The sequence below is a fragment of the Schistocerca nitens genome, chromosome 10, assembly GCF_023898315.1.
Source record: "Schistocerca nitens isolate TAMUIC-IGC-003100 chromosome 10, iqSchNite1.1, whole genome shotgun sequence".
NCBI classification, from domain to species: Eukaryota; Metazoa; Arthropoda; class Insecta; order Orthoptera; family Acrididae; genus Schistocerca; species Schistocerca nitens.
The window spans coordinates 18248851-18320939 of NC_064623.1; positions in this window are offsets into that span (position 1 = coordinate 18248851).

Genomic DNA, 72089 nt, shown 5'->3' on the forward strand with positions numbered 1-72089 from the left:
ATTAATACCTGGAGCACTGCTGGAGGAAATTGACTCCATGAATCCAGCAGGACTGTCGATAAATCCGTAAGAATACAACGGGGTGGATATCTCTTCTGAACATCACGTTGCAAGACATCCCAAATACGCTCAATAATGTTCATGTCTAGGGGGTTTGATAGCCAGTGGAAGTGTTTAAGCTCAGAAGAGTGTTCATGGAACCACTCTGTAGTAATTCTGGACATGTGGGATGTATCAATGTCCTGCTGAAATTGCCCAAGTCCGTCGGAATGCACAATGGACATGAATGAATGCTGGTGACCAGACGGGAAGCTTACGTTCGTGTCACCTGTCAGAGTCGTACCTAGACGTATCGGGGGTCCCATATCACTGCAACTTCACACGCCCCACACCATTGCCGGCCGGTGTGGCAGTGCGGTTCTAGGCGCGTTACTCTGGAACCGCGTGACCGCTACGGTCGCAGGCTCGAATCCTGCCTCGGGCATGGATGTGTGTGATGTCCTTCGGTTAGTTAGGTTTAAGTAGTTCTAAGTTCTAGGGGATTGATGTCCACAGATGTTGAGTCCCATAGTGCTCAGAGCCATTTGAACCATTTGAACCCACACCATTACACAGCCTCCACCGGCTTGAACAGTCGCCTGCTGACATGCAGTGTCCATGGATTGATGAGGTTGTCTCCATACCCGTACACGTTCATCCGCTCGATACAATTTGAAACAAGACTCATCCGACCAGAGAACATGTTTCCAGTTATCAGCCGTCCAATATAGGTGTTGACGTGCAGTCATCAAGGGTACACGACTGGGCCTTCGTCTCCGAAGGCCCATATCGATGATGTTTCGTTGAATGGTTCGCACGCTGACACTTGATGATGGCCCAGCATTGAAATCTGCAGCAATTTGCGGAAGGGCTGCACTTTTGTCACGTTGAACTATTCTCTTCAGTCGTTCTTGCAGCATCTTTTTCCGGCCTCAGCGATGATGGAGATTTGATGTTTTACAGGATTCCTGATAGTCACGGTACACTCGTGAAACCGTCGTACGGGATAATCCGCACATAATCGCTCGTGCGCCGACTATAACACCACATTCACACTCACTTAAATGGTGATAACGTGCCATTGTAGCAGCAGTAACCGATCTAACAACTGCGCCAGACACTTGTTGTCTTATGAGTCGTTGTCTATTGCAGCGCCGTATTCTGGCTGTTTACATATCTCTGTATTTCAATACCTATGCGTATACCAGTTTCTTTGGTGCTTCAGTGTAAACCTTCCTTACATGATTAATGACAAACTATAACTCACTTGTAAAGTAATAAGACGTGTGAATCTGTTTCGTATATTGCACTGCGATTCTTTAGAATCGAGGGCGAGGATTTTGCTGACGTTGTAGTTAACAGGGAAAATTCAATTTTGTACTCTCGTGTACACGCATACACTCTGCAAGTAATATTACGGTGTGTAAGGGAGGGCGAGGGGTGCCTTATGTGTACCAGTATTCAGTATTTCCCCCCTTTCGTATTCCAGTTATGATTAGTGTTACATGGGAAGAACAGCGGTCGGTAAGATTTTCGTGAGCTTTAATTTCTGTAACTTCCCTGTCTCGATAATTCCGTAAGATATTTTTGCAAGGGGGCAATGTATTACCTCAATCTTGTTCAAAGTCAAACTTAATTCTTGCAAATGCTATTGATCTCTTTTGACTTCAGAATGCTCCACAGAGGTCTCATCGAAGTACCTTGACGTGTCTTACTGGATAGTATAGCGTGTGTCCAACGTTTGCGTATGTGACAGGTTGAACTTCGCTTCGAACACTTTCGGCGATGGATGTGGTGTCTTAACGGAGGAATGGGAGCAGCTCCCTGCTCAAGGAACGAAACCAGAGACGCTTGTGGTTTTAGGTGGTGGGATTTGGGTGGGGAGGCGGGAATTGCAGTTGCGAATCGTCCCAAAGGCCGTCCACTGGATTGGGATTGGGACTCTGGGCAGGCCACTCCATTGAGTGATGTTATTGTCGACAAACCACTGCCTCACAGGGGCTGGTTTGTCCATGGTTCATTGTTAGGCTGATGCAGTCACCGTCTCCGAACAGTACCTCTACTGTACGCACAGAGGGCTGTGAAGTGTGTTCATATCCTTCTGCATTTAGCATTTACTTAACACAATATGGGGACCACACGCTAACCACGAAAAACATCCTCTACCCCTTCCTTCACCGTTCGCGCTATGGCATGCTACGTTCCCTACGCATTTACCGATATCAAACCGTCACATCAGTTTGCCTCAGGGTATCGCGTGATTAATCAGTCCGAATCACTGCTTTAAGACCATCGACTGTCCATTAGCATCGTTGTTTACACCTACACAAACCTCACTTAGCACTGACTGCAGAAATGTGTGGTTTATTTAAGAGCTGCTCGACCACTGTACTCTACTCCTTTTAAGTCTCTACGCACAGTAATTGTTGTAGCTGGACTGCTGGTAACACTTTGGGACTCACGAGTCTTTCATTCTTCTGATTTCATGCAAATTTGTGCAACCACCTTCTGCGATGCTAGAAGGTCTCTGTGTGTCAGTACTTTAGGTCTGCAGGTCTTGGTTTATGTGCGGTTGACCCTCCTCGTGTCAACTTCAAGTTAAATCAACAACACTTGACCTGGACGGGTCTAGATGGATTGGTTACCGAGGTGACACGCGGTACTAGTCGACGCCGTAAGTCACTGAGCGCTGCTGGCTGACCTATTCTGCTGCTGCTGCTGCTTGTCTGCTCACAACACGATACTCGCCGTCTGCTTTCGTACTGGCGGGTCCAACTTCATTGACATCTGCTGGTGAATTCCGCCTTATACGCGGGGTTCCGATGCTAGTAATAAGATACTGTATACTATAGGTTATGCTTTCTGATTTTTGCAAACACTCTTTTTTTCCTTTTACCAAAACATGTTTTAGCACCTGTGTTCCATCATCAGTGGGTTTTCGCTTATTGAAAACGTGATTTTATATCATTTGGTTTTGCAGAACTAACCGTATGATGGAAAATCAAGTTTTCAGTAAAGAGGAACCCACTGATCATGGCACGGAGCTGCTGAAACATGTTTGGGTAAAAAAGACAATGTGTTTGTAAAAATGCGGAACTCATATCCTATAATTTCACTGCAGACGCGGGAAGGAAGGACAAGAGCTGCAGATCCAAAAGACGAAGAATGTCATGTTTTTGGGCATTATGTATCTCTAAGAATTCACAGAGTGTATCTTCAGCTCAGAAAATGTCATTCGGACTGATCTGCGGTGTCGCTTCGAGAACTTTTTGTTGGCGATTGTTTGGATGTCTCAGAATTCAGAGTCCGCCATCCCTATTCTTATACCACCTCATTCGATTTGTGGGGGCGTCTCATAACTTTGCGCTGCCTGCCATACGGCGGCGGCAAGACACCATAGTGGAAGAACAGCGGATAACGAAATGATACCTACAGTTTACAGTGGAAACGCTATCATTTCTCATGATTTTTAATTACATTAAGTCGACGAAGCATTAAAACGTAAAATTCGCTACCGTCCTCGAAGAAATTCACTTTAAAACCGTTGATCAATATCCTCTGATCAACCATAACATTATGACCACAGACTTACTACTGATACAAACCTGTCCAGGTGATAGCAGCGTCACCTGTCGAAGAGTGACTGCTAGTCAGACACACGCACTGTGCATGTAGTACCAGTGAGCGTGCTGTCCGTGTGTAGAATGGCGGAGTCGCACGAGCTATCTGAGTTAGGCCGAGGCTCAGCATGAGCATTTCGGAAACTGGACGACTTGTCGGATGTTCGAAGAGTGCTGTGGTGTGTGTCTTCAAGACGTGGCTAAGCCAAGGTCAAACCACGTCCAGATATCGTAGGGTTCGGCGGCCACCACTCATTACAGATGTCGGACGTCGTAGGCTGGGCAGACTGGTTAAGCAGGACACGCGGCGAACTGTGGCAGAACTAACATCACACTTTAATTTCTGGGCAAATTACGAGAGTGACTGAACACACACAGTGCACCCAACACTCTTAAAGATGGGTCTCCGCGGCCTACAATCCTTTCCTGTGCGAATGTTAACAACATGAAATCGGCAGTTACTACTGAAATGGCCACGTGACCATCGGCACTGGATCTTCGCGCAGTGGCAGAGCGTTGCATTGTCTGATAAATCCCGATACCTCTTTCATGATGCCGATGGGAGGACGCGAATCCGTCGTCTTCCAGGACAACAACTCCTTGACACCTGTACTGCGGGATGGAGACAAGCTGGTGGCTGCTCCATTACACTCTGGAGAAGATTCAAGTAGGCACCCAATGGTCCAGTGGAGCTGGTGCAAAGCACCATGACGGCCAAAGAGTATCGTACACTGGTTACAGACCATATACACACCTTCATCACGATCTTCCTGACGGCATTGACATTATTCAACAAGATAATGCTCCGTGTCACAAGACTAGGAGTGTGATGGAGTGATTCGGGCAACACAGTGGCGAGTTCCAATCGATGTGCTGGCCCTCAACTCACCAGGGCTGAAGCCGATCGAACACATCTGGGATGTGATTGAATGTGGCGTCAGAGCTCAACGCCCCCCTCTCCAGAATATAAGGGAATCAGGTGACCTGTGTGTCCAGATGTGGCGCCAGCTCCCTCCAGCCACCTACCAAGGCCTTATTGCTTCCATGCCACGACGCGTCGCCGCTGTTATCCGTGCCAGATGTGGACATACCATCTATTGAGCAGGTGGTCATACTGTTCTGGATGATCAGTGTAATATGAATGTACTACTTGCACATCATGTTAATACCTTTCATTTACAGTATATTTTATTCGGTGTACTAGAGAAACACCGTGTTTTCCATTTCCCTCCCTCCATTAATAACACCTGCATCTGCATCTACATTCACAGCCTGCAAACCACTGAGAAGTGCACGGCAGTATGTGCTTCACATATCACCACTCATACGGCCTTCCCCTATTCCACTCACGTATGTAGCACAGGAGGTATGACTGCTTAAACATCTCCGTGCACAATGTAGTTAGTCTAATTTTCTCTTCCCGAGCTCCACATGAGCTATAAACTAAACTAAACTCCTCCCGAACAGGGCATGATGGCCCTACGGTATCGACCGGCCGCCGTGTCATCCTCAGTCCAGAGGCGTCACTGGATGCGGATATGGAGGGGCACGTGGTCAGCACACCGCTCTCCCGGCCGTTTGTCGGTTTCCGAGACCGGAGGCGCTACTTCTCAGTCAAGTAGCTCCTCAGATTGCACCCCGCTTGTCAACAGCGGTGACAGACCGGATGGTCACCCATCCAAGTGCAAGTAAAGCCTGACAACACTTAAATTTGGTGATCTGACACGAACCGGCGTTACCACTGCGGCAAGGCTGTTGTCTACATGAGCTATACTAGGGTATATCTTTTAAGTTCCTGAAACCTCGTAAGTAGGCTTTATCAGGATAATTTAAATCTGTCTTGATGTGGTTGCCAGTTCAGTTCTTTCAGCATCTTCGTGACACTCTCCCATCGGTCGAACAAACCTCTGAACATTCGTGTTGCCCTTCTTTGTACACATCCAACACATCCTGTGAGTCCCATTCGGTATGGGTCCCACACGCTTGGGCAGTATTCGAGGATGAGTAAAAAAAAAAGTTTCGTATACAATACCTTTCTAAGGTGACTGCATTTCCTTAGTCTTCTACCAATGAATCGCAGTCTGCCATCTCTCTCGCTGTGAGTGAACTTATCTGGTCATTCCATTTCCGATCCTTAAAAACTATTATACTTAGGTGTTTGTAAGAGTTTATCAATTCCAACCGTGCCTTACTGATGTTGTAGTCATAAGATACTAAGTTTTTCGCTTTATGGAGTGCAAAATTTTACATTTATGAGCATTCAAAGCAAGTTGTCTGTCTTTGCACAACTTCGAAGTCTTTTCAAGATTTGGATGAATATTTTTGCATAATTTTTCAGACAGTTTTTGATTAAAGATAACTGGATCATATGGCAAAAGCCTGAGGTTACAAAGAGACGGCACTAAACTTCGTAGACTTCACGAAGGCATGCGTCCCCATGTACAGACATTCTCATGGAAGAATACTGAAGAACGCGGGACTACGCGGCCCTAAACGAGAAGTAAACGGACATTCTGGTAGACACAAAGGCAAGGATGAGATTCAGAGGAGCACAGTTGGAAGAACTGAGGTCAGTAATACATTTAATACGAGCGCCTACGCCCGTCAGCCACCCGCATAACACATCAGTCAGGCGGTTTCCGTATCGAGTAGGGGCCAGCCTGTCGGCCATCAAGGAGAAACCGGATCAAGTCGGCAGCCGCCAGAAAGCGTCAGATACGCCGCTACAGGTCGCAGCGTATGCGAACTAATTTGTTATGCACAGACACGTGATTGGTAATAACGCGCGGAATATTCACGGAGTACTTAAGGCCACACACAGAGCACAGAAGGCAGTCTTAACCGAGTAAGGCGCTGGGCCAGGCACCGAATGAAGCAGATCTTCCACCATCAGGGTCTTACTGCGGTGCATCCCGCAAGACGTGGCACAGTCCTCCGACAGCTACGTCACCTCCCGGGGGAGCCGCAAGGCTCCAAACCATTACCAGTGAAAGTTTGGCCTATGACGACTGGCAACTGTTTTGACTGGTAACTAATGCTGGTTGTTTACTCTGGCTACACCGAACAGTAATTCCTCTTACCCATTGTGGACCTTGACCATAAATGATTGGTCTTCAACTCGAGAAACAGTAATTGACCTACTTTGTCACTATCCAGGATAGCGTTGACAGCGGTCCGCCTATTCCAGATGGTTTAAGTACTTTTCAATATCGGTCTTTCACCAGAACTATTTAGTTGATGTATTAAATTTTGTTCTTATTAGAACTATCCTTCTGCCAAGAGCTATTTTGTTGTCTGGGTATTTAGCCAGAAGTTATTTGTTCCTACCCAATTAATGTTTCGTAATTAGGTCTTCAGCCCGCAACTCACCACCACTGGGAGGAAACTTGTGTTTATTTGCAGGAAATATTTTTGTTTATTCATATTTTGAGAATCGTTCTTGTCCGCTGACCGCAGATATAGCAGTCAAGACATGTGTCAAACAGGGAGATCGATTGTCACCAATTTTGTTCAACATGGGACTGGGCGACGTCATCAGGCAGTAGAGAGCAATAAACAAGTAGACTGGAACACAAAAGACGCACACGAGAGATAGAACGGACATTGGGCAACGTCGTCACCAGTGGACCAGTTAACCTTTATCTCTAACTGAAGGAAATCAAATGTTTCAAATGTTACGAAACTGAATGTCAGAATTCTTCAGGTAAGCTGCAATGCATCGTGTAACGGTTATTACTGAAATACCTTTAGCACCATCAGGAGGAAATGCTAAATCACTTTCCGTAAAGGTTCATTCATGGGTAACCGTTTCCATCAATGGATCAGTTGAATTCCATGAATGGAACATCCGAAATTTCTTGATTAAACGATTTTTACGACTTTTATTCGAGTATAAAACGGCTGGGGGATTTGAATATGGCCACACCGTAAAATTAAGAAAATAAAAGGATGAGTGAGTGGAAATTAATTTTAACATGAACATTTAACTGAACATAAAAAGAACTACATTAGACCAATATTGAAGTTCAGTACAATTCTAAATTGATGTTATTATGAAATTAGGTGAAATTTCGGATACTTTGTAAAATAATTTCCATCGCGCATGGCTGTGGACAAACTGTAAAGCAGTTCAAACTCTTTTCCATAACACAGGGATACAATCTATCTACAATTAAAACAAAAGTATCTTTCAGTATTCTTACTAACTCCAGCGCAACTTTCATGCGCCTACTCCTATATGTTATACAGGTCTTCCACTGATCGATTTTGACACAGTTCACAAAACCAACATGCAGCAGCACTACGTTGTAGACCATGAGTTGTGGGCTAGGAAAATTGGAGAAGCAATACATCGAAGAAGGACATAAGAAAAGGATGGAGAGGATACTAAAATCTCGGGAGAAGAGCAAGAGAGAGGAAAGAAGAGGATGAATAGGATCTGGAAGGAGAAGAAGAAAATGGAATCGATAAACGGACTACCCATGCTATTACAGAGGATGTAATATAAGAAGAATAAGAATAAGAATAAGATCATTGTCTGTAAGTTCATTAATGTACAACTTTGACAAAGGTACCCAACACAGTTCCCTAGGAACACGCCCGAAGTTAATGATGATAAACAATATTTTTTATTGTTCGCATAACCCTCTATGACTTTAGTATGGGATTTTTTCAGTTAGCAATATTAATGGGCAGGAAGTTTTAAAATTGGACTTCGTTGCTGAAGAAGGAGACGATGGTCTGCTCTCATCGAAGGAAGGCACCAATTTGGAAACGCGGAATAATTAACGCTCATTAAAAGTTGCCTATTACGTCTGATCCTGAGCAGGTCATATATGAGGGTACAACAAATCAATACAGACTTCTGGATTTCAGAACTGCCCCGAAAAACGGAAATACACGTTAACGTAGTGCATTCAAATCTAGATGGTAAAGAAAACGAGTACTGCATCTAAACTCCCACCAATAAAGATGTTAGGCCTGCTTTTTAATATGCGCGGCTACGGTTTGCGGTTAGATGTCATCTTCTAAATTGTTGTCCAGTTTTCGGAACACACCTCAGCTGTGTTAAACGTTCTGAAACATCCACTACCGCGGGTGTCTTTGTCTCGTAGATTGGGTCGTCACCAGTCCCAAATTTAGGAAATAATTTGTGTACGGACGTAGAAGGGTCCCTGTATAGGATGGAGAATGATGTGGGGATTCTGAAGGGAATTTGAACAAAAACAAAAAAAAACGAAACTTCCTGGCAGATTAAAACTGTGTGCCCGACCGAGACTCGAACTCGGGACCTTTGCCTTTCGCGGGCAAGTGCTCTACTTGCCCTTGAAAGGCAAAGGAGTTCGAGTCTCGGTCGGGCACACAGTTTTAATCTGCCAGGAAGTTTCATATCAGCGCACACTCCGCTGCAGAGTGAAAATCTCATTCTGGAAAAACAAAAAAAAAAAAAAAAAATAGGAAACTGAAATTTGTTATATTCTGATACCTCGCAGTACATAGGGGGCTTGCCCCGGCCAGACTGTGGACTGCCCGTGAGTCTAGGTGATCCTTGAATGTAGAGGAGGAGGAACAGAGAGGACAGAAATGGTTCACGTCTGAATGAGCTGGTGGCGGGTTAAGAAGAGCGGGGCCAAAGACAGATGGCCTAAGCCAGTACTATCCAGCTTTCTGGTGCACTCGGACGCTGCTGCCATCACAATCACTAGTTTGGTACTATTGTTACCACTAGAAACGTGTAATTCTATAAAAGTATTTCATGTAATGAGGGTTAAAATTGCTTGGACTTACAATTTACATAATTAATGTGAAGTTTGACATTGTATGTCGCTGTAAATTCAGAAAAATCTGGTATGCAACAGGAACAAGTTGTTCTTAATGCGTCATACATATGTGAGTCTGTCGGGCTGGATCGATACTTATTCTTGACTTTCAAGACATGGTCAAACATCAAAACCCTTGCACATAAAGCTTCCTAGTGGATAATATAATGATAAGAGAGAATTAGTTTGGAAATGAATCCTCCTTAGCAAAAGGTAAAGGAATCCATTATTCTTTCCAGCCATTGATGGCGCCCCATCTGTTGTTATAGCAACAACTTTGGAGAGTGGAGATTTGTAGCTTCGGAAATTTCAGGAATGCATTCAATATGTCTTCTCCCTTAGTACATTCATGAAGTGGCAATACTTTAATGAACTGCTCGTTAACGGTAAAATCACGAAAGGCCTATCTAGAAAATAACACAACTCTCCAACGTCGGAAATATCAGTGCTTTCATCAAATGGAAGCGAAAAATATTCTCAGATTATTGCAGGTAATCATATAACTGAGATTATAATTTTTCAGAAGTCTGTTCAACACGTTCAGCAACAGCTTGCTGAGACAACTGAAGTCGATTTACAGAAGACGTAAGTGCAGATTTATTTTTGTAACCGTCGAATAGAGATTCTGAGGCAATGATCATCGCTTCTTCAATTACTTCTCCGTCAGTGAACGGATTTTTCCTTTTCGCTTTCGTCACGTTACTGTTTTGCTGGGATGGCTTTCTAAACGCAATTGTCTGCAATGTTAATTTCTATGTTAAACCTGTAAATTTATGTTTTCGTGATTCAGAATTTACAGGAAAGTCACTGTTAAAGTTTGTGTGACGTTCTACATCACTTTCCTTGATAACAGACACACTGCTCTTAGACAAAAAATACAAGGGTCTTTCTCTGAATTCCACAAAACAATACTGTTCCTCCAGATCACTGTTAAAACAATAAGCTCTTTGTCTTTTTAGCCCTGTTGTACTAAGAATTGTCGATCGCGCATAAGGAACGCAACTGGACGTACACTCACGTACTGTCAAGTTGTACTGCATAGAGCCAAAAATTTTGCGCAGCAGAAACTATCGGTGCAAACAACACTGTTCAAAATGAAGGAAGTTAGTGTTGCGAGACAGCTTTGTTTGGATTAAAGTAACTCTGTCTCAGGTCCTAACAACTGAGTTTGATATTTATTCAAAGAAATAATGAGTAATGCATTCAGTGAACAAATACAGTTTTGCTCTCTAATTTGATGTAGTATTTGAAATCGTCGGAATAGAAATTTACTTATGAAGGGCACCAGGAGAACATATTACGGGCCCCATGGTGCCCTGCTCTAACCCATCCGAACAGTCGGAGAGCTACGAGGAAAGATCAAATATGGACCGACATTGTTTTTAGTAAATTACCGAATCAACCAAAACAAAAATACACCCACGTCATTTTCCTACATAGTCATGTGACTTTGGTACACGTTTTTTCCACTGAATTGGCAACTCTTTGATGGCTTCCTCGAAGAAAGAAGAGGGACGTGCGTGCAGCCACTTGTTTCGGACAAACCCCACTACCTCTGCGTCGTCATCAAACCGGTGTGCTCAAAGTTCTTCTATCAGCGTGGCAGTTCGTATGATCGTGAATCCGGTCTGTGAGGAGGATGTTCCATAGTTGCCCAGTGAATTGCGCCAAGTTTTTCCCTCGTTAAAGCAGCAGAGTGGGCCGTGCGTTGTTGTACAGAAGAAAAGAATATCAGTGCCGACGGCTTGGGCACTTCTATAACTTATCGTCATCGTCCATGTACTGTAACAACGTCCTGTAGTGCAGGAACGTTCTCCGATGCGATGCTTGTCTGTGATCGTCTTTGGTGGGATACGTTCTCCACAGCTACCCGTCCTGCCAGCCACAAATACAAGGTGTTTCAAAAAGAATATCCGTATTTCGAATGCATATATTTATTAAACTTTCAAAAAATGTTCAAATGTGTCTGAAACCTTATGGGACTTAACTGCTAAGGTCATCAGTCCCTAAGCTTACACACTGCTTAAGCTAAATTATACTGAGGACAAACACACACACCGATGCCCGGGGGAGGACTCGAACCTCGGCCGGGACCAGCCGCACAGTCCATATTAAACTTTAAGACATACGAATATGAAATTTTACACACATATTTACGAACCTCTCAAGGTCAGATTACAGATGTTCAATATGTCCTCCATCAGCGACACGAAAAATATCACATCGGTACTCAAATTCCTGCCACACTCGGGCAAGCATGTCCTTCGTCACTGATGTTATGGCAGTAAGGATGCGGTTCTTCAGCTCTTCCAGGTTCTGTGGGAGTGGTGGTACATAAACGTTGTCTTTGACGAAACCCCGCAGGAAGAAGTCAGAGGGTGGAAATCCAGCTGAGACATGCTAAAGTGGCCAGCTCCTTGACAAGCAGTCCAACGGTTCGGTAGAGTTTCATTGAGACATTCACGCAATTGGCGAGTCCTGTAAGGGGGTGGCCCGTCTTGTTGAAAAATGAAGTTGTCTCCGTGCAGCCTCGGAAATAACCAGTTTTCTAACATAGCGATATACTGCTGACTGTTAACCGTGTTCCCATCGAAGAAGAACAGGCTGTAAACAGATGATCGGGATATCGCACAAAACACATTGACTTTGGGCGAATCTCGTACATGTTCAATGGCTGCGTGTGAGTTCTGTAGGCTCCACATTCGAACATTGTGTTTGTTTACCTGACCACTAACGTGGAAAATCGCTTCATCACTAAACACGATGCGTTGTGCGAAAGTGTTGCCATGGTCAATAGCATCAAGAATCTCGTTACAAAATGCCACACGTCTGCGTTTGTCATCAGCACGCAGAGCTTGTAACAGCTGTAACTTGTACGGCTTCATAACCAACCGACGTCTCAAAATACGACAAATTGTTGTTGCTGGCAGTTGTAATCCCGAGTGGCACGACGAGTTGATTTTGAAGGACTACGTTGGAAAGCAGTTTGAATTCGTGCAACATTTTCTTCAGCAGCACTATGGCGGCCAGGACTCTTTCCTTTACATACACGTCATGTATGTAGAAACTGTCGATACCATCTGCAAATGTTCCACCCATTCGGAGGATCAATTTGGTACCTCAACCTGCATTGTAATCACGGAATTGTACTTCGAAACTCGAGAGCACAAAATGATTTCTGCTTCGGAGTAGCCATTTTAAACATACAACGGTTGCCAAGAAAAACAGAAGACAACTGACATCTAGCGGCTATTAATATAAACTAGACTATGTATTCATTTCTACAATAGCCGAGCCGAGGGGCAGCGATCGATAGTTTGGACAAAATAATACTTTGTAATACGTACGAGGGTGAGTCAAATGAAAACCTTAAATATTATTTATTGCGCAGAAGTGGTACAGACCTCTATTACTTTTCAACATAATCTCCCCGACGCTCAATGCAAGTCCTCTAGCTCCTACAAAGTGCATAAATTTCTTTAGAAAAAAATTCTTTTGGTAGTCGGCGCAACCACTCATGCACCGCGTGGCGTACCTCTTCATCAGAACGGAACTTCTTGCCTCCCATTGCGTCTTTGAGTGGACCAGACATATGGAAATCACTTGGGGCAAGGTCTGGTGTGTATGGTGGATGAGGAAGACACTCAAAATGCAGGTCTGTGATTGTTGCAACTGTTGTACAGGCAGTGTGGGGCCTTGCATTGTCATGTTGCAAAAGGACACCTGCTGACAGCAATCCGCGTCGCTTTGATTTGATTGCAGGCCGCAGATGATTTTTTGTGAGATCTGTGTATGATGCACTGGTAACAGTGGTCCCTCTAGGCATTTAATGCTCCAAAATGACGCCATTTTCGTCCCAGAAGAGAGTCAGCATAACCATCCCTGCTGATGGTTCTGTTCGAAACTTCTTTGGTTTTGGTGATGAGGAATGGCGCCATTCCTTGCTCGCTCTCTTCGTTTCCGGTTGGTGGAAGTGAACGCATGTTTCGTCCCCAGTAACGATTCTTGTAAGGAAGCCATCACCTTCTCGTTCAAAGAGCCGAAGAAGTTCTTCACAATCATCAACACGTCGTTCTCTCATTTCAGGAGTCAGCTGCCGTGGCACCCATCTTGCAGACACTTTGTGAAACTGCAGCACATCATGCACAATGTGGTGTGCTGACCCACGACTAATCTGTAAACATGGTGCAATGTCATTCAGTGTCACTCGGCGGTTTTCCTTCACTATGGCTTCAACTGCTGCAATGTTCTGTGGAGTCACAACTCGTTGTGCCTGACCTGGGCGAGGAGCATCTTCCACTGAAGTCACACCACTTGCGAACTTCCTACACCATTCGCAGACTTGCTGCTGTGACAAACCTGCATCACCGTACTGAACCTTCATTCGTCGATGAATTTCAATAGGTTTCATACCTTCACTACGCAAAGACCGAATAACAGAACGCTGTTCTTCCCTGGTGCAAGTCGCAAGTGGGGCGGCCATCTTTATACTGATACTGCGACGGTATGTGTGCATCTGCACTATGCTGCCACCTACAGGCCATTCTGCAGACAGTTTGTAGCACGCTTACCAACTTACAGGATAATGACGAGAAATATCTGTTATTACAAATTTAAGGTTTTCATTTGACTCACCCTCTTATATTCTTGTTGAAACGCCCTGTATTTTACGCTGTTCTTACACCTGAGTCTTCCAAAGAGTGTCTTCCCCAAAATGCGCAGTATGCCTTTTCAGAATTCCCGCGTGTATGGTGCCTACTTCCACGAGAAACGTAATCAGTAGGCGCTGCGCACCAGACTTGTGTACGTGTTGCTAGCACATTGTAGCGTGAGTCAAGCAGTCGTGTGGCGCTATCTGCCCCATAGCAATACTGTTCCATACCCCCACACCCTACATCCTGTCGACGTCGTCCCAATTTCCGACATGAGCTTGTAAAGTTGATGCATTAATTTTTTCTGAAAGCGGTGCTGATATTTAAGACAATAAAAGCGGGTTAAAAGCTGTGAGCTATCTGGGGAAATTAACCTTGCATTAGTGAGCAACTGTTTCACCAGGTATCCAGTCTAGCTTACCAAATTCCCTACCAGAGTAACGTTAAATATAATCTTTTAGTAGTCATCTTACGATAACCGGTGATATATACATATAAAAAGACAATTTAAATAAAAAGAAATAAATCAGTTTATATTTGGACATTTATTTTAACATTGATCATTGTTCCGTTGAAATTTCAGCATATCAAACTTGATTCATAACTAAACTGGTGCCTTATTTAGGATTGTGAAAGCGTGAGTTTGTAATCTTACGGAACACATCAAATATGGAGCCAAGATTGGAAGACTGCATACAACACTGCATTCATAAAATAACACACGATGAACGTTGAAACATATGCAAAAGGAAATTAAACACAACCAACCGACTCAATTTTCACCCAAAGAAGTTACGTTTGTAACGCAATCTTGTCCGTCATGAAATTACCACACACTGGTATACTAAATTCATACTAATTCTCTGTCAAATCTTCCCGAAAAGAATACCTGAGGGCTACTTTAATGATTACACCACAAGCTCCACGTGGTCAACTTGGTTTACACAAAGAATGTAACTCCACAATAATTTTGATAGTTAAAATAAATTAGATCGAAACGCAATTTACAAAAGAAAAACCTCAAACTGGTTACTATCGTCTTACTATTAACCAGATGGGTCAAACAATTGTCTGCAGCTCGTGGTCGTGCGGTAGCGTTCTCGCTTTCCGCGCCCAGGTTCCCGGGTTCGATTCCCGGCGGGGTCAGGGATTTTCTCTGCCTCGTGATGACTGGGTGTTGTGTGATGTCCTTAGGTTAGTTAGGTTTAAGTAGTTCTAAGTTCTAGGGGACTGATGACCATAGATGTTAAGTCCCATAGTACTCAGAGCCATTTGAACCATTTTTGGTCAAACAATTGTATAAGCACGTGGTACTGGTATCACAAAGTACACCCCACGTGGGTTGAACCCAAAGAAAAGTTGCTATATTGAAAAATATTGTCAAGACGAGACGTTATAATCTCACGCACATTCGCATTTAAGATTGATGATCTTAGTTAGAGTTACTGATCAACACGTGGTTCCACTTTACTCACAAAGTAGCGACAAAGCAACTACCCGAATATATTCTGAACTTCACACTCGAAATACACTGCGTTGCAATTTCAGATAACATTAGATATTTTATAGCTAAACCTGAAATAAAGGTGATTAAATTTTCAGTTAGGCTGAACTTAAGAAATCCATTGTCCTACGGACTTGGCAGAGACACGCTTAGTCGGAGATCTTACCACTTCAGACGCTCGCCATGGACAGACTGGCGTGGGCCCCTACCGAGGGTGCTTCACAGATACAAACGGAAGTGACCAGAGAGGCAGCTTCCTATACCAACATGACAAGGGACGGACAGGACCATACTAAGAATAGAAACCTCTTTGCTTTTAGAAAGCGTAGCTACCACCTGTTCCGACGTTGGTCCTACTGTTCTCTAGCAGACAGGCTTGTCTGCTACCGTCAATCATGCAACTAGAAATACATTTGCTCATTCATCCTTTCACACAGAAGGGAAGGGGGATGACAGTATCTTATCATATACAGTATAACAAAGAAAGCGGATGTAGGTTCTGTATGAAACTGTGTGACATGAATTACATATAAACTGTGTATTAAAGTGTAGTAGTGTGACAGATCGTTCTTGTTTATGTGTAAAAGTAACACGTTCCACTGCTCAGTCTCCTCCCAGATAGTCAGAAACACCACAGTAAATTTAGAAGTGGAATGTATGCCGTAAATGACAACAGTTTTAAAAAAATTAACATGAAAGGAGTCCAACAGAGACCTTTCAAGCTTAAGGCGTGCGCGGATCCGGAGGGTAGAATGGGGTTCGCTGGGCGGGAGGAGGTACTCCCACGTTCGCAGGTCCAGCGAGGTACACGGACCCTGCAACGAACTTGTGACGTCACACTAGTAGGCCTGTCCGCCACACTTCGCGGCCGCTAGACTCGATGCAGGGCCAACGGGAAATCAATACTTAACTGCAAACATGTCCACTAAGGGTCTTAACTCCGTCGAGTGGTGTCGAGAACTTGCATGCATTTAAACACGCAGTCAATTATTAAACTCGGTTCAAATAGTCATTCACTTCTCGCCAGAGACGGCTGCTGCCACTCGTAAGACCTGCAGTGTCACGTGGTGTGATGTACGCGCCACAGCCTCTCTTTCTCGTGGGCCTCGCACGCTCCACGCTGACGTCAAAATGACGCGTACGCCTCCAGCAGGACGTTTCGCTTATGCTCCATTTCTGTGCACAATGACAGCAACCACACTCAAATTCCGCTTCGTATTAAGGGCGAGCTCTCCCATTCACTCCAGATAGTATATACGACATGTTCGTCGACTTATAGAACCTCTTGTAACCATTAGGTAGCGTAAATAACTTGAACAAAAACCTGAGCCCAGTGGTTGGAATAGAGCACAGCGGACACCGATCCACAAGAAGGACATTTATTTTAACATTGATCATTGTTCCGTTGAAATTTCAGCATATCAAACTTGATTCATAACTAAACTGGTGCCTTATTTAGGATTGTGAAAGCGTGAGTTTGTAATCTTACGGAACACATCAAATATGGAGCCAAGATTGGAAGACTGCATACAACACTGCATTCATAAAATAACACACGATGAACGTTGAAACATATGCAAAAGGAAATTAAACACAACCAACCGACTCAATTTTCACCCAAAGAAGTTACGTTTGTAACGCAATCTTGTCCGTCATGAAATTACCACACACTGGTATACTAAATTCATACTAATTCTCTGTCAAATCTTCCCGAAAAGAATACCTGAGGGCTACTTTAATGATTACACCACAAGCTCCACGTGGTCAACTTGGTTTACACAAAGAATGTAACTCCACAATAATTTTGATAGTTAAAATAAATTAGATCGAAACGCAATTTACAAAAGAAAAACCTCAAACTGGTTACTATCGTCTTACTATTAACCAGATGGGTCAAACAATTGTCTGCAGCTCGTGGTCGTGCGGTAGCGTTCTCGCTTTCCGCGCCCAGGTTCCCGGGTTCGATTCCCGGCGGGGTCAGGGATTTTCTCTGCCTCGTGATGACTGGGTGTTGTGTGATGTCCTTAGGTTAGTTAGGTTTAAGTAGTTCTAAGTTCTAGGGGACTGATGACCATAGATGTTAAGTCCCATAGTACTCAGAGCCATTTGAACCATTTTTGGTCAAACAATTGTATAAGCACGTGGTACTGGTATCACAAAGTACACCCCACGTGGGTTGAACCCAAAGAAAAGTTGCTATATTGAAAAATATTGTCAAGACGAGACGTTATAATCTCACGCACATTCGCATTTAAGATTGATGATCTTAGTTAGAGTTACTGATCAACACGTGGTTCCACTTTACTCACAAAGTAGCGACAAAGCAACTACCCGAATATATTCTGAACTTCACACTCGAAATACACTGCGTTGCAATTTCAGATAACATTAGATATTTTATAGCTAAACCTGAAATAAAGGTGATTAAATTTTCAGTTAGGCTGAACTTAAGAAATCCATTGTCCTACGGACTTGGCAGAGACACGCTTAGTCGGAGATCTTACCACTTCAGACGCTCGCCATGGACAGACTGGCGTGGGCCCCTACCGAGGGTGCTTCACAGATACAAACGGAAGTGACCAGAGAGGCAGCTTCCTATACCAACATGACAAGGGACGGACAGGACCATACTAAGAATAGAAACCTCTTTGCTTTTAGAAAGCGTAGCTACCACCTGTTCCGACGTTGGTCCTACTGTTCTCTAGCAGACAGGCTTGTCTGCTACCGTCAATCATGCAACTAGAAATACATTTGCTCATTCATCCTTTCACACAGAAGGGAAGGGGGATGACAGTATCTTATCATATACAGTATAACAAAGAAAGCGGATGTAGGTTCTGTATGAAACTGTGTGACATGAATTACATATAAACTGTGTATTAAAGTGTAGTAGTGTGACAGATCGTTCTTGTTTATGTGTAAAAGTAACACGTTCCACTGCTCAGTCTCCTCCCAGATAGTCAGAAACACCACAGTAAATTTAGAAGTGGAATGTATGCCGTAAATGACAACAGTTTTAAAAAAATTAACATGAAAGGAGTCCAACAGAGACCTTTCAAGCTTAAGGCGTGCGCGGATCCGGAGGGTAGAATGGGGTTCGCTGGGCGGGAGGAGGTACTCCCACGTTCGCAGGTCCAGCGAGGTACACGGACCCTGCAACGAACTTGTGACGTCACACTAGTAGGCCTGTCCGCCACACTTCGCGGCCGCTAGACTCGATGCAGGGCCAACGGGAAATCAATACTTAACTGCAAACATGTCCACTAAGGGTCTTAACTCCGTCGAGTGGTGTCGAGAACTTGCATGCATTTAAACACGCAGTCAATTATTAAACTCGGTTCAAATAGTCATTCACTTCTCGCCAGAGACGGCTGCTGCCACTCGTAAGACCTGCAGTGTCACGTGGTGTGATGTACGCGCCACAGCCTCTCTTTCTCGTGGGCCTCGCACGCTCCACGCTGACGTCAAAATGACGCGTACGCCTCCAGCAGGACGTTTCGCTTATGCTCCATTTCTGTGCACAATGACAGCAACCACACTCAAATTCCGCTTCGTATTAAGGGCGAGCTCTCCCATTCACTCCAGATAGTATATACGACATGTTCGTCGACTTATAGAACCTCTTGTAACCATTAGGTAGCGTAAATAACTTGAACAAAAACCTGAGCCCAGTGGTTGGAATAGAGCACAGCGGACACCGATCCACAAGAAGGACGGCAAAAGTGATGAGCAAAACTACCGTCCAGTATCCGTGACATTCCTTTGTTGTGGAATTGTAAGTAGGCACTTTATGTTTTTGTGTTGGTAACGCCACGTAGCGCTCTGTATGAAAATCACTGACTGTGCTGTGTGCAATGTGTGGCTGGTTGGCGTTGTTGGAATATTCGCTTGTGTAGTGTTGGGCAGCTGGATGTTAACAGCGCGTAGCGTTGCACTGTTGGAGGTGAGCCGGCAGCAGTGGTGGATGTGGGGGGAGAGATGCCAGAGTTTTGAGCGGACGAAATGGACGTGTGTCGGTCAGAAAAAGGAAATTTGTTTAATTGGATCTCACAAAATTATATACAGGGTGTCCCAGCTATCTTGTCCACCCAAAATATCTCTGGAACAATAACAGCTATTGGAAAACGACTTTCACCGGTATCAATGTAGGGCTGGGGCCCATGAGTGTACATATTTGGGAACATTCTAAAACGAAAGCATATGTGTTTTTTAACACAAACTTATGTTTTTTTAAATGGACCTCCTATATTTTTTCTTCAGCAATCCATAGCATGACAAAGCACATACACAATGGCGTTGAGTGCATCGCAATATTCCCATTACATCCCGAGATATTAAGACGCGAAGTTGACGCTTGAAACACCCGACATGCGCTGCTAGCGCACGTCCTGAGGCTCAGGCGTGAACCCCATGCTGCCCGTAATCGCGATGTGATTGACATGCGTAATCACACTTCCATACTTATCAAGAGGTCCGAAACGAATAATAGGGTCTGCTGCCATCCTGCATTAACGTCGTACATTCCAGCAGGTATTTATCCCATAGGCTAGGGGTGATGCGGTTCTGTAACATATCTGTGTACCGCAACTTTAGTCACAAAGTTAACTTCGCTTATCGTTAATCCGCTACTAAAAAGGTAATGGCGTTCAACGTTAAAACTAGCGCAAATGACAGTTAATCATTCACTCGTAATAGTAAAATTGATGTTGATGGTTTTAGTGAAATGAGCAAGTGGACTAAAAGTTTTACCGTTGTTTAGGTAAAAATGTTTTGATTTGGGAAGTTCAGGTAGGACATAGAAGATGAATGTAAACATGTTTAACCAATTAGTTTTATTATCAAATATTTATCAATGTTATGTTTATCTAATGCGTTAAATGACAAATTGTTGTAAACAAATGTTTCTTAACATCACTGGGTAAAATGGCCCTTTGTAGAAACTTCCACTGTGATACCAGCACTACATACTAAACATAGCGTTCACATCTCATGCTCAAAGTGATGCCCATTGGCTTGCATACATAGGGTCACTCTGCGGATGAAGGATGCCCTACTTTGTGCTACTGTTTCCTCTTTGATGGCTGTACAAGCATCAATAATGCGTTGCTTCATGTCCTCTGGTGTTGTTGGTTCATGTTGGTAAACAGCATCCTTCACTGCTCCCCAAAGAAAATAATCCAGCGGTGTAAGGTCCGGAGATCGGGCAGGCCACCTAACTGGGCCACCTCGTCCAATCCACCTACCAGGGAACTTACGGTTCAGAAGTCGTCGTGCTCGTAAGGCGCTAGGTGCAGGGCATCCCTCATGCTGATACCACATGACCATTCTCCGGTTCAGAGGTACGGTGTCCAAGAGAACAGGAAGATTGTGTCGTATAAATCTAGAGTATTGTCTGCCATTTTGGATGCCATTTACAAAGAAAGGTCCGATAATGCTATCTCCAATAATCCCACAACAAACATTAACTTTCCGCGGACGTTGATGCTCTACCTGACGCAGCCATTTTGGATTGTCTGCGGACCAATAATGCGTATTCCTCATATTGACAATTCCTTTGTTGGAGAATGATGCCTCGTAGGTAAAGAGAACATCTGCAAAAAAATTTGGATTATTCAGAAGTTTTTGCTGAGCCCACCGACAAAATGTTACCCTATTGCGGAAGTCATTTCCATGAAGATCCTGGTGTAAATGAACATGGTAAGGATGAAATTTACGACGTTTAATAATACGCTGTGCACTTGATTTCGACACACCAACTTCACGTTCAATTTGACGTGTGCTGATTTGAGGATTCACAGCTATGGTAGCGAGCACAGCAACTTCAGCACGTTCATCAGTGCGTGTTCTAGGACGATGTCGAGGTCTTGGATTTAAGCTTCCCGTTTCACGTAGACGAGATGTGAGACGACCAAACATCCGGCGCGAAGGCGATGGCTTGTCAGGGAACATTCGTTCTGCCTGAACAGCATTCCGTCCACCTACAACAGGGTACAGTACAGATATGTAGAGTAGGGTAGAAAACAGACATATTAACTTAATAATCATAATGTTCGCTAATAGTACTATCAACAAACAAGCAATCTCATAACGTATTTCCCGTCAACGTACATTCTCCATAGATCAGCAGCATTTCTACCATATCTTCATGTGTGTACATTATACTGTACAGTATAAGTTCCACAACACAACGTTTATTCACGATGTGTACTACCTCCGTGCCGTCACTAGATTACTCTGATGCACGACTACACTGGAAAGCGGTGTACTTCACGCCAAAGCAACAACAAATGGGATGCTCGTAGGGTGGTGGAGTACAGGAGTTTGCATGGGTCGCAAATCATAAACAAGGCGAAGTGGTAACTGTGGCAGTAGTGGGAACTACGTTGGACACTTGACTAGGTAGAGCCAGGTTCTGCGCGACAGGCACAATGGGTCATAAAACGCATTAGATAAGCCTTATTTTGGGTGTGCGGGGTAAATAAGGCAACCTGACGGGTGTACACCGATCGGTACTGGTTCATATTGTGTACGTAGATACGTAAAACGTGCAAGAGGGAAACCATTATGTGCTTATGAGAGTTGATGGCAGCAGACCGTATTATTCGTTTCGGACCTCTTGATAAGTATGGATGTGTGATTACACATGACAATCACATCGCGATTACGGGCAGCATGGGGTTCACCCTGAGCCTCAGGACGTGCGCTAGCAGCGCATGTCGGGTGTTTCAAGCGTCAACTTCGCGTCTTAATATCTCGGGATGTAATGGGAATATTGCGATGCAATCAACGCCATTGTGTATGTGCTTTGTCATGCTATGGATTGATGAAGAAAAAATACAGGAGGTCCATTTAAAAAAACATAAGTTTGTGTTAAAAACACATATGCTTTCGTTTTAAAATGTTCCCAAATATGTACACTCATGGGCCCCAGCCCTACATTGATACCGGTGAAAGTCGTTTTGCAATAGCTGTTATTGTTCCAGAGATATTTTGGGTGGACAAGATAGCTGGGACACCCTGTATATAATTTTGTGAGATCCAATTAAACAAATTTCCTTTTTCTGACCGACACACGTCCATTTCGTCCGCTCAAAACTCTGGTATCTCTCCCCCCATATCCACCACTGCTGGCGGCTCACCTCCAACTGTGCAACGCTACGCGCTGTTCACACCCAACAGCCCAACACTACACAAGCGAATATTCCAACAACGCCAATATAATGACTTTTGAACGCTGCTAAGGTAAATACATTGTTTGTTCCCTATCAAAAACTTTCAATTGCTAACTATGCCTATCAGTAGTTAGTGGCTTCAGTAGTTAGACTCTTTTATTTAGCTGGCAGTATTGGCGAGTAACGAAGATTTTTGTGAGGTAAGTGATTCATGAAAGGTGTAAGTTATAATTAGTCAGGACCATTCCTTTGCAGGGATTATTAAAAGTCAAATTCCGTTGCGCTAAAAATATTGTGAGTCGGGTTAGTGATGATCAGAATAAGTAAAGAGAGAAATATCTGAGTACGTCCAGTTTTGCTCAGCTGTTTAAAAAATCAAATAACGTAGCAGTTTACCAGCACAGTCATTCTTAATTTTCTAAGGTGACGTTTCAGAATCCTAGAACATATTTATGCGCAGACGTGACGAGGTACGTGGGAAAGAGTGACCAACTCGATTCACATCAACATGGATTCCGGAAACATCGAGCATGTGAAACCTGACTCGCACTTTTTCCTCATGACGTCCTGAAAACCGTGGGTCAAGGCAGGCAGGCAGGTAGATACACTCCTGGAAATTGAAATAAGAACACCGTGAATTCATTGTCCCAGGAAGGGGAAACTTTATTGACACATTCCTGGGGTCAGATACATCACATGATCACACTGACAGAACCACAGGCACATAGACACAGGCAACAGAGCATGCACAATGTCGGCACTAGTACAGTGTATATCCACCTTTCGCAGCAATGCAGGCTGCTATTCTCCCATGGAGACGATCGTAGAGATGCTGGATGTAGTCCTGTGGAACGGCTTGCCATGCCATTTCCACCTGGCGCCTCAGTTGGACCAGCGTTCGTGCCGGACGTGCAGACCGCGTGAGACGACGCTTCATCCAGTCCCAAACATGCTCAATGGGGGACAGATCCGGAGATCTTGCTGGCCAGGGTAGTTGACTTACACCTTCTAGAGCACGTTGGGTGGCACGGGATACATGCGGACGTGCATTGTCCTGTTGGAACAGCAAGTTCCCTTGCCGGTCTAGGAATGGTAGAACGATGGGTTCGATGACGGTTTGGATGTTCCGTGCACTATTCAGTGTCCCCTCGACGATCACCAGTGGTGTACGGCCAGTGTAGGAGATCGCTCCCCACACCATGATGCCGGGTGTTGGCCCTGTGTGCCTCGGTCGTATGCAGTCCTGATTGTGGCGCTCACCTGCACGGCGCCAAACACGCATACGACCATCATTGGCACCAAGGCAGAAGCGACTCTCATCGCTGAAGACGACACGTCTCCATTCGTCCCTCCATTCACGCCTGTCGCGACACCACTGGAGGCGGGCTGCACGATGTTGGGGCGTGAGCGGAAGACGGCCTAACGGTGTGCGGGACCGTAGCCCAGCTTCATGGAGACATTTGCGAATGGTCCTCGCCGATACCCCAGGAGCAACAGTGTCCCTAATTTGCTGGGAAGTGGCGGTGCGGTCCCCTACGGCACTGCGTAGAATCCTACGGTCTTGGCGTGCATCCGTGCGTCGCTGCGGTCCGGTCCCAGGTCGACGGGCACGTGCACCTTCCGCCGACCACTGGCGACAACATCGATGTACTGTGGAGACCTCACGCCCCACGTGTTGAGCAATTCGGCGATACGTCCACCCGGCCTCCCGCATGCCCACTATACGCCCTCGCTCAAAGTCCGTCAACTGCACATACGGTTCACGTCCACGCTGTCGCGGCATGCTACCAGTGTTAAAGACTGCGATGGAGCTCCGTATGCCACGGCAAACTGGCTGACACTGACGGCGGCGGTGGTGCACAAATGCTGCGCAGCTAGCGCCATTCGACGGCCAACACCGCGGTTCCTGGTGTGTCCGCTGTGCCGTGCGTGTGATCATTGCTTGTACAGCCCTCTCGCAGTGTCCGGAGCAAGTATGGTGGGTCTGACACACCGGTGTCAATGTGTTCTTTTTTCCATTTCCAGGAGTGTACATGTTTCTTGGCTTCCAAAAGGTGTTTATTTCACTACCGTACTTGCGCTTATTGTTAAAAGTATGATTGTATGGGATACCAGCGGAAAAATTCTCGCGTCGGAGCACAAAAATGGCGAATACACTCTCCCTGTTAGTACCTTGCAGAACCGTAATCACACTCTTCCTCCACGTATGGCAGTGGTCCGCCCAGCGACAAGTGGTCGTTCTGGATTTTGACATGTGACCACATTGAAGTGAATCTGTTTAGTTCAGTCACATAACATTAACATGTTAAGCTCAGCTCCATAGTTCTCGACTAAAATACCCAACGAAGGTGAACATCCGGCCGGGATGGCCGAGCGGTTCTAGGCGCTTCAGTCTGGAACCGCGCGACCGCTACGGTCGCAGGTTCGAATCCTGCCTCGGGCATGGATGTGTGTGATGTCCTTAGGTTAGTTGGGTTTCATTAGTTCTAAGTTCTAGGGCACTGATGACCTCAGATGTTAAATCCCATAGTGTTCAGAGCCATCTGAGCCATTTGAAACTGCACAGGAGTGTTGATATTTCGAGGCAGTTGGATGCTCCAATACTAACATATGGAAATGACACTCAATCGTAATATTCTGGCAACTGACAGACTGCTGTATACTAGGAAAAAGTAAGTGATCACTACTGACAACAGTCCGGTTTGGAAAGAAAAGAACAAGGTAGGAAAGAAAGAAGAAGCAAAGTATCAAACAGTTCTTCCTACAGGATGATGATAAAAATTAAGTGGTCATCTAAAGTACAAAGTTAGAACGATTTCATGAGAAAATAAATGTATGGGTAACACCTATGGAGGGTCAGTTAGATGGAACCCTTGTGGAATAAAGCTATGTGAAACTATGACCAAGGAAAAACATTGCAGTGCTTAATAGCGCCAGGGATATTTTTTTAAACATTGAATATCGCTAATGTACAATTTACTTAGATTAATAAATATCGTACAAATACTCCTCGGACACACTACTAAGCCTGTTTTTTATCCCTACACTTTCATCAATAGGTATGTGTAACAAAAAAAAATGGTACAAATGAATCCTAGCACTATGGGACTTAACTTCTGAGGTCATCAGTCCCCTAGAACTTAGAACTACTTAAACCTAACTAACCTAAGGACATCACACACATCCATGCCCGAGGCAGGATTCGAACCTGCGACCGTAGCGGTCTCGCAGCTCCAGACTATAGCGCCTAAAACCGCTTGGTCACTCCAGCCGGCGGTATGTGTAACAGTTGAAACAAATGGTATACCTTGCAGTATCTGTTACGCTGAAAATGCAATATTTTATAGTGTTTAACATGAGAACATTTCTTAGCCACGAAACAGTAGTATTGTTGAATTATCTATTGTAATAAATGCTGTTACATATTTTTTAAAATTAAATCGTATTTGTGCTCGTAAATTAACTCTCTACGTGAAAATCGTGTTAAACTGCCATTCCTTATTTGCAGGTGAGTGGACTAAATTCGCAGAAATTTCGGTGCGCCAGCGATTACCGGTATGTACTATGATAAAATAAACTTAACTATTGCTTTATTCATATAATGTGCCTATTTCATTAATGTTATGTCTTCGTATCCGCTGATTAAACAGTCAACTGCGTATGTAGAAAATATTTCAGAACCCCTTGAGAACAGAAATTCGATTAGAAATCTGCACTGTGTTTCAAGCTATTTTACTGCTATGTTGTAAATTCATTTTTCTAGTCGTCTCTGGATGATATTTTTGAAAGCTTGTGGCTGAATATACTAACGCTATATTTCACTTTAAATTTCTGTCACTTGTTCAAGTGAACGGAATTAAATCGGCAAAAAATCAGTTCTGAAGTTTGTGATGCATTTACATCTACATCTACATTTATACCCCGCAAGCCACCCAATGGTGTGTGGCGGAGGGCACTCTACGTGCCACTGTCATTACCTCCCTTTTCTGTTCCAGTCGCGTATGGTTCGCGGGAAGAACGACTGTCTGAAAGCCTCCGTGCGTGCTCTAATCTCTCTAATTTTACATTCGTGATCTCCTCGTGAGGTATAAGTAGGGGGAAGCAATATATTCGATACCTCATCCAGAAACGCATCCTCTCGAAACCTGGCGAGCAAGCTACACCGCGATGCTGAGCGCCTCTCTTGCAGAGTCTGCCACTTGAGTTTATTAAACATCTCCGTAACGCTATCACGGTTACCAAATAACCCTGTGATGAAACGCGCCGCTCTTCTTTGGATCTTCTCTATCTCCTCCGTCAACCCGATCTGGTACGGATCCCACACTGATGAGCAATACTCAAGTATAGGTCGAACGAGTGTTTTGTAAGCCACCTCCTTTGTTGATGGACTACATTTTCTAAGGACTCTCCCAATGAATCTCAACCTGGTACCCGCCTTACCAACAATTAATTTTATATGATCATTCCACTTCAAATCGTTCCGTACGTATACTCCCAGATGTTTTACAAAAGTAACTGCTACCAGTGTTTGTTCTGCTATCATATAATCTTACAATAAAGGATCCTTCTTTCTATGTATTCGCAATACATTACATTTGTCTATGTGAAGCGTCAGTTGCAACTCCCTGCACCAAGTGCGTATCCGCTGCAGATCTTCATGCATTTCGCTACAATTTTCTAACGCTGCAACTTCTCTGTATACTACAGCATCATCCGCGAAAAGCCGCATGGAACTTCCGACACTATCTACTAGGTCATTTATATAAATTGTGAAAAGCAGTGGTCCCATAACACTCCCCTGTGGCACGCCAGAGGTTACTTTAACGTCTGTAGACGTCTCTCTATTGATAACAACATGTTGTGTTCTGTTTGCTAAAAACTCTTCAATCCAGCCACACAGCTGGTCTGATATTCCGTAGGCTCTTACTTTATCAGGCGACAGTGCGGAACTGTATCGAACGCCTTCCGGAAGTCAAGAAAAATGGCATCTACCTGGGAGCCTGTATCTAATATTTTCTGGGTCTCATGAACAAATAAAGCGATTTGGGTCTCACACGATCGCTGTTTCCGGAATCCATGTTGATTCCTACATAGTAGATTCTGGGTTTCCAAAAACGACATGATACGCGAGCAAAAAACATGTTCTAAAATTCTTTAACAGATCGACGTCAGAGATATAGGTCTAAAGTTTTGCGCATCTGCTCGACGACCCTTCTTGAAGACTGGGACTACCTGTGCTTTTTTCCAATCATTTGGAACCTTCCGTTCCTCTAGAGACTTGCTGTACACGGCTGTTAGAAGGGGGGCAAGTTCTTTCGCGTACTCTGTGTAGAATCGAATTGGTATCCCGTTAGGTCCAGTGGACTTTCCTCTGTTGAGTGATTCCAGTTGCTTTTCTATTCCTTGGACACTTATTTCGATGTCAGCCTTTTTTTCATTTGTGCCAGGATTTAGAGAAGGAACTGCAGTGCGGTCTTCCTCTGTGAAACAGCTTTGGAAAAAGGTGTTTAGTATTTCAGCTTTACGCGTGTCATCCTCTGTTTCAATGCCATCATCATCCCGGAGTGTCTGGATATGTTGTTTCGAGCCACTTACTGATTTAACGTAAGACCAGAACTTCCTAGGATTTTCTGTCAAGTCGGTACATAGAATTTTACTTTCGAATTCACTGAACGCTTCAGCATAGCCCTCCTTACGCTAAGTTTGACTTCGTTTACATTCTGTTTGTCTGAGAGGTTTTGGCTGCGTTTAAACTTGCAGTGAAGCTCTCTTTGCTTTCGCAGTAGTTTCCTAACTTTGTTGCTGAACCACGGTGGGTTTTTCCCGTTCCTCACAGTTTTCATCGGCACGTACCTGTCTAAAACGCATTTTACGATTGCCTTGAACTTTTTCCATAAACACTCAACATTGTCAGTGTCGGAACAGAAATTTTCGTTTTGATCTGTTAGGTAGTCTGAAATCTGCCTTCTATTACTCTTGCTAAACTGATAAACCTTCCTCCCTTTTTTAATATTCCTATTAACTTCTATATTCAGGGATGCTGCAACGGCCTTATGATCACTGATTCCCTGTTCTGCACTTACAGAGTCGAAAAGTTCGGGTCTGTTTGTTATCAGTAGGTCCAAGATGTTATCTCCACGAGTCGGTTCTCTGTTTAATTGCTCGAGGTAATTTTCGGATAGTGCACTCAGTATAATGTCACTCGATGCAATGTCCCTACCACCCGTCCTAAACATCTGAGTGTCCCAGTCTATATCTGGTAAATTGAAATCTCCACCTAAGACTATAACATGCTGAGGAAATTTATGTGAAATGTATTGCAAATTTTCTCTCAGTTGTTCTGCCACTAATGCTGCTGAGTCGGGAGGTCGGTAAAAGGAGCCAACTATTAACCTAGCTCGGTTGTTGAGTGTAACCTCCACCCATAATAATTCACAGGAACTATGCACTTCTACTTCACTACAGGATAAACTACTATTAACAGCGACAAACACGCCACCACCGGTTGCATGCAATCTATCCTTTCTAAACACCGTCTGTGCCTTTGTAAAAATTTCGGCAGGATCTATCTCTGGCTGCAGCCAGCTTTCCGTACCTATAACGATTTCAGCTTCGGTGCTTTCTATCAGCGCTTGAAGTTCCGGTACTTTACCAATGCAGCTTCGACAGTTTACAATTATAGTACCGATTGCTGCTTGGTCCCCGCATGTCCTGACTTTGCTCCGCACCCTTTGAGGCTGTTGCCCTTTCTGTACTTGCCCGAGGCCATCTAACCTAAAAAACCGCCCAGTCCACGCCACACAGCCCCTGCTACCCGCGTAGCCGCTTGCTGCGTGTAGTGGACTCCTGACCTATCCAGCGGAACCTGAAACCCCACCACCCTATGGCGCAAGTCGAGGAATCTGCAGCCCACACGGTCACAGAACCGTCTCAGACTCTGATTCAGACCCTCCACCCGGCTCTGTACCAAAGGTCCGTAGTCAGTCCTGTCGACGATGCTGCATATGGTGAGCTCTGCTTTCATCCCGCTAGCGAGACTGGCAGTCTTCACCAAATCAGATAGCCGCCGGAAGCCAGAGAGGATTTCCTCCGATCCATAGCGACACACATCATTGGTGCCGACATGAGCGACCACCTGCAGATGGGTGCACCCTGTACCCTTCATGGCATCCGGAAGGACCCTTTCCACATCTGGAATGACTCCCCCCGGTATGCACACGGAGTGCACATTGGTTTTCTTCCGCTCTCTTGCTGCCATATCCCTAAGGGGCCCCATTACGCGCCTGACGTTGGAGCTCCCAACTACCAGTAAGCCCACCCTCTGCGACTGCCCGGAGTGAGGGGCAACCTCTGGAACAGAACAAGCAGCCGTGTCCAGCCGAAGATCAGTATCAGCCGGAGACAGAGCCTGAAACCGGTTCGTCAGACAAACTGGAGAGGCCTTCCGTTCAGCCCTCCGGAATGTCTTTCGCCCCCTGCCACACCACAAGGCTAGATATCAGCTGTTAAGACACGGGAACAGCGAAATGTGACGAAATGAATTTTGTAATAATCTTTGAGTCACAAAACGCAAATGAAGACCGTTAACAGTTCATTGTTTCTTCCCGTTAGAAGACTGTGTTCCTAGGTACAGAAAAATATGGATAAATATTTTTGTGACTACGTCAAGAATGTATAGCATAGTGTACTACAGACCTTCAGGGTCAAACCTGTGCAGAAGCTAGATGAGCATAAAATTGAGGACTTAAAGATAAGGAAAACTAATGGTCGAAAATGCACATTTTGGGAGCTCCGGAAAGACCTACGCGGTTGTGGTACTTGTTTGGGTATTTACAATGTTCCACAACTTCGATTGTGGTGGCGATACTTTTGGAAACTATACTAAAATTGACTGTGACTTGTTCTTTGTGGAATGTGCCAATATACAGGGTGAGTCACCTAACATTACCGCTGGATATATTTCGTAAACCACATCAAATACTGACGAATCGATTCCACAGACCGAACGTGAGGAGAGGGGCTAGTGTAATTGGTTAATACAAACCATACAAAAATGCACGGAAGCTTGTTGGTTGGTTGTTTTGGGGAAGGAGACCAGACAGCGAGGTCATCGGTCTCATCGGATTAGGGAAAGACGGGGAAGGAAGTCGGCCGTGCCCTTTGAAAGGAACCATCCCGCACGGAAGCTTGTTTTTTAACACAAACCTACGTTTTTTTAAAAATGGAACCCCGTTAGTTTTGTTAGCACATCTGAACATACAAACAAATACGTAATCAGTGTCGCTTGTTGCATTGTAAAATGTTAATTACATCCGGAGATATTGTAACCTAAAGTTGACGCTTGAGTACCACTCCTCCGCTGTTTGATCGTGTGTATCGGAGAGCACCGAATTACGTAGGTATCCAAAGGGAACGGTGATGGACCTTAGGTACAGAAGAGACTGGAACAGCACATTACGTCCACATGCTAACACCTTTTTATTGGTCTTTTTCACTGACGCACATGTACATTACCATGAGGGGTGAGGTACACGTACACACCTGGTTTCCGTTTTCAATTACGGAGTGGAATAGAGTGTGTCCCGACATGTCAGGCCAATAGATGTTCAATGTGGTGGCCATCATTTGCTGCACATAATTGCAATCTCTGGCGTAATGAATGTCGTACACGCCGCAGTACATCTGGTGTAATGTCGCCGCAGGTTGCCACAATACGTTGTTTCATATCCTCTGGGGTTGTAGGCACATCACGGTACACATTCTCCTTTAACGTACCCCACAGAAAGAAGTCCAGAGGTGTAAGATCAGGAGAACGGGTTGGCCAATTTATGCGTCCTCCACGTCCTATGAAACGCCCGTCCAACATCCTGTCAGGGGTCAGCCTAGTGTTAATTGCGGAATGTGCAGGTGCACCATCATGCTGATACCACATACGTCGCCGGTCGCTGGTGGCCGAGCGGTTCTGGCGTTACAGCCTGGAACCGCGCGACCGCTACGGTCGCAGGTTCGAATCCTGCCTCGTGCACGGATGTGTGTGTTGTCCTTAGGTTAGTTAGGTTTAAGTAGTTCTAAGTTCTAGGGGACTTATGACCTCAGCAGTTGAGTCCCATAGTGCTCAGAGCCATTTGAACCATTTTTGAACCACATACGTCGACGCGTTTCCAGTGGGACATTTTCGAGCAACGTTGGCAGATCATTCTGTAGAAACGTGATGTATGTTGCAGCTGTTTGGGCCCCTGCAATGAAGTGAGGACCAATGAGGTGGTCGCCAATGATTCCGCTCCATACATTTACAGTCCACGGTCGCTGTCGCTCTACCTGTCTGAGCCAGCGAGGATTGTCCACGGACCAGTAATGCATGTTCCGTAGATTCGCTGTCCCGTGGTTTGTGAAACCCGGTTCATCGGTAAACAGGTAGAACGGCAACGCATTCTCTGTTAATGCCCATTGACAGAATTGCACTCGATGATTAAAGTCATCACCATGTAATTGTTGATGTAGGGACACATGAAACGGGTGAAAGCGGTGACGATGCAGTATACGCATGACACTACTTTGACTCAGTCCACCGGCTCTCGCAATGTCCCGTGTACTTATGTGTGGGTTCGTGGCAACAGGAAGCTAACACACCAACTGCACCCGCTTCTCCTGTGACGGGCCTGTTACGGACCCGTTTGCGTGCTACGACCATACCTGTTGCATACAGTTGGCGGTAGATGTTTTGCAATGTGCGGCACGTTGGATGCTCTCTGTCCGGGTAACGTTCTGCATACACCCTGCAGGCTTCAGCTGCATTTCGTCGACACTCGCCATAGATGAGTATCATCTCCGCCTTTTCAGAGTTCGAATACACCATGGTCACAGGTCCTACAACACTACACTATCACAGACGTCTGGTAACACGGTGTACAACAGTTGGTCTGCGTGCGGAGACGAATGCTGAATAACAATAGCAGCAAGCGCTACATGCGGACACTGCGACAGCTAGACCAAACCACGACAGTGCACTACAGCCACACTCGTAAACACGGTCGTCATCGTAAACATGTCCCTGCAGATGCTGCTCGCCGACCGTGGCCCGTGTTTGTTACAACACGCAACTGAACGTCGGAGGTTTGAAGCGTCAACTTTAGGTTACAATATCTCTGGATGTAATTAGCATTTTACAATGAAACAAACGGCACTGATTACGTATTTGTTTATATGTTCAGATGTGCTAACGAAACTAACGTGGTTCCATTTAAAAAAAACGTAGGTTTGTGTTAAAAAACGTACTTCCGTGCATTTTTGTATGGTTTGTATTGAACAATTACACTAGCTCCTCTCCTCACGTTCGGTCTGTGGAATCGGTTCGTCACTATTTGATGTGGTTTACGAAATATATCCAGCGGTAACGTTAGGTGACTCACCCCGTATATGGTTCATCACCGGTTTTTGTCGTTGTCCTCAGACTGATTTCTTTGAACGGCGTATTGAACAGGAGCTTACTGAGAAATCTCTTCCCACGCGATGCAACACAACCTCCTCAAATTGCACAGTGTGGACGATTGATAGTCAGCAAACTTGCGTCTGTGGCTTGTACGCCCAAGTTTCTCGTACATTTCTGTCCAGAACCACAAATTTCTTCCTATTTTGTGTGCTCCTGAACACTCGTCCAATTCTCTGGGTAACTGAATTCTCGTGTGCCTTACGTTACATTTACTAGGACAGAATCTTGTAGCGAGGGATGCACGACCTTCAACAATCCGTCATGACATGTAAACAGTGGCAGTTTCCTCACTGCACACGTCACACGTGGCTGGGTTGTTTTTGAATGTAGCCCAACCGCTGCCAGTGCTGAGATCAGTTGTTTGTTATGAGGATAAGATGTTTACAAACTCAGACACCTATTGCCCTTTAGAGACATTATTCTGGTTGACATTTCTGACATTTGGTTCCTCATCTGGAAAAGTATTCAGCTAATAATTATCTAGAGTCCGTATAATTCCACATTGTATGTTGTAACGAAATAATTTTTTTTGTTTTAAATCGTTTGTTAGGAGAAGTGATTACCATTGTACCATATATAGTTGAAGACATTAATTATTAGAAAAGGTATAAGTCCGAATTTTTGCCTCTTACGCCACAGTGGGTACATGGGTGGGTGGCTAGGGTCTAAGACACGTCGCGTGTTCTCCCATTTATCGGAAACTACAGGGTGGTCCAAAAAGCGTGATAGAAAGTAAGCGATCGTTGTGGACAAAAGACACCATGCAAGAAAATGAGTCTCGTTTTACTGAATACAGATATTAATGACGTGTAATATACAAGATGCTCGAAATTTCTACCGCCACCGTCTACAGTGGTATACAGCCGGTTACGCAACTCTGTCATAACGCTCTGAAGTCTGAACGACTGAAGTGCATGACTCTGAATTCTGATGGCCGATTTCAGGTCCTCCAGTGACTTAGGAGGACTGGTTGGTTGGTTGATTTGGGGGAGGGAACCAAACAGCAAGGTCACCGGTCTGGACGGGGAAAGGATGGGGAAGGAAGTCGGCCATGCCCTTTCAATGGAACCATCCCGGTAATTGCCTGAAGCGATTTAAGAACTTATGTTTGTTGTTGTGGTCTTCAGTCCTGAGACTGGTTTGATGCAGCTCTCCATGCTACTCTATCCTGTGCAACCTTCTTCATCTCCCAGTACCTACTGCAACCTACATCCTTCTGAATCTGCTTAGTGTATTCATCTCTTGGTCTCCCTCTAAGATTTTTACCCTCCACGCTGCCCTCCAATGCTAAATTTGTGATACCTTGATGCCTCAAAACATGTCCTACCAACCGATCCCTTCTTATAGTCAAGTTGTGCCACAAACTTCTCTTCTCCCCAATCCTATTCAATACCTCCTCATTAGTTACGTGATCTAATCTTCAGCATTCTTCTGTAGCACCACATTTCGAAAGCTTCTATTCTCTTCTTGTCCAAACTGGTTATCGTCCATGTTTCACTTCCATACATGGCTACACTCCATACAAATACTTTCAGAAACGACTTCCTGACGCTTAAATCTATACTCGATGTTAACAAATTTCTCTTCTTCAGAAATGATTTCCTTGCCATTGCCAGTCTACATTTTATATCCTCTCTACTTCGACCATCATCAGTTATTTTACTCCCTAAATAGCAAAACTCCTGTACTACTTTAAGTGTCTCATTTCCTAATCTAATCCCCTCAGCATCACCCGATTTAATTTGACGACATTCCATTATCCTCGTTTTGCTTTTGTTGATGTTCATCTTATATCCTCCTTTCAAGACACTGTCCATTCCGTTCAACTGCTCTTCCAAGTCCTTTGCTATCTCTGACAGAATTACAATGTCATCGGTGAACCTCAAAGTTTTTACTTCTTCTCCATGAGTTTTAATACCTACTCCGAATTTTTCTTTTGTTTCCTTTACTGCTTGCTCAATATACAGATTGAATAACATCGGGGAGAGGCTACAACCCTGTCTCACTCCTTTCCCAACCACTGCTTCCCTTTCATGCCCCTCGACTCTTATAACTGCCATCTGGTTTCTGTACAAATTGTAAATAGCCTTTCGCTCCCTGTATTTTACCCCTGCCACCTTCAGAATTTGAAAGAGAATATTCCAGTTAACGTTGTCAAAAGGTTTCTCTAAGTCTACAAATGCTAGAAACGTAGGTTTGCCTTTTCTTAATCTTTCTTCTAAGATAAGTCGTAAGGTTAGTATTGCCTCACGTGTTCCAACATTTCTACGGAATCCAAACTGATCTTCCCCGAGGTCCGCTTCTACCAGTCTTTCCATTCGTCTGTAAAGAATTCGCGTTAGTATTTTGCAGCTGTGACTTATTAAACTGATAGTTCGGTAATTTTCACATCAGTCAACACCTGCTTTCTTTGGTATTGGAATTATTATATTCTTCTTGAAGTCTGTGGGTATTTCGCCTGTCTCATACATCTTGCTCACCAGATGGTAGAGTTTTGTCATGACTGGCTCTCCCATGGCCATCAGTAGTTCTAATGGAATGTTGTCTACTCCCGGGGCCTTGTTTCGAGTCAGGTCTTATGGAAAACTTAAATCAGTTGGTAGGATGCGGGTTTGAACCGATGGTCTCCCGAAAGTGAGTCCAATGTGCTAACCACTGTGCCACCTCGCTCGGTCTTGGGGGGATTCCTATAGAGTCTGTCTCTGATGTAACCCCATAAGAAAAAGTCGCACGGGTTCAAGTCCAGACTGTACGGGGGCCACTGTGTCCCGTGCTCCGTGGATTTCTCTTCATCCAATGCAATCAAACGCTCACCAAACGTCGTTTCAAACCACCTGAAGACGTCAACAGTACTGTGGGGAAGCCCGCCCGGCTAGCCGCGCTGTCTAACGCGCTGCTTCCCGAGCGGGAAGGCGTGCCGGTCCCCGGTACGAATCCAGCCAGTGGATTAGTGTCGAGGTGCGGTGTGCCGGCCAGCCTGTGGATGGTTTTTAAGGCGGTTTTCCATCTGACTCGGCGAGTGCCGGCTGGCTCCCCTTATCCCGCCTCAGTTACACTGTGTCGGCGATGGCTGCACAAACACTGTCTCCACATACACGTCCGTACAGCTGCTCCCGTCAGAGGTTCGAATCCTCCCTCGGGCATGGGTGTGTGTGTTGTCCATAGCGTCAGTTAGTTTAAGTAGTGTGTAGGCCTAAGGACCGATGAGCTGAGTAGTTTGATCCCATAAGATCTTACCACAAATTCCCACATACACGTACACGACAATTCCTTTATCACGCAAACATTTTGGGTACTCTCGTCCAGTATGTGACGTTTCCGAGAGGGGGGGATGCCACTGCGGGCCGAACCGCACAATAACCCTGGGTTTGGGGTGGGGTGGCGGAGGGGTGAAGTGGAATGCTGTAGCTGGTTGTGGGCTTGTGAACCACTGAGAGCAGGGCAGGGCCCCCACAATGCGTGAACAAGTACAGGCGACTCATGTTGACACGGCCCACTTCTGGACCAAAGTGCATCTCTAGCAACTCTCGATACTTCACCCCTGTCAACGAATATCGGACCAACGAGCCGCTTCGACCATATGGCACACCACACTGTGACCATTTGCGGATCCAGTGGAGAGACGACACTGAGGTGAGGATTTTCTGTACCCCGGTGGCGCCAGTTTTGTTTGTTCGGCGAACCATTCAACTGAAAGTGGGCGTCGTCAGTGAACCAGATCTTTTTTTCACCATTTTCAAGTTCCTCAATCATGTGGTTTGCGAAATCTCTCCACCGCACATTGCCCGCCTCCTTGAGTGACTGGAACATTTGAATCTTATAAGGACGCAACCCCACCGCTTTCGTGAGCATTTATAATGGTGTTTTGGATATGCTTAATTGCTGGGACGCCTGTCGAGTGGATACTGTTGGCTGATACTCAAATAATGCGCGGACACGCTACTTGTTGTCGACTTTCTTCCTGACGCTTTGCTTCTTCCATCCCAAACACCCCTGGTAGATTCAGATCTAGCCATCAAACTGTCAACAATGAAAACCGGTGTGAGATGAGGACCAGAGCATCGACCATCTGATTGCTCCTAAATCACTGCGACTTTCCTGTGCTGTAGCTTACAGCAAGGTAATGACTTCGCTATTTGTCCTTTTCTTTCCGAACTTTGACAGACATGCACGTCGAACGGTGACATTACTGCTGTTATTCTCATAACATTTTCTTACGATAAGTAATCGTTCTTACGAAGGTCAGTGGTTCCACAGTGCTCCTTCTTAATTTCCTGTGATCAGGCATTCACCTGATATGCCAATATATGTGCTATTACAATATGGAAGAATTATGCTTATATCATCAATACTTGTACAATCAGGAACTTAATATACTTCCTATCAAGTTTTTTGGACCACTCTGTAGATACACACCGAGACCTGACCCAGATTATTCAGATGGCGCCAAAGTTTAAACAAAAGTTTATTCAATTCTGAGCTTTTGTTTTGCACGTAGGCTCAACGTCTTCAAAGTTGTAGGCTTCGGCTCGACTTAGGATACTGAACTTTGCTTGGACGTGTCCGTAACCAGAATTGGCAATCAGACACTCGTTTGGAGGCGTAAGAACTTGACTGGGGACGCGTCGCCTACCGGAACACCTGCTAATGAACAGAAACGGGTTATCATATTTTAATGTACTGATTCCAAGCTGAAAGCAGAATCTTTGTCCAAGGAAACTGTTGAACGTAGTGACCAAAACAGTATGGCAGCAAGGAGCAAACAACAATAAATGAAAATTCACGAAACAAGGAATATAAGGAATACGCAAAGTAATCACAAAACACGTAAAGAACACAGAGCCCCTGACGGCCGGGTGTGTAGCTTCTTTAACGGTCGCGGTTCACTTGACACTACGTGATACTGCAGAACGAATGCTATACGAACACTTAATTAACACGTTTCTTGTAGTGGCTATTTTCGCAACAGCTGTGTATAAATTGAAGTTTTTTCAAAGAAAATGCCTTTTTTGCATGCTGCACATCAAAATTTTTGTTTTTAATTATGCATCCAGATGCGTTTCGCCTTTTTTACAAGGCATCTTCAGTGGGTGTCATGAAATATTACATGATCTGTGCTTTTTGCACGTAGGTTATGGTTCCACATCTAGGTTATAGATTTAAAAACAGATCCTTAACGTTTTTTTTTTTTTTTTTGAAGTGGAAAGGTACTTACAGGTAACTTCTAATTCACTGCATCTAAGCAAACTGCTTTTTCTCACCTGGCAACCAGGTCGACATCTGACAGTTCACTATCAGTTCAATGTTCATGTTACACATCACGGTAACTGCCATCTTTTTCATACAGAGATTCATTTGTTTTTGTAAGTGTTACCAACATTCTCAGTTTTATGCATTCAACTGTTCTGTGAATGTGTGTGTGTGTGTGTGTGTGTGTGTGTGTGTGTGTGTGTGTTAGAGAGGGAGAGAGATTTATTATTTTTTTAACAAAATAAAAACTATTTATTATATAAATAATGAAAGACATCTCCTAACATTACAGGAAAATTACCATATATACAAAACAAAGGCTGAAAAGAAACAACTACTAAATGACCAAGTAAATATGACTAACAATTCACTGTTTACACTTATTGATCACATAATAGAGTAATGGTTGAAATGGCTCTGAGCACTATGGGACTTAACTGCTGTGGTTATCAGTCCCCGAGAACTTAGAACTTCCTAAACCTAAGTAACCTAAGGACATCACACACATCCGAGGCAGGATTCGAACCTGCGATCGTAGCGGTCGCGCGGTTCCATACTGTAGCGCCTAGAACCGCTCGGCCACTCCAGCCGGCTACAATAGACAGAAATCCCAACAAATGATTACACATCTGATTCCTCTCATGAGTGTATACAGGAAAATATAATAATAATTATTATTGTTTTTGTTGTTGTGGTCTTCAGTCCTGAGACTGGTTCGATGCAGCTCTCCATGCTACTCTATCCTGTGCAAGCTTCTTCATCTCCCAGTACCTAGTGCAACCTACATCCTTCTGAATCTGCTTAGTGTATTCATCTCTTGGTCTCCCTCTAAGATTTTTACCCTCCACGCTGCCCTCCAATGCTAAATTGGTGATCCCTTGATGTCTCAGAACATGTCCTACCAACCGATCCCTTCTTCTTGTCAAGTTGTGCCACAAACTTCTCTTCTCCCCAATCCTGTTCAACACCTCCTCATTAGTTATGTGATCTACCCATCTAATCTTCAGCATTCTTCTGGAGCACCACATTTCGAAAGCTTCTATTCTCTTTATTATATTCTACTATTTATCGTTCATGTTTCACTTCCATACATGGCTACACTCCATACAAATACTTTCAGAAACGACTTCCTGACACTTAAATGTATACTCGATGTTAACAAATTTCTCTTCTTCAGAAACGCTTTCCTTGCCATTGCCAGTCTACATTTTATATCCTCTCTACTTCGACCATCATCAGTTATTTTTCTCCCCAAATAGCAAAACTCCTGTACTACTTTAAGTGTCTCATTTCCTAATCTAATACCCTCAACATCACCCGACTTAATTCGACTACATTCCATTATCCTCGTTTTGCTTTTGATGATGTTCATCTTATATGCTCCCTTCAAGACACTATCCATTCCGTTCAACTGCTCTACCGGAACACCTGCTAATGAATAGAAACGGGTTATCATATTTTAATGTACTGATTCCAAGCTGAAAGCAGAATCTTTGTCAAAGGAAACTGTTGAACGTAGTGACCAAAACAGTAAGGCAGCAAGGAGCAAACAACAATAAATGAAAATTCACGAAACAAGGAATATAAGGAATACGCAAAGTGATCACAAAACACGTAAAGAACACAGAGCCCCTGACGGCTGGGTGTGGAGCTTCTTTAACGGTCGCGGTTCACTTGACACTACGTGATACTGCAGAACGAATGCTATACGAACACTTGTGAGTGATGTGATGTGATATAGTTAACAACTTTCGGAAATGGAGGAAGACGAAATCTACCTGTTCACCTCCACCTATTGCTTGCAAGATGACGTGGCTGAATATGTGCAAATGGCTCTGAGCACTATGGGACTTAACATCTATGGTCATCAGTCCCCTAGAACTTAGAACTACTTAAACCTAACTAAGCTAAGGACAACACACAACACCCAGTCTTCACGAGGCAGAGAAAATCCCTGACCCCGCCGGGAATCGAACCCGGGAACCCGGGCGCGTGAACCGAGAACGCTACCGCACGACCACGAGCTGCGGATGGCTGAATATGTCAATCTGCGTTTGACACGAAGCCGATTATCCTGACTCCGTGCAGAAGTTTTGTCAAACGCTTTCTTCCCTCGGGGAACGCCGTAGTGTCTGAGCTGAGAATAAGCCTTTAGCCGTCAGCACACGCACCGTGCATCCGAACGTTGAGCGTGCCGAGTTCCTGACATCATAGCGTGGAATAGCACGTTCGGAAGTCTTTCGGAACGTGCAGAGCAATATCTGGCATGTCAGATATTCTGAGCGTGCGTCTGAGCGTTGACCAATGAGATGGCACAACGCCACCTACGTCACACGCACGCCGTCTCCCTTCAGTACAGAGTTGTGAGGCGCCATATTGGCGTTTATTTCAGGCCTATATGTAAATATGCCGTTTCTGAGCACCAGCAAATTGAGACTCACTGGAAAACCCGTTGTTAGTTGTGTGATTCGTTCCAATTAAATAATGAGATACATCATATTCGTGGCAAAAGAATTATTGTAACTTGCGTATTATGAGAGTAGGCTATTTGAAGGCAGTGATACACTGAAGATCCCCCGAAAACACATTGTTCTTGGTACAATTTGTTAAAATTAAATTTCAATTAGTAACATAATTATTTACGATTAACGTTTTCAGTACGGCGTAACATAATTGGATAATCACAAGGAGCATGTTGTTGGACAGCGTAATGATTACCGTCTCTGTACGATACCGAGTTTTTGTTGAGAGTGTAGTTTGCGTCCTAACACTTCCAAATTTGTTTCTCCTAACATTCACGTTTTTATTAGGTTCTGATACTTTATTATTAGTTTAATATAAGTATATGCTATAATTATGCTATAATATTTGATGTTACGTAAAAATAAGTTCACTTTTTTTTTTTTTGAGGGGTGACTGTTCGATCGGCTTAATCTAATGGACAGCTTGCGCTACTTGTATAGAGATATTTTGCTCCTTCTTCATTTACGCTGGGTAGGAACAATGATCAAGTACGACTGACATTGGGGTTTTACTAAAATGTGGGAATGATGAAATTATGTTTATCTTATGCGGGGAAGTATTCCAAATTTGTACCGCACCGTTTGTAATGGATCTTTTATAAGCCTGTGTCCTTATTGATTGGACATGGTACTTTCCTTTTCGTGGACGATGGAGGTAATGTGCGTTTTTCAAGAGCTAACGTGGAAATTTTACGCGCGCCCGTTGAGTAAACAGTGTTATTTACGAACTGGAAAGATCCCTCAAACTGCCGCTGGAGTGCGTTGCGATCGCGTATACCACGTTGGTACCCACGTACCGTGTGCACAAGTCGCATCGTTCCTGAGCGTTCAGCAGGACGTTGAACTTGGCACGCTCAACGTTAACGTTCGACAGCACGGTCCGTGTGCCGACGGCTTTAGGATGCTGCAAAAGTCTGACGTCAGCGACACTGTTCTGTAATTCTATATATATCCCAGTTTTTTAGCTTTCTACCAAACACGGCTGACCTCCGCTCCTTTCCAGTTGCTTAAGACTCATTCTCTGGGTTAGACGTTCTCGATAAATATGAGCCATTTCTGTGGCCTGTTCAGTGTGACATCTAATTCGAATTACTTCAATGTCTCGTACGCTTTATGACGTCTTAGTTGTTTTCCAGTACTGGGGATGCTATCGATCGTTTCTGAATCCCTGCGGTGGTCAAACTTCGGTACAGTGACCTTCATATCTCGGCGTTATGAGACAATATACCCGCCAGAGAGAGATGACGGAAGAGTGTGTCAGCACTAATAGAGACGTCCACTTGAACAGCGAGGTGTCTGATCGTAATCCGTCGATCACCTCGAGTGAGGGTGTCCGCACGTTCCAACACTGCAGGAGTCACAGCCGTGTGCGGCAGGCTGCCACGTGGAAGATCAGACAGGTCTGCGCCACCCTGCTGCGATGGTACTACAAGGACAGAACTGGAAATACACTATTGGCCAATAAGATTGCTACACCAAGAAGAAATGCAGATGATAAACGGGTATTCATCAGACATATATATTATACTACAACTGACATGTCGTTACATTTTCACGCAATTTGGGTGCATACATCCTGACAAATCAGTTCCCAGAACAACCACATCTGCCCGTAATAACGGCCTTCATACGCCTGGGCATTGAGTCAAACAGAGCTTGGATGGCGTGTACAGGTACAGCTGCCCATGCAGCTTCAACACGATACCACAGTTCACCAAGAGTACTGACTGGCGTATTGTGACGAGCCAGTTGCTCGGCCACCAATTACCAGACGTTTTCAGTTGCTGAGACATCTGGAGAATGTGCTCGCCAGGGCAGCAGTCGAACATTTTCTGTATCCAGAAATGCCCGTACAGGACCTGCAACATGCGGTCGTGCATTATCCTGCTGAAATGTAGGGTTTCGCAGGGATCGAATGAAGGATAGAGCCACGGGTCGTAACACATTTGAAATGTAACGTCCACTGTTCAAAGTGCCGTCAAAGCGAACGAGAGGTGACCGAGACGTGTAACCAATGGCACCCCATACCATCACGCCAGGTGATACGCCAGTATGCCAATGACGAATACACGCTTCCAATGTGCGTTCACCGCGATGTCGCCAAACACGGATGCGACCATTAGGATGCTGTAAACAGAACCTGGATTCATCCGAAAAAAATGACGTTTTGCCATTCGTGCACCCAGGTTCGTCGTTGAGTACACCATCGCAGGCGCTCATGTCTGTGATGTTCGATTCCCGTCGGGGTCAGGGATTTTCTCTGCGTCGTGATGACTGGGTGTTGTGTGCTGTCCTTAGGTTAGTTAGGTTTAAGTAGTTCTAAGTTCTAGGGGACTGATGACCATAGATGTTAAGTCCCATAGTGCTCAGAGCCATTTGAACCATTTGAGCCATGTCTGTGATGCAGCGTCAAGGGTAACCGCAGCCATGGTCTCCGAGCTGATAGTCCATGATGCTGCAAACGTCGTCGAACTGTTCGTGCAGATGGTTGTCGTCCCAATCTGTTGCCTCAGGGATCGAGACGTGGCTGCACGATCCGTTACAGCCATGCGGATAAGAAGCCCGTCATCTCGGCTGCTAGTGATACGAGGCCGTTGGGATCCAGCACGGCGTTCCGTATTACCCTCCTGAACCCACCGATTCCATATTCTGCTAACAGTCATTGGATCTCAACCAACGAGAGTAGCAATATCGCGATAGGATGAACCGGAATCGCGATAGGCTACAATCCGACCTTTATCAAAGTCAGAAACGTGATGGTACGCATTGCTCCTCCTTACACGAGCCATCACAACAACGTTTCACCAGGCAACGCCGGTCAACTGGTGTTTGTGTATCAGAAATCGGTTGGGAACTTTCCTCATGTCAGCACGTTGTAGGTGTCGCCACCGGCGCCAACCTTGTGTCAATGCTCTTGATAGGTAATCATTTGCATATCACAGCATCTTCTTCCTGTCGGTTAAATTTCGAGTGTGTAGCACGTCATCTTCGTGGTGCAGCAATTTTAATGGCCAGTGATGTATTCCGCGAGATCCATAACAAATTCATCGTTTTTCTAAACGAAATTAGCCGAAAAAATAAAACTGTTGCATTACTTACTGTATGACCCTCTTGTTTTACTTGCATTTGACCGGGCGCTGATAACCTCGCTGTTGTGCGCCCTAAAACACTAATAATCATCATCATCATCATCTGCATTTGACCTGCGACCCTCAGCCTTGTGAAATTTTCCACTTGGAATCAATCATTTCTCATATGCCTGCGCACACCTGATTTCTCTGGCATTGTAGGGCAAGTGGACAGCGTCCAATTGTACTTTAAATTACTGTGCCAGAAGCTCCTGACACTCTGAAAGCAACTAGTAGCTGTCTTTTGAATGCTTTAGATTATTCTTTAATGTATCTCAAATTTTCTTATCCGTGTGGATTATTAATTTTGTTTAAACTAGCCTGGCATAATATTTAGGACCTGTATCTTTTTCTAACGGTCCGCTACCAGATTTAAAACATTTTTAAGACGGTATGCGTGTTGCCTTGATTTCTGGATGACGGAAATCGGACTTCAGTTATTTTAACGAACCAAGCGGATAGCAATACCATCTCATAGTCACAATTTTTCAACAATAATTGAAAATTTGTATAATAATAAGCAATTTTAATTTTATAGCAATTGTTTACTTAATTTATGGCAATAAAGAAAACGTTCGCTAGTTTAATCGGGGCGAATGCTTAGATTTATCGCGCATTTCTTACAAGTTTCTGACAAATGGTATAATTAATTGTAACAATAGGGAAGTATTTTATTCTTTTATTGAAGTAATTAAATTGAAACATCTATTAAACAGCTACTGAACAATTTAGGAACTCTGTGAGACTTCTAACTATATCTCACTTTATCATATTAACAATTAACCCTTAGGCTCGCCATTGCTTCCATTCCCACCCATTACAGTTTTGCGGTTTGCTTATAATAACAGTCAGAAAAAGTGATACGGGTACACCAGCTGTAAGTAAGTACTATATTATTTTACAACACGTGTCGCTTAGCCGCTTCCAAATGTTTCATTTGTGTCTATTGAGTCATCATCATTATTTGTTTATGATCTCCAGCACTGAGTATGAAGACATCACTATGTGTTGCGACTGGTACAGGTTATTGTACTACACCCTTAAACTATCTATTTCTTCCCTTGGAACTTCAACTCCTTTTCCAAATTTCTCCTTGATTTCCCTCACAACTGGGTCATGCCCAGATTGAGTAACATCTGAGAGACACTGCAAATCTACCTCACTCTTTTATTAACAACTCCCTCCCTCTCAAGACCATTGACTTTTATACCTACTGCGTGGGCTGTGTACCAGTTATAAATAACCTTTTGCTTCCGGTGTATTATCCCTCCTGCCTTCAGAATTTTAAACAGTGTAGTTCAGTTGTAACGGTAACACCGACCACCTTAAACGGTAATCGATACTAACGTTAAACCTCTGCGAGGAATTTTTGAGAAAGTTGACCCGTGGGACAGCCTAATGGGAACAGAACAATCAGACTGGGATTCGTTTCCGTAACACTCCAGCAGAGTATGACCAACAGTAAACAGGTGGGTCAGGGACAGACGTTCTCCCAGCAGAAAAGCAAGTCGTAACATTACATATTAAAACCGGTCGCCAGCCTAATTGGGCATTCTTGTGTCAAGCAAAATAATAAAGCAGAAGGCAGTGCTAAGGCTAACCTGACCTAACCTTCCTTGACACATACACACTGAACTCTTTTTTTTTTATATCTGTTCACACTACAACACAGTGAGCTAACCTTGCAGATAAATTTACTACTAACCTGGAAGTCAGACAAACAAATGGCCAATAATATAGCAAAAAGTAACATATACCTCTCAACAAGACGTACCTTAAATGAACTAGATGCACCAGTTTATAGAACCAGTCACCAACAGGCATGAAACTAATAGCAATACTAAACAGAGAAGGGCATGAAATGATTCTGATTTAAATCAGGGTGTCTTTTAATGGTCATACGCTATAACATCATTGCTTAGTACAGGGTCTCTATGCCTGAGCATTACCAACGTACAACAGAATACCTAACACAGTAAATATTTCTTTCTTAAGCTCAGTTTGAAGCATTTAAATACAATGAAAATCTAACTACACTTGCTCTCAACGAGCCTTTGCCTTGATTCATTAACTAACTAGCCTAACACATGAGGGTCCTTAAACTTTCATGGTTTGAAGAACCATGCTCATTAACAAAACTACACAAGTATGGATGAGAACTGGTATGTACTCTCATCAATAATTATTAATTAAGTGCTACAACTTTAACCCTTTAAATAACAACTGTGCCTTGATAATCAGTCTTTTAATCCACTCTAAATATAGTTGGCTGTGAAAATGCCAACACAACATTAAATTCAAATTCAAACGCTTTCTGGTGAAATGAATACTGATAAAACTGTAATGCTGATCAAACTGGGTAAATGCAACAATTCATAATCTTTTTCACTTCACGTCAATATTATTGTACTTTTAACTAACAATTTTACTATTTTCAGGCAGCTTTTCCAGTAATACAAATTATTTAAGAAGATTGACTTAAAAATGCACTGGAAGTGGAGTATTTCTCAAACTGTTAAACTGAACTCAACAGTTTAGAAAGCAGTCACAATTGTTTTTGCAGATTCCAAATAAGTCTTTCCATAATAAATTAGGACTCTAGGAATTAAATTCACTTCGATAACGTTCCTGTCCATGTCGTTATTTGGGACAATCATGGGTGTAAGATAGAGTATTTATCAACACCACAATTATTATTAAAATCAATCAAATTTCACAAATACCTAGTCCATTTACAGAGTGCCAAATATAAACAATTTAGTGGAAGGCTCGTGGCACTGGTGGTGTAATTTGCAGTGACTGTTTACCTGGTGGCAGCCATAGCAATACTGTTGGCCTCGCCCTGCTATGGATCTTCATGGCGTCGAAATTATATTTTTACATGGCCAAAACCCATGGAATCACTAAATGGAGCATCCGAGGCGCATAAATACTGCTCTTAAGTTCCTCTCGCTTCAAAACTCCAAGAATATGAACCACTATGATCCGCTACTGGTGCTGTTGATGTTGTAGTCTTCAGTCCTGAGACTGGTTTGATGCAGCTCTCCATGCTACTCAATCCCGTGCAAGCTTCTTCATCTCCCAGTACCTACTGCAACCTACATCCTTCTGAATCTGCTTAATGTATTCATCTCTTGGTCTCCCTCTACGATTTTTACCCTCCACGCTGCCCTCCAGTGCTAAATTTGTGATCCCTTGATGCCTCAGAACATGTCCTACCAACCGGTCCCTTCTTCTTGTCAAGTTGTGCCACAAACTTCTCTTCTCCCCAATCCTATTCAATACCTCCTCATTAGTTACGTGATCTACCCACCTTATCTTCAGCATTCTTCTGTAGCACCACGTTTCGAAAGCTTCTATTCTCTTCTTGTCCAAACTATTTATCGTCCATGTTTCACTTCCGTACATGGCTGCACTCCATACAAATACTTCCAGAAATGGCTTCCTGACACTTAAATCTATACTCGATGTTAACAAATTCCTCTTCTTCAGAAACGCTTTCCTTGCCATTGCCAGTCTACATTTTCTGTCCTCTCTACTTCGACCATCACCAGTTATTTTGCTCCCCAAATAGCAAAACTGCTTTACTACTTTAAGTGTCTCATTTCCTAATCTAATTCCCTCAGCATCACCCGACCTAATTCGACTACATTCCATTATCCTCGTTCTGCTTTTGTTGCTGTTCGTCTTACATCCTCCTTTCAAGACACTGTCCATTCCGTTCAACTGCTCTTCCAAGTCCTTTGCTGTCTCTGACAGAGTTACAATGTCATCGGTGGACCTCAAAGTTTTTATTTCTTCTCCATAGATTTTAATACCTACTCCGAATTTTTCTTTTGTGTCCTTTACTGCTTGCTCAATATACAGATTGCCAGCGAGATGTTAACCACAGAACTGCTCAGCCCACACTCCTAACGCGTCACAAGGGACGAGTTGCCACTTGCGCGCCAACCACACCCTTTCCACTACGCCAGGCTACTTCCGAAGCTGCGGAGCTTCCTCACATCTTTTATATTCAACCCTATGTTCCCTAACTATGGACCAAGTCATTTACAGTACTTTATATAAAATAATTCCAATAGTTATTTAGAGCCACAAGCACCGTTTAAACAACATCTTTCAAAAAGTTAACGTAATTGAAGTATGTGTATATAGTCAAAGAATTTCCATGACAGATACAACACACTACAGAAGCAACACTACTAAGTGACACAGAGATATCGATAAAGATACGAAATAGGACGAAACTAGGTGTTACACAGTTAATATTGTGAAAAGCGTTCTCTAAATCTACAAATACTATAGAAACGTAGGTTTCAATTTCTTCCATTTATGTTATGATATAAGACATAAAATCAGTATTACCTGTGTGTTCCTACACTTCTTCGGAACCCAAAATGAACTTCCCCAAGATCTGGCTCTCGAATTTTTTTTGCATAGTTCTGTAAATAATTCGTGTCAATAATTTACAGCTATGATTTATCAAACTGACGGCTCGGTATTATTCCCACCTGTCAGCATTCGCTTTCTTTGGAATTGGAACTATTAAATTTTTCCTGAAGGTTGAGCGTATTTTGCCGGTCTCATACGTCTTGGATAACAGGTGGAATAATTTGCCGTGGGTGGCTTTCCCAACAATGTCAATAATATTGAACGGACGTCGCCGCCTCCTCCTGGGGCCTTGACTCCTATTAGGTCTTTCAGTGCGCTATCAAGTTTTTCTCGCAGTATCATATCTTTCATATCATCTTCACTAATTTTCTTTTGTCTTCCAATTTGTTCCTCTTACATAGGACTATACCTTCCTTACAGATTTCCCTTCTTTGCTTAGTATCGGCGCATGATGTGAGCTCTTGATATTCATCCGGCTGTTTTCCTTTCTCCAACGGTCTCTTTAAGTTTCCTGTAGCGATATGTATCTTTCCCCTAGTGATACATACTGGCAAATCCTTCGATTTGTCTTCCAGCCAGTTTCCGTTTTTTGTAAATCTCATTTTTTAGCCGATTGTATTCTCATTCACTGAATTTATTGGCTGTATTTTTATTTTTTATCGTTTCACCAGTTTAAAAAATGGTTCAAATGGCTCTGAGCACTATGGGACTTAACATCTGTGGTCATCAGTCCCCTAGAACTTAGAACTACGGAAACCTAACTAACCTAAGGACATCACACACATCCATGCCCGAGGCAGGATTCGAACCTGCGACCACAGCAGTCGCGCGGTTCCAGACTGAGCGCCTAGAACCGCTCGGACACCGTGGCCGGCTCACCAGTTTAATTTAACATATCCAGTATTATCCCTGGATTCCTACGAGGCCTTGTCTTTTTACCTATATTATCTCGTGCTGCCTTTATTATTGCATCTATCACAGCAATCTATTCGTGTTCTGGTGAATTCGTTTCCCCTGCTTGAGACTAACATCGCCTAATACTTTCTCTCAAACTCGCTACGTAGTACTTTCAATTTATTCAGATCCTATCTCCTTTATTTCCTACACTTCCGCTATTGCTTCAGTTTTAATCTGTAATTCAGAACCAATAAATTATGGTCATAGTTCATATTTAACCTCTGTCGTACAGTTTATAATATTCACTCACGTTAAAAAAAAAGAGAACACTTTGAACGACTAGAGATAGGACGTTCGTATTCAAGGGACATGTACATTACAATTTTCTACAGATATGATTAGCATTTGAACCATGTCGGCCAGCGGATTCAGGGTAAACATAGATATCGCGGCACAATACTACCTACCGGTAGAATGTGTCTGCGGCTCTTGTTGTCGCTATAAACCGAAGGTAATGGGACTTGAGCGGAAGTGCTGGATGCTTCGCAGACATATGCACGTGAGTTTGCAAGAGGACCCTTTATTGGTATGACAGAATATAATGTATACATCCGAAAATTGCTGCTCGTATGAGACGAAGCGTTTCGGCAGTGCAACGGGTATGTGCTGAATGGTTGACTGAAGGCCGCGCAATGCGACGAGATGGGTTGGGTTGCACCATCCAGACCAACCCCTGAGAAGCTCGACACCTCATCCAAATGGCATTTCAGGACATATATATACTAAGATGGTATCTGTTCTTGCGGACATGTCCGAAAGAACAGATACCATCGGTGACCATTCAGCTCGTTGGAATGAAATTACAATGAAATGAACATCCTTAGCTGCTTACAGGCGTTAATATACGTCAGCGGGGACAGATGAAAATGTGTGCCCCGACCGGGACTCGAACCCGGGATCTCCTGCTTAAATGGCAGTTGATCTATTCATCTGAGCAGGAGATCCCGGGTTCGAGTCCCGGTCGGGGCACACATTTTCATCTGTCCCCGCTGACGTATGTTAACGCCTGTAAGCAGCTAAGGGTGTTCATTTCATTGTAATTGCAAGACATGTCTGCGTCCTCCTCGATTCTGCCGCAGCAGTGGAACAATGTAACACATCGTACATTATCAGGATTGACAATCCGTCGCCATTTATTACGGATGGGTTACGTGTGCGTAGTCGACTTCTCTGTCTACCTTTGCCGAAAGTGCAGAAACATGCTACACTGCAATGCTGTGCGTAACTGCACCATTGGGGTCAGGATTGGCATCAGATAGTGTTTTCGGAGGAATCCAGGTTCTGTTTGTTTGAAAATGATGGCCGCATTTTGGTTCGCCGCAGACACGGGAAGCGGCATCACAGTGACTGCATTCGCAGAAGACAGTGCCGAATTTTGGTCTTACAGTGTGGGGTGATATTGGGTTCAGCCACAAACCACAGTCGGTGCGTGTCCAGGGCACTGTGACCTGTGTGACCTACGTGAATGACATCCTGCGACCTGCAGCCATACAAGTTCTGCCCAACAATCCAGACGACATTTTTCAGCAAGACAATGCACGACCACATGTTGCTGTACGAACACGTGCCTTCATGCTGCCACAGGTGGTCTGCCTTTCGCCCTGGTCCGCCAGGCCACTTGTCACCAATCCAAAATGTGTGGGACGTGGAGCAACGACGGGTGCAGCGCTGTGACCCAGTGCCGACGACCACAGGTGAACTTTGGAACCGGGTGAATGCACCATGGATGGTTATATCACAGGCCATTCGTGCCTCATACGCGCTGATGCAGTCACAAAAAAATGTTCAAATCTATGTGAAATCTTATGGCACTTAACTGCTAAGGTCATCAGTCCCTAAGCTTACACACTACTTAACCTAAATTATCCTAAGGACAAACACACACACACACACCCATGCCCGAGGGAGGACTCGAACCTCCGGCGTGACCAGCCGCACGGTCCATGACTGCAGCGCCTTAGACCGCTCGGCTAATCCTGCGCAGCATGCCATCACGCTTGGAAGAAGTTACACTGCAGGCTATTAAAATTGCTACACCAAGAAGAAATGCAGATGATAAACGGGGATTACATTTTCACGCAATTTGGGTGCATAGATCCTGAGAAATCAGTACCCAGAACAACCACCTCTGGCCGTAATAACGGCCTTGGTACGCCTGGGAATTGAGTCAAACAGAGCTTGGATGGCGTGTACAGGTACAGCTGCCCATGCAGCTACAACGCGATACCACAGTTCATCAAGAGTAGTGACTGGCGTATTGTGTCAAGCCAGTTGCTCGGCCACGATTGACCAGACGTTTTCAATTGATGAACGATCTGGAGAATGTGCTGGCCAGGGCAGCAGTCGAACATTTTCTGTATGCAGAAACGCCCCTACAGGACCTGCAACATGCAGTCGTGCATTATCCTGCTGAAATGTAGGGTTCCGCAGGGATCGAATGAAGGGTAGAGCCATGGGGCGTAGCACATCTGAAATATAACGTCCACTGTTCAAAGTGCCGTCAATGCGAACAAGAGGTAACCGAGACGTGTAACCAATGGCACGCCATACCATCACGCCGGGTGATACGCCAGTATGGCGATGATGAATACACGTTTCCAATGTGCGCTCACTGCGATGTCGCGAGCACTGATTCGACCACTATGATGCTATAAACAGAACCTGGATTCATCCGAAAAAATGACGTTTTGCCATTCGTGCGTCCAGGTTCGTCGTTGAGTACACCATCGCAGGCGCTCCTGTCTCTGATGCAGGGTCAAGGGTAACCGCAGCCATGGTCTCCGACCTGATAGTCCATGCTGCTGCAAACGTCGTCGAACTGTTCGTGCAGATGGTTGTTGTCTTGCAAATATCCCCATCTGTTGACTCAGGGATCGAGACGTGGCTGCACGATCCGTTACAGCCATGCGGATAAGATGCCTGTCATCTCGGGTGCTAGTGATACGAGGCCGTTGGGATCCAGCATGGCGTTCCGTATTACCCTTCTGAACCCACCGATTCCATATTCTGCTAACAGTCATTGGATTTCGACCAACGCGAGCAGCAATGTTGCGATACGATAAACCGCAATCACGATACGCTACAATCCGACCTTTATCAAAGTCGGAAACGAGATGGTACGCGTTTCTTCTCCTTACACGAGACACCACAACAACGTTTCACCGTGTAACGCCGGTCAACTGCTGTTTGTGTATGAGAAATCGGTTGGAAACTTTCCTCATGTCAGCACGTTGTAGGTGTCGCCAGCGGCGCCAACCTTGTATGAATGCTCTGAAAAGGTAATCATTTGCATTTGACAGCATCTTCTTCCTGTCGGTTAAATTTCGCATCTGTAGCACGTCATCTTCGTGGTTCGAAATGGTTCAAATGGCTCTGAGCACTATGGGGCTCAACTGCTGAGGTCATTAATCCCCTAGAACATAGAACTAGTTAAACCTAACTAACCTAAGGACATCACAAACATCCATGCCCGAGGCAGGATTCGAACCTGCGACTGTAGCGGTCTTGCGGTTCCAGACTGCAACGCCTTTAACCGCACGGCCACTTCGGCCGGCCATCTTCGTGGTGTAGCAATTTTAATGGCCAGTGGTGTATCAGTGCCCATGGCAGACACACAGCCAACTAGGCAACAGGACACATGCTGAATCGAACATTTCTGCAGAACTTACTAATGTACGTGCCCTGTGATTATGAATGTCCTATCTGTAGTTATTGAGGGAGTTCTGTTTTCTTTTTTGTAAAAAAGAGAGTAGTGTTGATGTCTTTATATTATCATTATGTAATTAATCTGTAACCATTCAGAGTCCAAAGATGTCTTCCAGGTTCACAACTGAACAAGAAAAAATTACCAGAATGAGATTTTCATTCTGCAGCGGAGTGTGCGCTGATATGAAACTTCCTGGCAGATTAAAACTGTGTGCCCGACCGAGACTCGAACTCGGGACCTTTGCCTTTCGCGGGAAAGTGCTCTACCAACTCAGCTACCTAAGCACGACTCATGCCCCGTCCTCACAGCTTTACTTTTGCCAGTACCTCGTCTCCTACTTTCCCAACTTCACAGAAGCTCTCTTGCGAACCTAGCAGAACTAGCACTCCTGAAAGGATATTGTGGGGACATATCTTAGCCACAGCTGGGGGGATGTTTCCAGAATGAGATTTTTCACTCTGCACTCTGGCAGCTGTGATGGTAGAGCACTTGCCCGCGAAAGGCAAAGGTTCCGTGTTCGAGTCTGGATATGGCAGACAGTTTTAATCCGCCAGGAAGTTTCATATCAGCGCACACTCCGCTGCAGAGTGAAAATCTTATTCTGAAAACATCCCCCCAGGATGTGTCTAAGCCATGTCTCCTCAGAATCGTTTCTTTCAGGAGTGCTAGTTCTGCAAGATTGGCAGGAGAAGTTCTGTAAAGTTTGGAAGGTAGGAGACGAGGTACTGGCGGAAGTAAAGCTGTGAGGACGGGGCGTGAGTCGTGCTTGCGTAGTTCAGTTGGTAGGGCACTTGCCCGCGAAAGGCAAGGTCCCGAGTTCGAGTCTCAGTCCGCGACACAGTTTTAATCTGCCAGGTAGTTCCAAGAAAAGTTAAATTCCTTCTTTATATACTACCAAAGTAACCAAACCATTTACTTTACTACTGTTTTCTTGAATAATAAATCTTTTGTATTGCATAACAAAATTATAATATGACTCACAGGTAGGAACCTTTTCCTTTTTTTAAAATTTACTGTTACGATGCTAAATTTAAAGTCTGAGGATGTGGCTTAGGAGCTGGTATCAGGTGAAATGATGTAGCTTTCCTACTATTGTGAACAGACAAAACTTCAATCGTCTATTTGCAACTTTGGGTTCTTTGAGTGCTGTGAGAGATGGCTTATTCTGAACTACAGCAGACATTTCATTTTATTACTTGTATGAATTAAAAGATTTACTTGAGACAGTTCTTTGTCACATGAGAGTATAGATCATGTACACTTGTCATTGATTATGAAAGCATTGTTCGATGCATACAATGACACGGCTACATCTTCCTCTGAGACTTCGACTAACACCGTCCTACTAGATGATCTTGACTGCAGACACAGAATTAACAAACTCAGCCGAGCTCTTAAATGCATGACCTTATATTGACCTCAGTATAAGGACGCTGCTGTGCTGAGAGGGACTACGTGTGTTGTGGAGTGTCTACCAATGGTTGTTGTTGATTTTAGCGAGCCCTCGCTAATGTCTGTGGTATCAGTTTGTGTTGGTGTGGCATTCCGATCTCTCGCTAATACTGTTGTATTCTCTTTAGCCACTTTTATATCGTCTTGTTGTCTTTGTAGAGCTGTACTGTGGGAAACAAGGAGAGGATGTTGGTTGGTGGCCGGTATCCCCATTCTATAACACAAACTGCACACAGTTAATAAGTGGGTTCTTTATTCATAAACAAAGAGCTACTTAAGTTTCCATGTGCTGTGGTACAAACTCTCTTCTGTATAGTCCTCTTAGCCTCAATACTGGTGAAGCAGAAGTTCGCTATGTTCTCTATAAGGTTGCTATGTGCTGCCTGTCTCTGTGCTAGAGGCTAAGTCTGCAGCTCCATCTCGATGACAAGCTGGAATATTCACAGCGTGCAGGCTTGAACGAACTGGCATAACAGGCTCGAACTAACTGGCTAAACTGACTGGCTAAACTATCCCTCTGGTCTGTGGCAGAGATCCTATATACTGGGGTCAGAGGGCGTTGGCGGCGTGTTTCCAGCGAGTCTTGTCGTTTGCTGATATTGATACTCTTATAACCTCTTATGACGCATGGTGTGGTCATGCCAGCAAAGATACGACACATTGGGCAGTGAGCCCTCCTGTGTTTGGCACTAGAGAACCACTAGTTACAAATAATCATACATAAACCAGAAATAATTCGCAGAAATTACTAGAAAAATACTTTTACAAATTTACAAGTTTTGACCAAAAGAAAAATGAAGGAAAATAATCTCAGTGCATGAGGATTTCGTGTGACACATGTGGTGGTGTTAAAAGCTGTGTGACAACTGCCGAGTATGTCAGCGAGCTTACTGCAGATATCGTGTGTAGCTGGAATACAAATAGGGCCAATTTGGAAGAAAGGTGAAAATAGATGGAGGAACGTATGAAATGAGTGGAATGGGTGTGGATATTAAAGAGGAAGGTGGTAGAATTGTGCGGGCGAGTGACACGGATGGGTGTCAGCTGGACGGTGTTTAACTGCCACAGCGTGTTTGGGGAGGGGGGGGGGCAGCAGGTTTTGTGGCGCGGAGTAGGGGCTCGTTAGGTCCGCTGCTAGCCCGTGTACACGCGTGGCCCGGGGCGGTATTGGAGTGAGAGAGGGGGCCGGGCCCCACGGCCGTTAACTTTTATTGAAGTCGGGCAGGCGAGCGCCGATGGCAGCTTTAGGGCTTCAAGGGAAAGTAACAGAAAGTAAAACGAGGGAAAGTAACGTGAGGGCGCGCAGCGGGAGGACAGACGAAAATTAAAATGACTCGTTCTAGTTCAAAGACCAGTGTGCGGGGAGACATGCGCTTACAGGTAACGAAAAAAAATTGCCGCATCTGAAGATGCGGGTGAAAACCGTGTTTTTGTGTGACTGCAAAGGAACTTACGCAAAGTGCGGTATTCTACGTACAGAAAGAACCGTGTATTGAACTTTAAGTCGCTAAGACCGTTACACTTGCTATGACATTGCTAATGTTTGCAAACACTCTTTCTCAGTCTTCTCTAAGGACACACATAGACTTCTGATATGCTTACTGGCAGAGTTCTGCCACGTACAGGGTGTCCATAATTAAGTTACAGCTTCAAAACGCTGTAGAAAGAGAACTACTGCTCAGAAGAACGTCAAATTTGAACAGCACGTTATTGATGCAAGGGGGAACTTCTTGGAACAAAAATATTTCACGGAAATTTGACCAAAATGTGAGTGTCAGAATATGCACACGAACAGACGCGCGGCTACAACTGTTCCTCAGTTTGCATCCTAGAGGCCTAACATGATTGTATCCTATAAGGACCTCGCGCTGGCTGTAAAGCTCTTTCACAAGAACGTTGAGTTTGTGCCAGTAGTCCTGCAGAGGTTCCGAACATTGAAGCATATCAGGAAAGACTTTGGTCCGATGTCTGCTAAGAATCTGGAGAAAATGATTACGAAATTCAAAAAGACACATTCTGCGGTAGTGCAATGTGGCAGGCGCGGGATGGCAGTTGGTCCGACGTCCGCCAAAGACGTGGCCACAACACTGAAGGAGGGGTCGAGGGGTGATGGGCAAACGTGCAGCGCACGTGGGAATTGCCCGAACGTTGGACAAGCTTGCGCGCACGGCGCCTAAAATCCTAGGAAACACTCTGCTTTGCCGTCAGTACAAAATCTCCCGTGTTCAGGAGTTGCTTCCTGCTGACCTGCCAGCAAGACAAACGTTCGCTCTGGAATTTCCTGCTCTCTTAAGTAATAGAACCCAGTACATTATCCTCGATGGTGAGTATTCATTGGAGGTGAGGGTATCATTTGGAGTGCCCCGGGGAAGTGTGATAGGTCCGCTGTTGTTGTCTATCTACATAAATGATCTTTTGGACACGGTGGATAGCAATGTGCGGCTGTCTGCTGATGAGGCTGTGGTGTACGGGAAGGTGTCGTCGTTGAGTGACTGTAGAAGGATACAAGATGACTTGTACAGGATTTGTGATTCGTGTAAAGAATGGCAGATATATCTAAATATAGATAAATGTAAATTAATGCAGACGAATAGGAAAAAGAATACCGTAATGTTTGAATACTCCATTAGTAGTACAGCGCTTGACACAGTCACGTCGATTAAATGTTTTGGCGTAACATTGCAGAGCGATATGAAGTGGGACAAGCACGTAATGGCAGTTGTGGGGAAGGCGGATAGTCGTATTCGGTTCATTGGTAGAATTTTGGGAAGATGCGGTTCGTCTGTAAAGGAGACCGCTTATAAAACACTAATACGACCTATTCTTGAGTACTGCTCGAGCGTTTGGGATCCCTATCAGGTCGGATTGAGGGAGGACATATAAGCGATTGAGAGGCGGGCTGCTAGATTTGTTACTGGTAGGTTTAATCATCACGCGAGTGTTACGGATATGCTTCAGGAACTCGGGTGGGAGTCTCTAGAGGAAAGGAGGCGTCCTTTTCGTGAATTGCTACTGAGGAACTTTAGAGAACCAGCATTTGAGGCTGACTGCAATACAATTTTACTGCCGCCAACTTATATTTCGCAGCAAGGCCACAAAGATAAGATAAGAGAGCTTAGGGCTCGTACAGAGGCATATAGGCAGTCATTTTTCCCTGGTTCTGTTTGTGAGTGGAACAGGGAGAGTAGATGCTAGTTATGGTGGATTGCGGAGTATGTATGTAGATGTAGAACGAATGGCTATAGATCATTCTGTGGACAGACGAAGCCCATTTACGTCTAGAAGGACGTGTTAGTACAATATGGGCAGCAGAAAATGTGCACGCACATCGATCGGTACGACTTCACTCTGTCTCTGTGTGGTGCGGGTTCACGACATCGTTTATCGTTCGGCCTGTAATGTTATGTGTGTCTCACTGCTTTTTTTTAACTAATTTGTGCCATATTTTATTCTGAGGAGCTCAGTAATGTATCTAAATACCGTAAATGTAAATTTGATTCAAAAAGTACTTGAAGCGAAGTGAAGCGCAGCTGGACAGCAAGAAACTCTTTAGCCCGCAATCCCCGAAACGATTGTAAAACAAAAAAAGACAATTGATTTATCTGTATCTTGTGGAAAGGGGGCGTGTTGCTAGGCCGTCGCTCAGAACGTATTGTTACATTTAATGAAAATTGATTTTTTAGTGATAAAACCGAGTAAAGTATGTGTAAGAGTTGCCAAACATTTATGTATACAAATTTTCTGGAAGTGAAGAATAGAAATATCTTGTTTTCGGAAAAGGAGGTGAACTTGAAACTTCCTGGCAGATTAAAACTGTGTGCCCGACCGAGACTCCAGCTCGGGACCTTTGCCTTTCGCGGGCAAGTGCTCTACCAAGGAGGTGAACTTCATTGTCGCCGCCGTCTATCAATCGGTAGAATTGTAAGTGTACAAAGTTCACAAAATACAGGAAAAGAAATGCATTCTCTATAGTTTTCATTCAATACGTAACAACATCTCATAATTTCTTAATTCCAGTAACTGGATTATGTTCTTGTACAATAGAATGGTGCTGAGCTCCACTGACCAATTTTGATGTACCAGGACGTTTAGTTTGAAGGAAGTTTGTGTGCCAAGCAATAATCTCCTTTGCTCACGAAAAGCAGATTGCTGTTTGATCTTATTTACTTACAACAGTGGTCCCTTAGGTATGAAAAGCTACGAAAACGGGCTAGCTATCCTCAATGCGGGCAAGGAACTAACAGAGTCGTATTTTAAACCTTAAAGAAGAATAACTTCCCCCAAATTATAATACGCCACCAACTGGTGCAGAAGCTGATCATTCGAGGAGGCAGTAACCAAAATTCAGGTACCAGTTGCGACTTACAGTAAAAATCTCAATCAAAAATCAATCTCTCTCTCTCCCTCTCCCTCCAAACACAAATATAAATATTCATATTATTAAGATAAAAGTCATTTTATAAAATATGGCGTTTCAGTCTTCGATCGCTATTCTTTATTTTCAATTACCGGTTTCGGGCTAGCTGGCCATCGTCAGATCATATATTGCAGTTACAGAGTAACTTGTCCGTACAGAAGAATCGGTTCACTGTCATAACGAACCGATTCTTCTGTACGGACAAGTTACTCTGTAACTGCAATATATGATCTGACGATGGCCAGCTAGCGCGAAACCGGTAATTGAAAATAAAGAATAGCGATCGAAGACTGAAACTCCATATTTTATTTAATGAACGATCGCGGAATTCCCATGAAGATAATCGTGTCTAGTTTTGATAAAAGTCATTTTATAGCCAGTATTCTTTTGAGATGGGTCTTGCGGCTCCTGTTACCTGTACCCGTCACTGGTATACGCTATGGGAGTCTTCAGCACACCGATGTCATTACAACAGTTCGACAGCGTGGATGTGTAGGTGAGCTCACTTTTATAAAAGATGGCGCTTCTCTACAGAAAGCGCCATTGAAGCGGCTGGTGCGGAGGCATATTGGAAAATGCCAGAATCATCAGCACTCATTTCCCTACAACCTGGCCGTCCAGCTTCACTGATCTTAATCCGTGTGACTTCTGACTGTGGGGAAAGGTACTGTGTTCGCTGCTCCAGCTACGAACGTAATGGAATTGAAGTCACCCATTGCACAACGCGTTCTGAACTTGACCCTTCGAGACACTCCGATCTGTTGTGGAAAGTGCTGTTTCTCGATTTCAATTTTCTGGAGAATGCGGTGGACAGCATATTAAACATGTATTGCGGCAGTCTTACGACAGAAACCGATACATTTTCCTTTTAATGTGGGTTTTGTCCCCAGGACAATTAAAAACCGATCTTTTGATTTTTCTACCGTTTTTGGCCCCAGGACAGTTAATTAATGACGTTATTTTGCTTTCGATGCAGTTTTTGGCCTCAAGACAACTAAAATCCGATTTCAGCCTTCCGATGTGATGCGACCTTGCCGCAGTGGACGGGCATACCTAACAAACAGTGCCACAATTACTGACTGCCGAACTAGCGAACTAGGACAGCGATGCACATTGAACAGTACGGGAGGTGTAATGTGCAACCCAAACTATAGGTATCTCATTGTGATTCCTCCATTACTTGTAGCCGACCGCATTTACGGTAAGCCTCCTACACCGCCATATATTGACAAAGTCTTTTTTTTTTTTTTTTCTCCTCCGAGTCAATAACACGCACAGCTCATCATGTGGCCTTCCATGGGTACGAACCGAATCGCAATTGCACACTAGGGAGAAACAGAATGAGGCTTCACTGTACAGAATGGTCTCGTATTTTGAAGTACAGTGTGTATCAAAAACAATCATCCGATTTAAAAAGTCTACAACTATTACGTAATCTGAGATAAGTGCGTGAACAACGTACTGTTGGGAAGAGCAGCCGGCCGGTGTGGCCGTGCGGTTCTAGGCGCTTCAGTCTGGAACCGCGTGACCCCTACGGTCGCAGGTTCGAATCCTGCCTCGGGCATGGATGTGTGTGATGTCCTTAGGTTAGTTAGGTTTAAGTAGTTGTAAGTTCTAGGGGACTACAACGAATGTCTCAGGCAGCAAAAGTTCCCTCGAATTTGGAAGAGGGCAAATGTTGTGATCATTAAGAAAGGAGCTGACAAAGACCCAGCAGAAACAAAATCCTACCGACCGATCTGCCTGCTTGATCAGCTTGGGAAGGTTCTGGAGAGACTACCGGCTGACAGACTGGCTGCGCACCGAGAACTGTGCGGAACGAGCAGCAGGCAGTTCGGCTTCAGGCCTGGGCGATCGCCATCTGATGCAATCGCCCTGGCGGCCGAGGTCTGCGGCTCTACCCCGCACAAGTACGTTGTCGGCATCATGGTGGACATAAGTGGCGCCTTCGACAACCTGTGGTGGCCTTCGCTCTTCTCCTGTTTACGGGAGAAGGAGTGTCCAGGGCCGCTATATGGGTGTCTGAGGAGGTATTGCGAGGATCGGGAGGTCTGGCTATCATCACCTGGCACAAGGGTAAGAAAAACAATCACTAAGGGATGTCCCCAGGGTTCCGTACTAGGTCCCCTGTTTTGGGACATCCACATGGAACCCTTACTAGACAAATTACAGCAAAGTGACGAAGTGCTAGAGGTGATAGCCTACGCCGATGACCTCCTACTACTGGTTGGCGGCCGAAGCCGAGAAGACATAGAGCCAAAGATAGAACGAAACACTACAACTTTGGTGCCGGAACACTAAGATGACGATCTCACCAGCTAAGTCCACATACCTCCTTCTAAAGGGACAATTAGTTGGAAACCCAACAGTCAGGATAGAGGGCTCACCAGTTCTCAGGCGACGTGAGACTCGATACCTCGGCATCATCATTGATGAAAGGTGGTCATTTGGCAGGCACATTGAAACCGTAACTCAAAGAGCTTTACAAGTACTCAACAACCTCATCTCCATTGGACACAAACGCTTCCATCTCCCACCACATCTCATTAAATTATACCACAATAGCATACTCACCTCCATAGTGGGTTACGGTTCGGGAGTCTGGGCACACAGGCTCACGAGAGTGGTGCCCGCCATGACAGTGAGAAGGGTTCAGAGGAATATGATTCTTAGATCGGTAGGGGCTTACAGAACATCACCAGGGGGAGCACTGCTAGTCATAATGGGGCTTTGCCCCCTGGACATCAAAATCAGGCAGCGGGCTGCATGGTACTGGGCAAAAAAGGGGTACTTGGAGAAAATAGAGGAAATTCTAGGAAGCAGGATTGAAAACAAAGTTTGAGATTAGGCTAAGAGGGGATCAGTTGTGGCAACATTCATGGGAAGGCGAAGAAACAGGGCGCAGAACTTTTGACTTATTACCAGATGTCAGGCAAAGAATGGGAATGTCACATTTTGAACCAACCAGGGGACTGATTCACTTTCTCACTGGATATGGACCCTATTCGACATACTTATGTCGACTCGGGAAAAAGGCGACACCCGCGTGTGACTGCGGTGTTCCGGAGGGTACTCCTGACCATGTAGTCTACGAGTGCCCCCTTTTCAATGATGTGGCCTCAGTGTTACGTGACAAACTACCTCATAATGACACGTATAGACTGCTGAGACATGAAGACACCTTTCAGACTATTAACGAACTGGCTAACGCGGTATCACAGAAAGTCTTAAGGGACTACCTGAGAGAACCAAATTAGTACCAATAAAGTCTAGTACCCTATTCCCAAACCGCCTTGGCACGGAAAGGCCGACTTTTCAGTCTAGAATCCGCCGTGCCTCGGGATTAGGGGGAGTGGGGTGTAACTTCACCGATCCAGACAACGCACCTAATTTGACCTTAGGATAAGTTTAGTTGTAGGACCTAGTTTATAGATACTATTCTTAGGAACCTGCAGCGACCAACTCCATGGCCTGCCCAGTGTCAGGGGCACGCTCATTGGGGTTAGCTCAATGAGCAAGGCCTTATAGTAGGTTTATACTTTTAGCTGACACATACACTCCTGGAAATGGAAAAAAGAACACATTGACACCGGTGTGTCAGACCCACCATACTTGCTCCGGACACTGCGAGAGGGCTGTACAAGCAATGATCACACGCACGGCACAGCGGACACACCAGGAACCGCGGTGTTGGCCGTCGAATGGCGCTAGCTGCGCAGCATTTGTGCACCGCCGCCGTCAGTGTCAGCCAGTTTGCCGTGGCATACGGAGCTCCATCGCAGTCTTTAACACTGGTAGCATGCCGCGACAGCGTGGACGTGAACCGTATATGCAGTTGACGGACTTTGAGCGAGGGCGTATAGTGGGCATGCGGGAGGCCGGGTGGACGTACCGCCGAATTGCTCAACACGTGGGGCGTGAGGTCTCCACAGTACATCGATGTTGTCGCCAGAGGTCGGCGGAAGGTGCACGTGCCCGTCGACCTGGGACCGGACCGCAGCGACGCACGGATGCACGCCAAGACCGTAGGATCCTACGCAGTGCCGTAGGGGACCGCACCGCCACTTCCCAGCAAATTAGGGACACTGTTGCTCCTGGGGTATCGGCGAGGACCATTCGCAACCGTCTCCATGAAGCTGGGCTACGGTCCCGCACACCGTTAGGCCGTCTTCCGCTCACGCCCCAACATCGTGCAGCCCGCCTCCAGTGGTGTCGCGACAGGCGTGAATGGAGGGACGAATGGAGACGTGTCGTCTTCAGCGATGAGAGTCGCTTCTGCCTTGGTGCCAATGATGGTCGTATGCGTGTTTGGCGCCGTGCAGGTGAGCGCCACAATCAGGACTGCATACGACCGAGGCACACAGGGCCAACACCCGGCATCATGGTGTGGGGAGCGATCTCCTACACTGGCCGTACACCACTGGTGATCGTCGAGGGGACACTGAATAGTGCACGGTACATCCAAACCGTCATCGAACCCATCGTTCTACCATTCCTAGACCGGCAAGGGAACTTGCTGTTCCAACAGGACAATGCACGTCCGCATGTATCCCGTGCCACCCAACGTGCTCTAGAAGGTGTAAGTCAACTACCCTGGCCAGCAAGATCTCCGGATCTGTCCCCCATTGAGCATGTTTGGGACTGGATGAAGCGTCGTCTCACGCGGTCTGCACGTCCAGCACGAACGCTGGACCAACTGAGGCACCAGGTGGAAATGGCATGGCAAGCCGTTCCACAGGACTACATCCAGCATCTCTACGATCGTCTCCATGGGAGAATAGCAGCGTGCATTGCTGCGAAAGGTGGATATACACTGTACTAGTGCCGACATTGTGCATGCTCTGTTGCCTGTGTCTATGTGCCTGTGGTTCTGTCAGTGTGATCATGTGATGTATCTGACCCCAGGAATGTGTCAATAAAGTTTCCCCTTCCTGGGACAATGAATTCACGGTGTTCTTATTTCAATTTCCAGGAGTGTATGTAACGCTGCAGGCTTTAGTGACTAGTTTATAGTTAGTTAGTTAGGTTACCACTTAGTACTCAATTAACATACTAATTTGCCCATTGTAGTATCCATAGCTTGCCTACTAACTAGTTACTAAGTCACACTTAGAATAGCTGCAACTTGTATAAATGTATAAGTATCTTCGGCCCACTAATCACATAAGGCAGTGGGCTAGATTGTAAAATTAATAAGCTTTTTGGAAATAAAGAATTAAAAAAAATTTCTAGGGGACTGGTGACCTCAGCAGTTAAGTCCCATAGTGCTCAGAGCCATTTGAACCATTTTTTTTTTGAGCAACTAAGAGCGGGTCAGTAATAATTGTCCAGCGTGACTTTCGAACTAGGTATGGTGTGGATCATTCTACAACACAGACCATTAGACGATGGCATGAGCAATTGTTAGTGGAAAGGCAAAGAGTCGGGCCGTCCCCGAGTGTCTGGCACAGACGTCGAACGCATCCACCATAGTTTCAAGAGGCATCCGCAGAAATCCGTTCGCCTTTCAACTCGACAGCTCAGCATGCCCCCGATGTCCGTCTGGCGTGTGTTGCGTCGACAATTACACATGAAACCATACAAAATTGAGGTACTTAGTGAAGAAGACTAACAACAACGTGTAGAGTTCTGTAATTTCGTCCATAGCGTTCGCCTAACCCAGACCGTACCATCAGAATGCCACAGGGTACAGCAAGATTCACCACGGCAAATCTCTCGTTTCCAGTCACGCACTATACAGTGACTTCGCTCTTTTAACACCAGCTCAAGTGCCGCTTAGAGTTGACTACGGTAATGCGCGTCTCAGGCTCCACCAGTGCACCCTTTCCTCTTCACTCCTTACGCTCAGCCGTTGTCCTGGCTGGACTGTTGGTAGAAGTTGGCATTTCGCGAATCATTCCTCGCGCTGGTTTCGTACAACCACTCTCCGCAATGCACGACGGTAGGCCTACCTGTCTTTCAGTATTTGAGGACTGCCTGATATTCTTTTAGGTGTGGTTGTTCCTTCGCGTTTCCACTTGAGAATCACATCACCAACAGTCAGTGGGGCGGTGGTTTAAAATATTACTACTCGTCGCCACATTTAAGACACCCTGAAAACTATTTCTGTGGTGAGCCAGAAAGCGATGTAGAACATACTGACCATAATTTCTAGTATGAAAGTTCACGTTCTTCTTGCGCTCACTGAAAGAAAATCTTCCTACTTGCTGTTTACTCAGCGAGATCGGGAACTACCACTATAGATAAAAGTTTTCAGATCCAAATGATTAATACAGGGTGATTCACGAAGATATGCAAATATTTCAGTATGTTAGTCTAGAAGTAAATCTAAAGCAAAAAGTTCGTACAAACATAGGTCCGCCGGCCGGTGTGGCCGAGCGGTTCTAGGTGCTACAGTCTGCAACCGCGCGACTGCTACGATCGCAGGTTCGAATCCTGCCTCGGGCATGGATGTGTGTGATGTCATTAGGTTAGTTAGGTTTAAGTAGTTCTAAGTTCTAGGGGACTGATGACGTCAGCAGTTAAGTCCCATAGTGCTCAGAGCCATTTGAACCATTTTTTGAAACATAGGTCCGCAAATGTTCAGATATGGAGTTACGGCTAGTAAAAATTTTGCCTGAAATTTAACCACTTCACTAATATGAAGTCATCGCTAAGCTGTACGAGGTTAAAGTAAAGCACGATTTCCATTTATTTTGTTGTTATTCATCTGGTGAATCTAATAAAACACGTCCCAGACGTGTATCTGTACTAATTTTGCAGAATATCCAGAGAAGCAAAGAAGTAATTTCGTAAAATTTTTAATTTGTTAATTACTTGGGCCAATTTGCTTTTTAAATTCCAGACAATTGCACCACTATAGATAAAAGTTTTCAGATCCAAATGATTAATACAGGGTGATTCACGAAGATATGCAAATATTTCAATATGTTAGTCTAGAAGTAAATCTAAAGAAAAAAGTTCGTACAAACATAGGTCCGCCGGTCGGAGTGGCCGAGCGTTTCTAGGCGCTACAGTCTGGAACCGCGCGACCGCTACGATCGCAGGTTCGAATCCTGCCACGGGCATGGATGTGTGTGATGTCATTAGGTTTTAAACAGAAGTTGTAGAGAATTTAATTTTGGAAAAATGACGGTAATAACGTTAACTAAAACTGTATGAATGTGTCAGATAATCTGCTTTTATTAATACCATAGCACACGTGAATTAACGTTAAACCGGAAAAACAAAGCTAAATCTTAAGGAAGTTGTACAGTGTACATACTATTTCACAATACATTCACAATAAATGTTTAAAAATTTTCCGAAATTAAATTCTCCACAACTACTGTTGAAAACTTAGTGCAACCGTCTGGAATTTAAAGAAAATTGGGCCAAGTAGGTAATAAATTAAAAATTTTACGAAATTACGTCTTTACTTCTCTGTATGTTCTGCAAAACTACTGCAGATATCCTTCTGGGAAATATTTCATTAGATTGACCAGACCAATAACAACAAAGTAATTGGAAATCGTGCTTTACTTTAACCTTGTACAGTTTTGCGATGGCTTCATATTAGCGAAGTTGCTAAATTTCAGGCAAAATCTTATATTAGCCATCACTCCGTAACTAAACATCTGCAGACGTGTATTTATATGAACTTTTTTCTTTAGTTTTACTTGTAGAATAACTTATTAAAATTTTTGCATATCTTCTTGAATTGGCGGCCTCGGTGGTCTAGCGGTTCTAGGCGGTCAGTCCGGAACCGCGCGACCGCTACGGTCGCAGGTTCGAATCCTGCTTCGGGCATGGATGTGTGTGATGTCCTTAGGTTAGTTAGGTTTAAGTAGTTCTAAGTTCTAGGGGACTGATGACCACAGATGTTAAGTCCCATAGTGCTCAGAGCCATTTGAACCATTTTTTCTTGAATCACCCCTTATATCCAGTGAAAGGTCACACTCAGAAACATAATAATATTCCTGATAGTAATAGTAATGTTGTCTCTATCAGAAACGGCCGCAGTTCGTGGCCTCGCGGTCGCGTTCTTGCTTTCCAGGCACCGGTTCTCGGGTTCGATTCCCGGCGGAATCACGAATTTTCACATGCCTCAAGATGCCTCGGTGTTTGTGTTGTCCTCATCATTTCAGATTCATGAAAGTGGCGTGATCGGACTGAGCAAAGTTTGGGAAATTGTACGGGCGCTGATAACCGCGCAGTTGAGCCCCCCACAAACTAAACATCATCATCGTCATTATCATCAACATCCTCATCCATCAGAAACAACACTGTTAGCAGTTCAGAGAGGTGACTTCTACGAAAAGTTCCAAGTAAAATTGTCTATCGCCCTGACTTCTGATCATCCGAGCTAATTGCTTCCCACAAGAGTGGAAAACAATCGCACCACTTGCTGCGCGGTTTTTGTCAACATTACGGGCTGCACACAAACAGCTAATAACGTGAAATCTAGGCGATCCAGGACGGTATACAGTACTAGCGAGTTCACTATCCACTTTACCGAAAACGCGTTTGGTAGATGTCTAGCTCTGTCGTCATCTGAGGCAGAGCGTATACCGGCGTTTGACTCACGCGGACAGACTGATAGCTCGGTGCGAAGGGAGTGTTTCTACTGCCACTCGGGCGGTATTTATACACGGGTGCAGCAGACCACCGAAGGAACACATGCTGCCAACCGCTGCAGGCACCGATAGCAACATTTAAATGGCCTTTTTCTCGGACACGTATTATTTAATAGCTCTGTCGTGAAACAATTTTCAATCTTCATATTTTTTATACTAATAGAGCTAAACTGGCTGTAGTTACTGAGAAAGGTTTAGCTTGTCTGCGTTTAAACTTTTCCAGCTAGAATTTGTAGAACGGAACCGACAGTAGAACATGGCCTCTGAATTACTTCTTTAAGAGTCCTTGTATTGATTGTTGGGATTAGTCGAGCGGTCTAAGGCGCTGCAGTCATGGACTGTGTGGCTGGTCCCGGCGGAGGTTCGAGTCCTCCCTCGGGCATAGGTGTCTGTGTTTGTCCTTAGGATAATTTAGGTTAAGTAGTGTGTAAGCGTAGGGACTGATGACCTTAGCAGTTAAGTTCAAAAATGGTTCAAATGGCTCTGAGCACTATGGGACTTAACATCTATGGTCATCAGTCCCCTAGAACTTAGAACTACTTAAACCTAACTAACCTAAGGACATCACACAAAACCCAGTCATGACGAGGCAGAGAAAATCCCTGACCCCGCCGGGACTCGAACCCGGGAACCCGGGAGCAGTGTTATTTAAACTAAACTCTTGAAACTTGGTACAGATGTATTATTTCCTCAATGTAATCGAGTGCCGTAATTAGAACTTTTTGTCACAAATGTAAATCGTACTTAATCTATTATGATAAGGATAATTTCTGTTCAAAATTTAGTTTTTAGTAAATTCTTTAAAGTATTGGAGGTAGTTTAATGGAGTCATACAGCTAATGTTTTAATGTCAAACTGAGGCTACGTAAGAATTTTCATCTTTCTCAGTCTAATATTTAGTGCCTTTAGTGTTTCGTAAATACGCCGATTTCGACCAAAATATTGCACCGATCAAGTTGAGGCTTGTAACTTTTGATTTTGACATAAATGTGCACATTCTGAACAATTTTTTAGGTTGCTAGCTGCATTATTTAGCGACACTTACTCTTTTTCTTAAGTTAATGTAGTTAGCAAAACTTATTAATCTGATCATTCTGAGATTTAACAATTTTAGCATTAATGCACTGAAGCAGATACTGACCAAGTTTCGAAAACTTCCATCAATTTTTGTTTTCATTGTTAGATTATGGCTCGCCGGCCGCGGTGGTCTCGCGGTTCTAGGCGTGCAGTCCGGAACCGTGCGACTGCTATTGTCGCAGGTTCGAATCCTGCCTCGGGCATGGATGTGTGTGATATCCTTAGGTTAGTTAGGTTTAAGTAGTTCTAAGTTCTAGGGGACTTATGACCACAGCAGTTGAGTCCCATAGTGCTCAGAGCCATTTGAACCATTATGGCTCAATACTTTGTATGCTACACACAGGTACGATGACGTGGCCCTAGCAGCAGTGAACTGGGGTAAGGTCCCAGCACACACGCTCGCCTCTGTACCTCTTAAAATGATAAAGCGTCTGTTTCGCCACATGTCGACTTGGGCAGCTTTAGAAGGATATAAATGTGCCTGATCGACTTTGTTACTCACGTAATAACCAGTGACTGGTCCACGTTCAGAGTCACTGAGCTTCCATCACCGATTGAGTCCGCTGTGACCGCTTCTCTCCTGCTGATACCAGAATACTCCCCGCCTACTTTTGTGCTGCGACATTCGCCTCTCGCGGTGTCTGGTCGTCAATTCCGCATAACACATGGTTGCCCGGATACTTTTGATTAGTTGGTGTATTTGTACGACAAGGCAAGATGAGGTCTTGGCATGAAGTTTTACTGGTCCCGAGACTTTGTGATATCGTCCTCCGTTAAATTCCAAACATCTTCGCAGTGTACTGTGAGGCGAGGACATGTGGTCCTGTTGCTGGTGATCCTTCCATCGCTGCTATTCACACACACACACACACACACACACACACACACACACACACACACACACACACACACACACACACACCCTAGAGTCACCAACGCTCAACACACACACAGTTAGTTTGTTGATGTCGGAGTAGGGAACCAAACCGCGAGGTCATCAATCCCATTGGGTTAGCGAAGGATGGTGCCGTGCCATTTCAAACGAACCATCCCGGGATTTGCCTCAAGCGATTTAGGGCAACAACGGGAGACCTAAATTAGGATGGCTGGACGCGGGTTTGAACCGTTGTCCTCCCGAATGTGAGGCCAGTGTGCTAACCACTGCGCCACATCGCTCGGTAACACACACAGTTAACAGTTAATACTTTCATACTACGAAGAAAGCTGTCATTAGGCTATACGCGGAGGGTACCCAGCCAACAATGCCACATAATTCATGATTTTCAGTTGTTGACTTGGGATGGAAGGTGTCTTCTCACAGTCGTCTTTGGGACGCGTAGCTCACTCGTGTGGATGCCTTCTGTAAGGCGGTGTCGGGATTGTAGTCCTGTTCTTGTGACACAGTTTCACTAGGGGACAATATAAAGGTGGCACACGCGCAGCGGATAGCAGTAGTATTCACACCAAACTGATTTGGAATTACGCGGCAACAAGATAAAATATTTTGCACTCACTCATCTCTTGCAGACATACTGTAGACTATAACGCTGAAAATGAAACGTTTCGACAAAGAAACCAACTCAAATTTCTGGTATTCTTCTTTAACACACAACATCATATGAAACATGAAATCAAAACAAGAATTCGAAACGGAAATAGAATGTGTTACGTACTTTGAAATTTACGAAACACTGAAGTATCCTTAGGCAGACTGAAATGCACACATCAAAAAAAGTTTTGCATCACCTCGCTTCCGAGAGTTCCGGAACCTGTACAGAAAATTGGAATAGAGATCAACATAAACATCATTCTCGCCCTTTTTATTGCTCATGAAAACTACACACTGCATGTTGTACCACCATAGAGGGAGACCTTCAGAGGTGATGGTCCACATTGCTGTACACACTGGTACCTCTAATACCCAGTAGCACGTCCTCTTGCATTGATGCGTGTCTGTATTCGTCGTGGCATACTATCCACAAGTCCATCAAGGCACTATTGGTCCAGGTTGCCCCACTCCTCAACGGTGATTAGGCGTAGATCCCTCAGAGTGGTTGGTGGGTCATGTCGTACATAAAAAGCCTTTTTCAGTCTATCCCATGCATGTTGGATAGGGTTCATGTCTGGAGAAGATGCTGGCCACTCTAGTCGAGCGATGTCGTTATCCTGAGGGAAGTCATTTACAAAATGTGCACGATGGGGCGCGAGTTGTCATCCATGAAGACGAATGCCTCGCCAATATGCTGCCGATATGGTTGCACTATTGGTCGGAGAATGGCGTTCACGTATCTTACAGCCGTTACGGCGCCTTTCATGACCGCCAGCGGCGTACGTCGGCCCACATAATGCCACCCCAAAACAGCAGGGAACCTCCACCTTGCTGCACTCGCTGGACAGTGTATGTAAGGCGATCAACCTGACTGGGTTGTCCCCAAACACTTCTCCGACGATTGTCTGGTTGGCGGCATTTGCGACACTCATCGGTGAAGAGAACGTGATGCCAATCCTGAGCGGTCCACTCGGCATGTTGTTGTGCCCATGTGTTCCGCGCTCATGTCGTCGTTGTTGCAAAGATGGACATCGCCATGGACGTCGGGAGTGAAGTTGCGCATGATGCAGCCTATTGCGCGCAGTTTGAGTCGTAACACGACGTCCTGTGGCTGCACGAAAAGCATTATTAAACGCGGTGGAGTTGCGGTCAGGGTTCCTCCGAGTCATAATCCGTAGGTAGCGGTCGTCCATTGTAGTAGTAGCCCTTGGGCGTCCTGAGCGAGGCATGTCATCGACAGTTCGTGTCTCTCTGTATCTCCTCCATGCCCGAACAACATCACTTTGATTCACTCCGAGACACCTGGACACTTCCTTTGTTGAGAGCCCTTCCTGGCACAAGGTTACCAAGCGGAAGCGATCGAAACGCGGTATTGACCGTCTAGGCATGGTTGAACTACAGACAACACGAGCCGTGTACCTCCTTCCTGGTGGAATGAGTGGAACTGATCGGCTGTCGGACCCCCCACCCCGTGTAATACGCGCTGCTCGTGCATGGTTGTTCATATCTTTGGGAGGGTTTAGTGACGTCTCTGAACAGTCAAAGGGACTGTGTCTGTGATACAATATCCACAGTCGATGTCTATCTTCAGGAGTTCTTGGAACTGGGGGTGATGCAAAACTTTTTTTGGTGTGTGTATATATCTATAAGTCATTTACACTGCCTCATCAGAAGAATGCGTACACCACTACGTGCTGAGGAATTGATCATTAGATACCTTGAGAGACAG